Source organism: Heptranchias perlo, chromosome 8 (genome assembly GCF_035084215.1).
Source record: "Heptranchias perlo isolate sHepPer1 chromosome 8, sHepPer1.hap1, whole genome shotgun sequence".
In the NCBI taxonomy this organism is placed as follows: domain Eukaryota; kingdom Metazoa; phylum Chordata; class Chondrichthyes; order Hexanchiformes; family Hexanchidae; genus Heptranchias; species Heptranchias perlo.
Genome location: NC_090332.1, coordinates 38,849,069 through 38,921,157, shown reverse-complemented (window position 1 = coordinate 38,921,157; position 72,089 = coordinate 38,849,069).

Genomic DNA, 72,089 nt, shown 5'->3' with positions numbered 1-72,089 from the left:
TCCCTTCCTCCTTGCCCTCATCAAGTTCATCCCATCTATAAAACCCATCTCCTGCAATCTTCCACTACTACGGACCCAACTTCCTATCACACAGTTACCCATCCTTAGCTCAATCCTCCTTGACAGCATCAAAGGCTTCCTCAAGCACTTCCTCTCTCACCATCATCACTCTCTCCTCAAAAAACTCACTATTGATCCATTAATTTCAATGAAACAAACATTGGGCAGGTTCTACATGGGTGAACGATCCATCACACCAGGATACTGCCCAGGGGCAAAGTTGAAAATGACCCCCATCAAGGCAAGCATGATCCTAAAGTTGCACAAAGGCATTGTAGGAAAATGTAGGATATGCAAAGTCAAATATGGGCATATATAAGGGCTGTATAGGGCAAAGAATTGGCTGCCAAAAACCAGTGTCAACCAAAATATGTATAGAGGTGAACAATAGAGTCTGTGGGCAAGTGATGGAGCACTGTTTGATGGCTAGTGAGGTGGATGACCTGCAGCATGCTGTGAAAAGAGCTGCTGACTTAGCACTCCAGGACACTTTTCTCGAGGAACAACAGTGCACAATGCCCAGCGAGAGGTGACAACCTGGTTTAATACACCGTGCATTCCCCGCAAGATCTGAGAATGGATATGGAAGAATTAGGCCCAACTTAAGGAAACTGTCAAGGAAATCAAACAGTACCTTTTATCAAGTAGATAGCCTATGTATGCATGTCACAAAGTTGTTGCTGGGCAAATTGTGGTATATTTATTGTTGGCCTATGCCAGGCTGTCACATTACAGCTCATCTATTGCTGAACATTCAAACTTATAGGGCACACATTACAGCTATAACTTGCAATTGAAAGCTTTGGTACACTCAAAGCTTCAAAGGGTTTCATACATAAAAGAACTGCAACACAACCTAAATGCATGATGAATGGTCAGTTAACGATACCCAGCATGGGTTACATCTACAGCACATGTCTGTCACTACCTGTGTTCCTTCAACTTACAATGTCAAAACTACTTCTCTACTTGCATGGCAAGATAGTACCTAATACAATGGAACAGATCTGAACTGTAAGAGGACTGAGAAATGACTAGCCTTAACATCCCTTTGAGGAAACCACCTTGCTTATAAGAGGGAGGAAGGAAGGTGAAGCTGCAGGCTTGCCTTCTGCTACGGATTAGTATCTTCCAGCTTTTACGTATTGGCTTCCTTCTCACTTCAACACAGGCATACACACAACCACATAAACAGCACACTTAGTATATTGAAATGCAAGCTTCATTGGCAGGTGTTGCTTGGTGTTAGTGTAATACTGATGCCAATATATGCGGGGCATGTCTTCAATGGGGATCCTGCAGAAATGCCACCCATCCAAGTGCTGTCCTGGCTCACTTGAATTCCACTAGGGGTAGCCATCTGTTGGTCAGAAAATCTCTACAAGTTTTAGAATAGAAGAATTGTTAGGAACAAGAAAAAGCCATTGCGCCCAACAAATCAGGATTCTTCAAGTCGTTGGCAACAGTTCTCTGCTATAGTCCTCAACTATGCAGCTTTCTTCGAGGTGATCTTATTCCTGCTGACTAGCAAAAAAGATAGACTCGTGGTTAAGATCATAATCTGTTCCACCAGCTTCCCCCTCACTTTGCAGCAACAGAAATGCTTTTAGTGATTAATGATGGGAAATCTGAAGCAAGCTATAAATATCGGAAAAGTACATTATTGTTAAAAAATAACTTTGACAACATATATACACTTACCAAAAATGCATTATAGGCTGTATGATTATGAAATATTTAAGAAGTGCATTGCTTGTCTTAGTCGCAATAGCTCCTTTGTTACAGCTTGGTCATAAATCCTGACGTTCCTCAAGAACTTCAGAATGTAGCAGTTACGCCATGACTTCCATGTCACCTTTCTGAGGTCTTCAAAAATCATTGCCTTACTCAGAAACTTTAACATGACCCTATAGGGGTGATTCTGCATTCCAGTGGAGAATGATGCTCGCCGTAAGCAAGCCTCAGGAAATCATGGGTGTGCTCCTTGTTAGCTCAATTCCCTCTTGGGGGTGTAGATCTTGGAATCACCTCTTGTGTACCACATCTGCAGTGGCTGCTAACGCTGAACTATGTCAGCACTATTGCTGACACTTGCCATTTGTGCTCTCAGTGAGTTGACTAAGTGGATCCTGCTTCTGACCATTCAACTTTTTATTCCCCTACAAATAAGGATGGCAGAGATGGTCGTCTTAAAATGAAGGCATTGTGAGATATTCCAGGAAACCAGGTCTTGCTTTAATTGATTCTGTGTTGGTTGTTGCTTACTATGTCCATATTCAGATTAGGAAATCCTTTTCAAGTGATATAGGGTCACATAAGGCACAGCATTGTGCCCTGGGGTCCAAACGGCAATGTGCATACAAGAGATGATCCTCTAAACACTAGGAAAACGAGCAGTTGTACAAAATTGTATTGCCCTCTCATGCTACTGCTGTTGGTCATTGGCAAAAGTGATGAAGTAATTACCCCTGCTGAATAATGCATGTGTGAGACTCCTTGAGATATGTGTGGGCAGCAAACTGGTTGACACTGCAAATGACACCAGTGCTAGCCTGGAAGGAGAAAGATAGTAATGAATTAAGGGCCACACTGTCTTTGACTTCCACTGTCAGTGCTGTTTGTATGTTATCTGTTGTATAGAGATTTTACTAACGGTCCAGCTCATTCACAGCCTCTGTGCTGAATCTAAACCTCCTTAGGCACATCTGTACTGCCAATACCAGGGAGTTTTATCCTGATGTTTAGAGCAGTGACAGGACTTGATATTATGCTACAAGTGCCATCTGACTGCTTTTGCTGGTTTGCTGCTATGACCAAAAACTCAGGAAATTAAAACTTTTATAATTAGCATATACAGTTATATCAAGGATGAAAATGATCAAGTCTTATGATTCTAAATCTAGACAGGTTGCTGATAAAATCAACAGCTAAAATCAATTCTTAACATTTTTATATCAGAACCCAACTGTTGTCACTTTAGAAACAATATCCCAATTTGTTCAAATGAAGATCTATTAATTTTTAACTTTTACATTTTTTTCTTTGCTAGGTTAGTTTTGCAAAATTCTCTTCATTCTTTTTCAAAGTCTCCACCAGCTATTGGCTGAGTAAACAGACAACTGCTCCCAGATCTCTGCCAATGCCACTTTATAATTGGCAGCTAGAAGATACATGTCAGCAACCCAGTGTGATTCTCCTCTGATTTTTCCTCACTCCCTGTGGGGAAGCAGCTGTTCTCTTCTTGCCACCTCTACCTTATGGCACGGCAGAGATCTGGAAGTCGACGTGTTGGGAATCATGGGCACAAATCTGCATTGTGCCATTACTTGGAATAGCACCTCTGAGCTCCAATGTGCTGTGTCTCAGTCCTCCCTTATTAATATCTGCTCTAATAATGTTACATATTTAATGATAAATCATGCACCACAGACAGGCACTTGGGCTGCACTTATTCTTTAAGACTATTTAGACAGTAATTGCAAAGTAATTACTATCCAGCCACGAGAATGGCATTTTCTACTTTTCCACATGGTAATTTATGGTGGTAAATTAAGCTGTCCAATGAAATACATGATGCAATATGCAAATTAAGTGTCTTAAGGGTATGGGCATTCGATGGGAAAGACGCTGCAGTGGAAAACTCTTTTACACTTTAACAATTTTTGTTATTAAAAAATCTCCTGAATGTTCAGAGAAACATTACTTTGTTACTGTGGTACATCACTATAATAACCAAACATTTTAAGTTTGGTGGAGACTCTTGAAAACATTGACCCAATGTCAGATGTAGATTCCATCAACTAGGTGGTGCATTCAATCAATCAGGAGTGTCTAAGAAGAAGAAAGATGCCACTGAGTCAGTGTAGGTGACAGTCTGGCTGACATCATCTAAGTAATTACAACAGCCTCCAAATAACAAAGTTTAGTCCCACGACAGTGTGGGAAAATGCTGCAAAATAATACTTTTTTAAAACTTTCACACATTTTGAAAAATGAGCACTAATAAAGGATACAAAGAGGAAGTAGCTTACATGGTCAATACTTCCTCATTCCCTTACCTTTATTTGTTATAAAGTGTTTTGAGATATCCTGGATGGTGTCGAGCTTCCTCAACAACATTCAAGAAGCTCGACACCATCCAGGGCAAAATAGCCCCTTGATTGGCAGCCCATCCACCACCCTAAACATTCACTCCCTTCACCACTGGCGCACCGTGGCTGTAGTGTATACCATCCACAGGATGCACTGCAGCAACTTGCCAAGGCTTCTTCGACAGCACCTCCCAAACCCGCGACCTCTACCACCTAGAAGGACAAGGGCATCAGGCACATAGGAACAACACCACCTGCACGTTCCCCTCCAGGTAACACACTATCCCGACTTGGAAATATATCGCCATTCATTCATCGTCGCTGAGTCAAAATCCTGGAACTCCTTACCTAACAGCACTGTGGGAGAACCTTCGCCACAGGGACTGCAGCGGTTCAAGAAGGCAGCTCACCACCACCTTCTCAAGGGCAATTAGGGATGGGCAATAAATGTTGGCCTCGCCAGCGACGCCCACATCCCATGAAAGAATATTTTTAAAAATCCTGAGGACATGAAAGGCGCTATATAAATGCAAGTCTTTCTTTCTTTACCCATTATTAGTTAGGAATGTTCCATTTGTCTTTTATCAATACAGACCACTTAATTTCTCTGAGCAGTAAATAAATGATATGGAGTAACTCCATGATCCACCACTCACAAACAGCACATCCCGCGATTCTCCATTCATGAGTATGAATTTCCCAAGTTCCACTTCCTGTGAGTGGTGCTCCCCGACAGATCACAGATTCCTGCCCAACATGTGCCAAATCACTGTAACACGTAATGGAAATTTCTCGGTTTATGAACTTCATATTTTTGTAAAACGATCAATAATAAGAAAAAATGAAACAGCTCACTGTCTACATCTGATGGAAGTTGAAGTATCTAAGCCAAATAGCCCCCAAATTAAAGTTTAAAATAATCAAGAGTGCCTCCTAATCAGCGCCATGGCTTATTCTTTGTAGGAGGTGAGCTCCTTAATGTTGGTGCCCTTTCTCTCATGGGCATTGTGTGCAAGTTTCTCCTACAACATGATCGAGTGACATATGTGGCAATTGAGAACTTTATCCTCCATGGCATTGGACAGCTGATGTAAGACATGTGATGGTATCACTCTATTAAAGTAGAGGAAGAAGTTTTAAGGCTGTGCACTAAAGTAAGTGGTGTGAAGTGTTAGTTGTGCAGCTCTTAATTTTGGACGTGAAGTATATACTGGTGCCCAAGGAAGAAAAACGAGAGGGGCCAATGGGCCATCTTACCTGGCTTAGTCAAGTCATTGAACTTGCAACGCTGGTCTGCAGTCCTAGGGGTGAGAGAGTTGACACTCAGTGCTAGTGCCACCTCCCTCCATATGGCACAAGAGAAACTTTTTTTGAGGTTTCCTCTCGTGCAGACCATCTGTCTGTGTCTCTCATGTTCAATCTCTGCGAGGAGGTTTGGAGATAAATTTCACTGAAATTTTGATTTTTTTTTTGTTCCTCCTCGTCACACTCTTTTTGCTTGTTTCTGCTGCCTACGCCAGATCTTCCAACGGAAGACATTTTTGAAACACAGAACACACAGCTTGATTACACAGATAAAAGCCAGTACATTGATTTTAATGCCATGTATCAGTCTTTCAAAATCGAAAAATGGACATTTGAGTGAATCAGTCTATACAAATACACTGCTGTGCTTATTTTCCTTCAGTTTCCCACTTTCCTGAGCTGCATTAAAGTTATTCGCCATTACTTGACTGGTTAAAGTGATACTTGAGAGGCACAAAATATGCATTATTGCAAATGAGTGCTGATTGGTCAGGTTTCTCCCAGTCAGGCTAATGAAATCCCTGTAGAACAAACTCATTCAGTGGAAAACTGATGTAATTAGCGTTCCTATTATTGATGTATATTAATAACTTGGACTTGGGTGTACAGGGCACAATTTCAAAATTTGCAGATGACACAAAACTTGGAAGGGTAGTGAACAGTGAGGAGGATAATGACAGACTTCAAGAGGATATAGACAGGCTGGTGGAATGGGTGAACCGTGGCAGATGAAATTTAACGCAGAAAAGTATGAAGTGACACATTTTGGTAGGAAGAATGAGGAGAGGCAATATAAAGTAAAGGGTACAATTCTAAAAGGAGTGCAGGAACAGAGAGATCTGGGGGTAAATGTGCACAAATCATTGAAGGTGGCAGAGCAGGTTGAGAAAGTGGTTAAAAAAGCATACGGAACCCTGGGCTTTGTGACTAGAGACATAGAGTACAAAAGCAAGGAGGTTATGATGAACCTTTACAAAACATTGGTTCGGCCACAACTGGAGTATTGTGTCCAGTTCTGGGCACCACACTTTAGGAAAGATGTGAAAGCCTTGGAGAGGGTGCAGAAAAGATTTACTAGAATGATTCCAGGGATGAGGAACTTCAGTTATGTGGCTAGACTGGAGAAGCTGGGGTTGTTCTCCTTAGAGCAGAGAAGGTTGAGAGGAGATTTGATAGAGGTATTCAAAATTGGCAAAAGAACCAAAGGCAATATGAGGAAAAGCTTTATTACACAGCAAGTGGTTATGATCTGGAATGCACTGCGTGAGGGGGTGGTGAAGGCAGATTCAATCGTGGCTTTCAAAAGGGAATTGGATAAGTACTTGAAGGGAAAAAATCTGCAGGACTACGGGGATAGGGCAGGGGAGCGGGACTAGCTGGATTGCTCTTGCAGAGAGCTGGCACGAACTCAATGGGCCAAATGGCCTCCTTCCATACTGTAACCATTCTATGATTCTATGATATTCATTGCTGTTAAAAAAAATAAAAAATGATGACATTAACACCCAATTTTCAAAAGTGGGAAACATTCCCCATTGGGTTCAGATATCTTTATGACTTAAGAAAACTGGTCCCAAAAATCCGCTGGGTGGTGCATCTAGACATAAGCACCGAGATACGCCTGCCCCTGACCCGTGCGGCTGACCTCACCAAAGGTCGTGGGGTCAGATGAGGTCACCTGATTTGCGTGGCTTAAGTGAACTGGGGGCACATCTGAGATGGCACCCAGCTGAAGTGGCCGGAAAGTATGGCTAAGAGTTCCAGGCCTACCCCACCCCAGAAGAAAAACTTCGATGCCTCTGCTGCCCCATAAAAATGGGGTCACTTTAAACTTCACAGCAGAAAAACATTTACCTGTGTAATCTTTAGGGATCCAAGCCATGATCCTGGCCTGAATCCCCAGGTGGCCCCATTTACATTCATTGATAGGTCAATGTGCCCGGTCTCACTGGGCGTATTAGCGATGACCATATGCCAAGTCCCTGAGTAGACCCAGAAGACGGGAACTCTAGCGTTCAAAGTTTCCATACGCTTCATTGCCACTGGGTGAAGGCTTCACCCCTTACAAGGCTGAGAAGCAATTCCCACACAAGCCCATTTCCTGCTAAGTTATGGCTGGAGTCCACTGGAATGGTTGGAGATTTTTGGCCCCGTTATTCCTACGCACTCTTCAGGAATCATGCTAGATTTCATGGCGTGCTTCTTCACAATATGGCCCTAGACTATAGAGTTCTGAGGAAGGATTAACTACTTACTAAAAATAGGCAAAGATTCTCTGATCTTTATACAAATAAAGAACACCTTACAATATCTGATTTTATAGAATAACAATTCATATAATCCATAAGTATCATTTATAAATTTAAGACAACGATATCTTTTTAATCCCTCTATTTTTCTGTTAACATGTCTTCTCAACTTTCAGTTTTTAGAAAAAAATACATAAGCTAGTTGGGGATAATTTTGAGGAGCTCCACTTAATGTGAACACAGCTGTGAACATGGCCCTGCGCTCGCAGCTAGACAAGGTTTTTAAAGTGGCCGTTCCACTCAAACAGCTACTTGTATATATCTTTGTATGCTTCTGAAGTCTACTGGAATTTTTGGAGCAGTGACTAAATTAGTGAAGCAGTGTTATCTGATAGAATTCTCATAGATTCTCATAAAGTTTCACAGATTTACCTGTTAAAAGGAAAGGCCTGAAATGACCAAATATGCTTCTCCCATTCCATGCCTTCTTAGATTCTTATGTTTGTAATGTTACAGGAACAAATCAAAAATGTTTTCTGGTATCAACAACCATGAACAGGTTGCACTTTCATGTTACATATACTCATTGAGAATTAAAACAACATGTATACTGCATTAATTGACAATTAGACAAATTCTTTTTATTTAGCTGGAATGGAAAATCACCATTCCTTTGCTCATTTCAAAATCTGTTGTAAGTTGTTGTTTTCTCATTTATTGTAGTTTTGACATTGGCCTTGTTGCATCCTTTCATTTTTCCTTCAGATACTATGGTCGAGTAGCTTCACAACACTCACTGTCAAGATTCTCACTTGAATAATGGCCCATTGGGTAAGGTAATGGAAGACAAATTGTACCCATGGAACTACATTTTGACAAGAAGTATACGCCTTTAAGAGAGGAAGAGAGGAGAAAAAATGGTGAGAAAAAAGGAAGTACAAGTGGAAAAAAGGTGTTTTGTGCTGTAGTGCAATACCAAATCAAGAGCACCATTTAGAGAAAATGTATAGCTCATTGTATATTATGGTGTTAATACGAATTCGGGGCTATGGAAAGAAATTGTCCTTCGATCCCAAAAATACCAGATGAAGTGGCTCATTTCTCTTAGTTTTGCGGGTTAGTTGCAGTTTAACAACTAAAGGGTAAGAATTTGTCTGGTTGCTCAGTGCAGTGGGCCAGTCAATGCATTTCCTCTTCAATATTTCCAGGGACATTGTAAACACCTTTTAAAATGTGTTTATGGTTTTCCTTGGAATATCAAACAGAGGAAATGTTTACAATTTAATTTACAATGTGACTGCACGTAGCAAGCAAAAAAATTCTTACTCCATAGTGTTACAAAATATAGATAGAAGGTAAGTAGGGGGCTAAATTGGGCCGCGTAGCGCCCATTCTGTACTTGCTATGTGGACAGCTAAGCCCCAAAAATGGCGTCTGAGATGCGCACTCACACTTCCGGCGTGATGTGCGCAGGATGCCATCTTGGTGAAGGCATTTGCACACACGCACCTAACAAACGCCGGCAGCATGTAGAGTAGGGAGATTATGAAGTTAATCAGTGTGCATCGCAGATTTGAAGCAGCCGGCGGAATTTGCGAACTCTCCGCTCCAGCCAACGCACTGCCCTAACCTCGCACAACTGAACCGGAGTGAAAGGGCATGAAGGATCCCCCACCAGCGCTATTTAAAGGGAACATGCTGGAGTTACAGGTTAGTTGCTGTATTAGTTATTCTGGCTACTGGTACAATTGTGGGTGTAACTGGAAGTTTCCTATACTTGGAGAAAGCTGCAATAATATACAGAGAGTGGTCTGGGTGGTCATTAAGTATTGGTAGTGGCATTTGAAATAGTGCGCTGAACAAGGTTGCTGCCAGACATGGGTGGCCTGCTAGGGCTTACCCTGGCAATTGAACATGACTGGGAGCATGCAGAAAGGCCATGCAGTGCAGGACAAGCTGCTAGAAGCAGAAGGAGGAGGAAAAGGCGCAGGGCACTCAACAGGAGGCCATATACAATGAGGGCCTTCAGGGACCAATTCTCTTACCTCAATTTCAGCGATGACCAGTGCATCAGACAGCTGCGGTTCACAAAAGAGGTCGTGACTGAGATTTGTCAACTGTTGCAGCCACAACTCCAGCCTCAGAGCAGGGCAAGAACAGCATTGCATGTGGCTGTCAAGATAACCCTGGTGCTTAATTTTTACGGTTCTGGCTCCTTTCAAACTGCTGCTGACAAAATAAGCAACATCTCACACTTTACAGTGCACTGCTGCATAAGGGAGTTCACTGAGGCTCTGAACGCACTCAGAAACAGATTCATCACGTTCTCTCTTGACAAAGTCAAGCAGCAGGAGCAAGCATGAGGACTTGCTCGCATTGCAGGTTTCCCCTTCGTGCAGGGTGCCATTGACTGCATGCATATTGCCGTGCGTTTTCCACATCTGAACTCGGCCATATTCATGAACAGAAAGGGATTCCACTCCCTCAATTGCAGCTGGAAAGCAAGCACACGCAGCACATTATAGATCCATAGAATCATAGAAAGTTACAGCACAGAAGGAGGCCATTCGGCCCATTGTGTCCGTGCCAGCCAAAAAAGAGCTATCCAGCTTAATCCCACTTTCCAGCACTTGGTCTGTAGGCCCTGCAGGTTACGGCACTTCAAGTGCACTTCCAAGTACTTTTTAAATGAGGGTTTCTGCATCTACCACCCTTTCAGACCCCCACCACTCTCTGGGTGAAAAAAATTCTCCTCAGCTCCCCCCGAATCCTTCTACCAATTACTTTAAATCTATGCCCCCTGGTCACTGACTCCTCTGCTAAGGGAGATAGGTCCTCCCTATCCACTCTATCTAGTCCCATCAGAATTTTATATACCTCAATTAAATCTCCCCTCAGCCTCCTTTGTTCTAAAGAAAACAACCCCAGCCTATCCAATCTTTTCTCATAGCTAAAATTCTCCAGCCTTGGCAACATCCTCGTAAATCTCCTCTGTACCCTCTCTAGTGCAATCAAATCTTTCCTGTAATGTGGTGACCAAAACTGTACGCAGTACTTAAGCTGTGGCCTAACCAATGTTTTATACAGTTCTAGCATAATCTCCCTACTCTTACATTCCCTGCCACGGTAACCTCTGCAAGACATGCCAGATCATCGACACAGATACCACCATCACACGAGAGGACACCACCCACCAGGTGCATGGTTCATACTCCTGTGACTCGGCCAATGTTGTCTACCTCATACGTTGCAGGAAAGGATGCCCCAGAGCATGGTACATTGGCGAGACCATGCAGACGCTGCGACAACGGATGAACGGACACCGCGCAACAATCGCCAAACAGGAGGGTTCCCTCCCAGTCGGGGAACACTTCAGCAGTCATGGACATTCATCCACCGACCTTCGGGTAAGCGTACTCCAAGGCGGCCTTCGAGACACACGACAACGCAAAATCGTCAAGCAGAAATTGATAGCCAAGTTCCGCACCCATGAGGACGGCCTCAACCGGGATCTTGGGTTCATGTCACGCTACACGTTACCCCACCAGCGAACAAATGTTATCTGTTTTTAATATAACGGGTCAGTTGCTGTCTTTTCTATGTTTCTACCTCTCTATCTGTTTTTTTTGTTTATTATTTTTTTTTTTGGTGATTTGTATATTCTGAGACCTTGCAGGTAACACCTGTCTGTCTGCACACTGATTGCCTTGGCAACGGGCAGTTGAAAAAACTGTCTGTAATCACCAAGCATTGTTCTGTGAATTATAAATGCGATTTCATTTCAAGGATTTCATTTCGTTCACCTGAGGAAGGAGGAAGCCTCCGAAAGCTTGTGAATTTAAAATAAAATTGCTGGACTATAACTTGGTGTTGTAAAATTGTTTACAATTGTCAACCCCAGTCCATCACCAGCATCTCCACATCATTCCATGCCCTGGTTAATAAAGGAAAGTATCCCATATGCCTTTTTAATCAGCTTATCTACTGTCCTGCTACTTCAGGGATCTGTGGACATGGACTCCAAGGTCCTCTGTTCCTCTACACCTCTCAGTATCCTCCCATTTACTATGTAATCATTTGCCTTGTTTACCCTCCTCAAATCCATTACCTCACACTTCTCTGGATTGAATTCCATTTGCCACTTTTCTGCCCACCTGATCAGTCCATTGATATCTTCCTGCAGTCTACAGCTTTCCTCTTCATTATCAACCACATGGACAATTTTTGTATCATCTGCAAACTTCATGATCAACCTCCTACATTCAAGTCCAAATCATTAATATATGCCACAAAAAGCAAGGAACCTAATACTGAGCCTTGCGGGACCCCACTGGAAACAGCCTTCCAGTCGCAAAAACACCTGTCAACCATTACCCTTTGTTTCTTGCCACTGAGCCAATTTTGGATCCAACTTGCCACATTCCCTTGGATCCCATGGGCTTTTACTTTTTTGACCAGTTTGCCATGTGGGACCTTGTCAAAAGCCTTGCTAAAATCAAACGTGTTACCTTCATCAACCTTCCTTGTTACCTCCTCAAAAAATTCAATCAAGTTAGTCAGACGCGACCATCCACGCTGACTGTCCTTGATTAACCCGTGCCTTTCTAAATGATGATTTATGCTGTCCCTCAGAATTGATTCAAATAATTTGCCCACCACCGAGGTTAGACTGACTGGTCTATAATTACTCGGTCTATCTCTCTCACTTTTTAAACAACAGTACAACGTTAGCAGTCCTCCAATCCTTTGGCACCATGCCTGTCACCAGGAAGGATTGGAAAATGATAAATGAGAGTCTCTGCTATTTCCTCCCTTGCTTCTCTTAATAGCCTGGGTTATATTTCATCCGGGCCTGGCAATTTACCTACTTTCAAAGATTCTAAACCTCTTAATACTTCCTCTCTCACTATGTTTATCCCATCCAATATTTCACACTCCTCCTCCTTAAGTACAATCTCTGCATTGTGCCCCTCTTTTGTGAACACAGACGCAAAGTATCCATTAAGAACAATACCCATGTCTTCCGCCTCCACACATAGGTTACCTCTTTGGTCTCTATTAGGCCCTACTCGTTCCTTAATTATTCTCTTGCTCTTTATGTATTTATAAAACATCTTTGGGTTTTCCTTTAATTTACTTGCCAATATCTTTTCATGCCCCCTCTTTGCTTTCCTAATTTCCTTTTTAATTTCATCCCTGCACTTTCTAAACTCCTCTAGGCTTTCTACAGTATTGAGCTCTCAGTATCTGACGTAAGCTTCCTTTTTTGTTGTATCCTACCCTGCATACTCCTTGTCATCCAGGGGGCTCTTGATTTGGCAGTCCCACCCTTTTTCTTTGTGGGGACATGTTTGTTCTGAACCCTCACAATGGGGGTGATTTTACAATGGCGGCGGGTTGGCAGCGGGGGGCGGGGGGTGAAGTTGCACGTGGCAAACCCGCATGAACAAAACTTACCGTTTCCGACCCGATCGCACGTTGATCGCTGATGATTAACGTCCACTCCAGCTTTCGCACCCAGCAGCCAGCCTGATTAACAGGCTGGCTGCCATCAGGAGCTGCAATGCGAGGTGGGAGGGGACAAGAAAGAGAGAGAGTGAGACATCATCCGGTGCTGAACTGGTAGACCGGGGTGGGGGGGGGGGGCGGTGGAGAGTGGAAGATCTGGCGCTGGACTGGAAGACTGGGGTGGGGAAGAGGGGAAGATCGGAGGGTGACGGGAAGATCGGGAGGACATTGGGAGGGGGTGGTGAAGAGGGAACATCGGAGAAGGAGATATTGGACATCGGAGCCAGGTGCAAAGGTAGGTTCATTTTGTGTTTTCACTTCCGTCTATGGTTTTTTATTTAATTTATTTAGTTTCTTGTTCTCTGATCCGGCCCTTCACGTCTGGTGAAATCAGAAGCGATGGGCAAGCCGCCCAGGTAAGTGAAAATCTTTCTAATCCCTTCATCTGTCACAGGTAAAGTGCCTTAAATACCCTCAATGAGGTCCATTTGACTCTTTAACTGTCATCCCACCGACGTTAATTGCCGGCGGGACTTCTTTCTTCGGGTCGTCCATGCGCACACTGGTGGGACCCTGGGAAACTCAGAAGTTGGTAGGTTGGAGCCGGCTTCCGAACCCGAACAGGATTTCAGCGATTTTCGGAGCCCCCCCGCCCCCAACGCACCTGCATTCGCCTCCTAAAATTGAGCCCAAGCTCTCCTTTGAATGCCTTCCATGCCATGCTCTGACACTAATTTACCTTCAAGTAGCTGTTTCCAGTCCACTTTTGCTAAATCGCTTCTCAGCTTAGTAAAATTGGCCTTTCCCCAATTGAAAACTTTACCTCCTGTTCCTTCTTTGTCCCTTTCCATAACTATGCTAAATCTAACTGAATTATGATCACTATCACCAAAATGCTCTCCCACTGATACTCCTTCCATCTGCCCAGCTTCATTCCCTAAAACTAAGTCCAGAACGTACCCCCCCCCACCCAATCTTATTGGGCTTGCCATGTACTGGCTAAAAAAGTTCTCCAGAATGCAGTTTAAGAATTCTGCGCCCTCTATATATTTTACACCGCTTGTATCCCAGTTAATATTAGGGTAGTTGAAATCCACTAATACTGCCCTATTGCTTCAGCACTTCTTAGAAATTTGCCTACATATTTGTTCTTCTATCTCCCTCTGAATGTTAGGGGGTCGACAGTACACTCGCAGCAGTGTGATTGCCCCTTTTTCGTTCTTTAACTCAACCCATATGTCCTCATTTGTTGAGCCTTCGAACATACAACATGTAAACATCCCCATCCTCAATGATAGCAGAGTCCAGCACGTGCAAAAGAAAAGGCTGAAGCGTTTGCAACCATCTTCAGCCAGAAGTGCCGAGTGGATGATCCATCTCGGCCTCCTCCCGATATCCCCACCATCACAGAATCCAGTCTTCAGCCAATTCGATTCACTCCACGTGATATCAAGAAATGGCTGAGTGCACTGGATACAACAAAGGCTATGGGCCCCGACAACATCCCGGCTGTAGTGCTGAAGACTTGCGCTCCAGAACGAGGTGCACCTCTAGCCAAATTGTTGCAGTACAGCTACAACACTGGCATCTACCCGACAATGTGGAAAATTGCCCAGGAATGTCCTGTCCACAAAAAGCAGGACAAATCCAATCCGGCCAATTACCACCCCATCAGTCTACTCTCAATCATCAGCAAAGTGATGGAAGGTTTAGTCGACAGTGCTATCAAGCGGCACTTACTCACCAATAACCTGCTCACCGATGCTCAGTTTGGGTTCCGCCAGGACCACTTGGCTCCAGACCTCATTACAGCCTTGGTCCAAACATGGACAAAAGAGCTGAATTCCGGAGGTGAGGTGAGAGCGACTGCCCTTGACATCAAAGCAGCATTTGACCGAGTTTGGGACCAAGGAGCCCCAGTAAAATTGAAGTCAATGGGAATCAGGGAGAAAACTCTCCAGTGGCTGGAGTCATACCTAGCACAAAAGATGATGGTAGTGGTTGTTGGAGGCCAATCATCTCAGCCCCAGGAAATTGCTGCAGGAGTTCCTCAGGGGAGTGTCCTAGCCCAACCATCTTCAGCTGCTTCATCAATGACCTTCCCTCCATCATAAGGTCAGAAGTGGAGCTATTCATTGAAGATTGCACAATGTTCAGTTCCATTCACAACCCTTCAGATAATGAAGCAGTCCTTGCCCGCATACAGCAAGACCTGGACAACATCCAGGCTTGGGCTGATAAGTGGCAAGTAACATTCGCGCCAGACAAGTGCCAGGCAATGACCATCTCCAACAAGAGAGAATCTAACCATCTTCCCTTGATATTCAACGGCATTACCATTGCCGAATCCCACACCAGCAACATCCTGGGGGGTCACCGTTGACCAGAAACTTAACTTGACCAGCCACATAAATCCAGTGGCTACAAGAGCAGGTCAGAGGCTGGGTATTCTGCGGCGAGTGACTCACCTCCTGATTCCCCAAAGTCTTTCCACCATCTACAAGGCACAAGTCAGGAGTGTGATGGAATACTCTCCACTTGCCGAATGAGTGCAGCTCCAACAACACTCAAGAAGCTCGACACCAACCAGGACAAAACAGCCCGCTTGATTGGCACCCCATCCACCACCCTAAACATTCACTCTCTCCACCACCAGCGCACTGTGGCTGCAGTGTGTACCATCCACAGGATGCACTGCAGCAACTCGCCAAGGCATCTTCGACAGCACCTCCCAAACCCGCGACCTCTACCACCTAGAAGGACAAGGGCAGCAGGCACATGGAAACAACACCACCTGCACGTTCCCCTCCAAGTCACACACCATCCCGACTTGAAAATATATCGCTGTTCCTTCATCGTCACTGGGTCAAAATCCTGGAACTCCCTACCTATCAGCACTGTGGGAGAGCCTTCAACACACGGACTGCAGCGGTTCAAGAAGGTGGCTCACCACCACCTTCTCAAGGGCAATTAGGGATGGGCAATAAATGCTGGCCTTGCCAGCGGCGCCCACATCCCATGAACGAATAAAAAAAAATATTAACCCTCCTCACCGTTGTAATTGTTTCTTTAACCAATATTGCCACTCCCCTTCTTTTTCTACCCCCCTCTCTATCTCATCTGAAATCCCTGTAACCAAGAATGTTGAGCTGCCTTCCAAACTCACTTTCTAATTTTCTATCTTCCATTTTCATCTCTGCTTCTCTCCCTTCTGAATCTACGCTCATGTTCCCATCCCCCTGCCAAGCTAGTTTAAACTCTCCCCAATAGCACTAGCAAGGATATTGGTGAGGTGCAACCCATCCAGCCGGTACAGGTCCCACCTTCCCCCAGAACCGGTCCCAACGCCCCAGGAATCTAAAGCCCTCCCCCCTGCACCATCTCTCCAGCCATGCATTCATTTGCTCTATCCTCCTATTTCCATACTCGCTAGCACGTGGCACCGGGAGTAATCCGGAGATTACTACCTTTGAGGTCCTACTCATTAATTTCTTTCCTAGCTCCTTAAACTCTGCCTGCAAGACCTCATCCCTCTTTCTACTTATGTCATTGGGATCAATATGGACCATGACCTCTGGCTGTTCACCCTCCCGCTTCAGAATATTCTGCAGACGCTCAGTGACATCCTTGACCCCGGCACCAGGGAGGCAACATACCATCCTGGAATCATGTCTGCGGATGCAGTAACACCTGTCTGTTCCCCTAACTATTGAATCCGCTGTCACTATTGCTCTCCTGACCTTCCTCCTCCCCCTCTGTACAGCTGAGCCATCCATGGTGCTGTGGACTTGGCTCTAGCTGCACTCCCTGGAGGAACCCTTTCCCTCACCAGTATTCAGAACTGAATGCTGGTTAGAGAGTGAGATGACCTCAATGGACTCCTGAACTACCTGCCTGGTCCTCCTTGTCTGTCTGACAGTCACCCAGTCCCTCTCTGCCTGCACTTTCTTAAGCTGCGGGGGACCACCTCCTGAAACGTGCTATTCACGTAGCTCTCAGCCTCATGGATGCATCGCTGTGACGCCAGCTGCTGCTCAAGCTCCAAGACCCAGAGCTCGAGCTCCTCCAGCTGACAACACTTCCTGCACCTGTCGCCGTCCAGGACACGGGAAGCTTCCTGGACTTTCCACATGGCACAGGATATGCATTCGATGAGACTGAGGTGCCCTGCCATGCCTCTATTTATTAGACTACTAACTCAATTTAACAGAAATAAACTAAAGAGTCAAAAAGAAAGACTCACTAATCAGCTACTCACCAATCAGTTCCGTCCTTTGTGCTCACGTCACTTTAGCTGTTTTTCTTTCTTTGTTTTCGTTTTGTATACTTTTCTCCGCTGCTCTTTATCCCCTCTCTGGCCTCTCTGCTCTTGCCAATAGATCAATGCCGCTATCCTTCCAGCAGTCATGACTCCTTCATTCTGCGGCAGTCCAACATGCCACCTATATTTCAACCAGCATGGCTATTGGGTGACCAGGGCAATCCCCTCATGAAGTGGCTCATGACTCCGGTTCGGAACGCACAGCAGGCGTACAATGAGGGCCATGCTGCCACAGGGAACATCATCGAGCACACCATAGGCATCCTCAAGCAATGCTTCCGCTGCCTCGACCACTCTGGAGGAGCCCTGCAGTACTCAGCTGAGTGGGTATCACGATTTTGTTGTTGTATGCTGCATGCTGCACAACCTCGCCATCATGAGGTAACAGCCCTTGCCACCGTCTATCCGGCGAGAACCTGAGCCAGAGGCAGAGGAAGAGGAGGAAGAGGCGGAGGAGGAAGTGGAGGAGGAGAAGGAGGAAGTGCAGCAGGAAATGGCAGGGAGGCAACAAGGTAGACAGGCCCAGTCTGCCAGTAATCTGTGTGATCAGATTATTAATGAGAGATACCAATAACGTCAACAACACCTCCCCATTCACTAACAGTCCCACACTCCTTACCTTTCCTCTCCCATCTGATCATCAAATCGTCCTCCTTATGATTACACATTGCTTCCTCCCTCAGCTCATCGCAGAAATAAAAACCACCATCAAATGGGATAGACCGAGTAATTACAGGCCACTCAGCTTAACCTCGGTGATGGAAAAATTATTGGAAACGATTCTGAGGGACAGTATTAATTGTCATTTAGAAAGGCACGGATTAATCAAGGACAGTCAGCATGGATTTGTTAAGGGAAGGTCATGTCTGATTAACTTGATTGAATTTTTTGAGGAGGTGACAAGGAGGATCAATGAGGGTAACACGTTTGATGCAGTCTGCATAGATTTTAGCAAGGCTTTTGACACGGTCCCACATGGCAGACTGGTCAGGAAAGTAAAAGCCCATAGGATCCAAGGAAAAGTGGCAAGTTGGATCCAAAATTGGCTCAGTGGCAGGAAGCAAAGGGTAATGGTCGACGGGTGTTTTTGTGATGGGAAGGCTGTTTCCAGTGGGGTTCCACAGGGCTCAGTACTAGGTTCCTTGCTTTTTGTGGTATATATTAATGACTTAGACTTAAATGTAGGGGGCATGATTAAGAAGTTTGCAGATTAACAAAAATTGGCTGTGTGGTTGATAGTGAGGAGAAAAGCTGTAGACTGCAGGAAGACATCAATGGACTGATCAGGTGGGCAGGAAAGTGGCAAATGGAATTCAATCCGGAGAAGTGTGAGGTAATGCATTTGGGGAGGGCAAACAAGGCAAGGGAGTACACAATAAATGGGAGGATACTGAGAGGGTGTAGAGGAAGTGAGGGACCTTGGAGTGCATGTTCACAGATCCCTGAAGGTAGCAGGACAGGTAGATAAGGCGGTTAAAAAGGCGTATGGGATACTTTCCTTTATTATCCGAGGCATAGAATATAAGAGCAAGGAGGTTATGCTAGAACTATATAAAACACTAGTTAGGCCAAAGCTAGAGTGTTGCGTACAGTCCTGGACACTGCATTACTAGAAAGATGTGATTGCACTAGAGAGGGTACAGAGGAGATTTATGAGGATGTTGCCAGGACTGGAGAACTTTAGCTATCAGGAAAGATTGGATAGGCTGGGGTTGTTTTCTTTGGAACAGAGGAGGCTGAGGGGAGATTTAATTGAGGTGTATAAAATTATGAGGGGCCTAGATAGAGTGGACAGGGAGGACCTATTTCCCTTAGCAGAGGGGTCAGTTACCAGGGGGCATAGATTTAAAGTAATTGGTCGAAGGATTAGAGGGAAGCTGAGGAGAATTTTTTTCACCCAGAGAGTGGTAGGGGTCTGGAATTCACTGCCTGAAAGGCTGATAGAGGCAGAAACGTTTATCGCATTAAAAAGTACTTGGATATGCATTTGAAGTGCCATAATCTACAAGGCTATGGATCAAGTGCTGGAAAGTGGGATTAGGCTGGATAGCTCTTCTTTGGCCGGCAAAGACACGATGGGCTGAATGGCCTCCTTCAGTGCCGTAAATTTCTATGATTCTATGAAATGCAAATTCAAATCCAAATTGACGATTGAAACAATTGAAACAACATGAGACTGTTTACCCTTGTGCATTCCCTTAGTGCCTGTCGTTTGTGTGTCTTTTCCTTTCCTAGTGCTGCTACGAGGTGCATCCCTAGTAGCTGGAGCATTGGTGGTGGAACATTGCTGACCTTCAATTGAGGAGAGTGCAGATGGCCTTGGCAGAAGACCTCGAGCAACTTTGTGCCGAGATGGCCCGGTTTCAGACTACACTATCTTCACCTGGGCTACAGAAGTGTGGGCCAGCTGGCTGACAGGTAACAGCAAGGGCACTGGTAGGGGTGGGAGCAGGAATGCTGTCATCCTGAGAGAGGATAATAGGTTCATCTTCTATGGCGCCACTGCCACTCTCCACGGGCGGCGACTCAGCAATCCTGGTGATCTGCTGTGACGCCCTGGAAGCCCCGTTCCACAGTGGAGCCCAGAGCCACAAAAGTAGCAGTCTGAGCCTGTAACGCAGCAGTCAGATTTTGGATGGCAGATGTTTGTGCTGCAATGGAAGTTGCAATATTGGTCATCAGACGTTGCATTCTGGTGGGTTCCACAGGTGTGCTGATGGAGGTGACCACCCGTTCCATGTGGGAAAGGATGGGCTCCAAGCTCTGCGCAAAATCCTGTGCCAAGTTGGAACTGGACTCCTCCATGCCCCTTGACATTGTGCGCAGGCGTTCTGGCAGGCTTTCCAGTGCACCAAGCATTTGGTTGTGTACACCTATCAGCCTTCTTCTGTAGCCTGACCCATCGAAGTCATCATCTGACTCCTTTGCAGCAGAACCAGTGTGAGACCTTGCCCTGCGGCTAGCTGGCACCTGTAGTATCCGTTCCCCCGCCCCAGCTCCTGCACACTTGTGCCTGGTGTCTCATCACGTGCAGATCCCTCCTCTATCCTAGCCTCTAAGCTATGTAGTGTCAGCCTCTGAATTGGTGGCTATGAGTGTAAGATCGAGTGACGGGGTGTCTTCATCATCACTGTTGTATGCCGCTGCCTCCTCTGACAGTGGCAGTTTCAGTTCTTGGGTATCTGAAATGACAAAGGGACACGGGTTGAGTTGTGGTGAGAGGAGAGGAGAAAGTAAGACGTGTGTGGTGATACCATCTGCAGCACGTGAGTCAGAAAAGATTGTGGGATGAGGGAGAAGTGGGAAGCGAGAAGGAGGAATAGTTATGCAGAGACTCTCCGATACCTCCAGCACCACCAGCGGCCACAGCGACGGCCCGCCCAGTGATCGACAGCACTGTCTCCTCCATGGGGGCAAGGACGTGTAGGCGCATCTGCCCTCCCCTAGGTCTTTCGTGCTGCCTGCTGTTGTGCGCCACCTTCTCCTGCAGATGATACAAAGATGGGAGGGAAAGTAGAGAGGGAGGAGGACATAAAAAACCTACAAGGGGATATAGACAGGCTGGGTGAGTGGGCGGCGATTTGGCAGATGCAATACAATATTGGAAAATGTGAGGTTATGCACTTTGGCAGGAAAAATCAGAGAGCAAGTTATTATCTTAATGGCGAGAAACTGGAAAGTACTGCAGTACAAAGGGATCTGGGGGTCCTCGTGCAAGAAAATCAAAAAGTTAGTATGTAGGTGCAGCAGGTGATCAAGAAGGCCAACGGAATGTTGGCTTTTATTGCTAGGGGGATAGAATATAAAATCAGGGAGGTATTGCTGCAGTTATATAAGGTATTGGTGAGACAGCACCTGGAATACTGCATACAGTTTTGGTGTCCATACTTAAGAAAAGGCATACTTGCTCTCAAGGCAGTACAAAGAAGGTTCACTCGGCTAATCCCGGGGATGAGGGGGTGGACATATGAGGAGAGGTTAAGTAGATTGGGACTCTACTCATTGGAGTTCAGAAGAATGAGAGGCGATCTTATTGAAACATATAAGATTGTGAAGGGGCTTGATCGGGTGGATGCGGTAAGGATGTTCCCAAGGATGGGTGAAACTAGAACTAGGGGGCATAATCTTAGAATAAGGGGCAGCTCTTTCAAAACTGAGATGAGGAGAAACTTCTTCACTCAGAGGGTAGTAGGTCTGTGGAATTTGCTGCCCCAGGAAGCTGTGGAAGCTACATCATTAAATAAATTTAAAACAGAAATAGACAGTCTCCTAGAAGTAAAGGGAATTAGGGGTTACGGGGAGCGGGCAGGAAATTGGACATGAAGCTGAGTTCGGATCGGTCAAGGCCCTGTGGGTGGCGGAGCGGGCTCAGGGGCTGAGTGGCCGGGTCCTGCTCCTACTTCTTGTGTTCTTTAGATTTGAGGTTAGGATCAGATCAGCCATGATCTTATTGAATGGCGGAGCAGGCTCGAGGGGCCGATTGGCCTACTCCTGCTCCTATTTCTTATGTTCTTATGTTCTTATGAAAGAGGGACATGTGTCAATGAGTGTCCTGCAGGATGTTTGGGTGATGTGGCTGCTATGGTTGAATAGCCGCCAGTGTGCGTGATCTGTGAGTTGTGGGTGTGCGGCTTGCAAGATTGCTACTATGTGAGGGTGAGATGCAGCATCTGATTTGAAGAGTTGCATACTGATGGAAAAGGTTTGTTGGTAGGTAGGTGATGGGGGGTGTCGTGCGTGGAGCAGTCGATGAGGCTCGTGGTGCAGTTGGTAGGATATGCCACTTGACAGTTGAACTCACCACTCAGGTCAAATCACTGAACATCTTCCTGCACCGCATCCATGTGCGTGGTGCGATGCTCCTGGCATTTACTTTGTGCACGACTTCCTCCCACTGCCTCTTCAGCACATGTCTGAAGGGCCTCTTGTCCCTCTGCAGATAAAGGATGCCCTCCATGAGTCCATCCCTTGCACCAAGGCCTCTAGTGCATTGACCGAGAACCTAGATGCACGCTGTCTCGCAGGCACTGCCATTCATCACTTTGCTGTAGCACAGAGTCAGTTGACAAACGAATTCCAGCTCTCCCTGCAGCCACAGTGCATTTCCCCTTTAAGAGGTGCAGGCTGCCTTTAAGTAGTGCTAGCCACTCCCGATATCGGGGCCACCTGCTGGTGGGTGGAGCCATTCAACCGTGCATGTAGCGCTGGCTGCGCGCAGCAATCATGTTGATCATCAGGCAGCACGAATGTTATGTGCTGCCTGTATCTCAACCAACAGGCGTGGGTTATTTGCGCACTGCGATCCCAGCGCCCATTTTCGGGGATTATCCAATTTAACCCCCATAGTCTCTTACTTACATCCTGAAACAGAAATCATATTTTTCTGGAAGTTAAACTCCATTGTGCACAGTGTATAGAGAAGATCAGGGATCTTCCCTGTGGTAGTTTGTCGGTGGTGAAATTTTCTTGCTTTTTTTTCTTGCGCTGTTTGCACTTCTGTTGCTGTTTGCATTTAATTCCATTTCCACATAAAACTTTCCACTAGAATAAATCTCACCAACCACAATCAATTAAAATCCTCATTGGAGGGTGTACCTACTTGTTTTGTAAATTTCTCCAACACAAACAAACACAAATCAATGACTTCATTAAACTCCAATCTTATCCAGGTCGTGATAAGAGCAGAATTAGGAATGAGCCATACTCAGGATTTTCTCTTCTTTCCTGTGGAGAAACACGTAGCCTGCACTCTGTGCCTCTGCACGATACCACAACTGAGATGGTAAAATCCCCATGAGGGAGTCATGCCCACCAACCTGCAGCTCACTATTTTGTGGCAAAATGCAATGAACCGTGCACTTGTCTTGTGAATTTTAAAATATTTTAAGCATCTGAGAAAAAATATTCACCATAATAAATGTATATATTGCTGGTTGGAAATAGGACATGCAAATCTTAAATATTTGTGGATTAATGGAGAGCTGGGTTAATGCACCTGTGTGATGTTATTTGTTCACTGTCTGCTACTTGGTCATGATTCATTCCAAGCCAGATGTGTAGAAAAAAACAGTCTTGCTGCTACAATATTTTTTTGTACGATCAATGTTATTAATGTGCTGAGAGCTCTTGTGATTTATAATGCAACTGGTTGCAAGGAATTATTAAAAAGACTTCACAGTTTTAATATTTTTTTTCTTGTATAGCTGTCAATAACGCCATTCTGCTGACTTACATGCAAGTTAAAATTGCAGATTTACAAGAGAAGTACTACAAAAATAGAATCACAAAATCATTTACCAATTCAGTGTTAATTAGATCCTTTCAACCTTTATTCATGAATAGAAGATCAACAGCTTGCCGCTTAATTTGTAAAAATTAGTTATATAAAATATTATGCAGTAGTATCCTCTCTGTAAGGGGAGATTTAAATGATTTTTGTTCACCTTAGGTCAAATACATTGGTGGATAATATCAAAAAGTGTATTTAAATCTAAATATATTATTATCTATTAAATAGGCCAGGAATACCAATCCTTCTTGATCTTGGAGACAGTGGGGTACTTTAATTAACTTGCAATTAAGGATGTCCTTGGGATGTGCCTGTCAAGGGGAGGCAGGGCATGTTATGTAAGGTGGTAAACCATTATAACCTCTGCAGCTTACTTATCACTCCTATACTGCATAATCTTTGAACTCTGCAGCTTAGGAGCAGAATATCGTCAATAAAGATATTAACTGATTGTAACAATTTTGTAAAATACTCCTGGATGTCCTGTGGCATTGTTTATGATGAGTCAGGATATGCCAACAGCAATTCTTCCTCCTTTTCAGAGCCATTGATATGGCCCAGATAAGGTTTCTCTCCCTCTCTCTTTCCTCTCCTCTACTCCAAAGGGTGTCTCTCATTTTTGCCCACTTAAAAAGGTCTCACCCTCTTTTAAAAGGGTCTCCACCTCTTACTATGAGGTACATGTTGTTGACTCCCAAAAATATCAAAGGAAGTGGCTCAGCTCTCCTGACTTGCAATGACTTGCTGCACTTTATCACTTGAATTGTGCTGCTGTTGATGATGTCTCTTAAAGATTTCAGCTGCTTCTGTTAAGCTCACTTCCACCAACCCCTCTTGATTCACTAACTACTGAAACAGTTGTTACTGCTCCTCAGGATTAGCCCTTTGCCTCCCATGATGTGCTGTTGGACTATACATAGGCATTTGTTCTGGAGGCAGACACAATTCTCTCTAGCAACTCCACCACTTAGGAGGAGTTCACCAAACTGACCACCACCTTACATCGGCAGCCACAGGAGCTTCCACCAAAGAATGTATAATTCCCTTCATCAGATAACATGCCCATCACCTGAATCGCCCCTTCCTCCATATATGTAAGCAGTACCTGGTGGTGGTGAACTGTAAACTGATCGGAGAGCAATCTGGGCAGTCAGGAGCTGCTATTGCTAGTAGAAGTAGAAGAAGAAGACTGTTCTCCCGGAAACCCACCATAACTCTAGAATGGCTCAGAAAAAGGCAAGCGGCCTGAACTCCTGCTGATGGCATTTTCTTTTTGAGAGCTTGACTGTCAGCCCCCTTAAACAGGGGACCGAAGGAGGCAGAAAATGGGCCTATAACTGCTGGAATTGCAGCCCAGTGATATTTCAGCCCCAGCGTGTACATTGTAGTCACATGAAATATCAACATATATTCACAATCACATTTTATTAAATGTACATTTAAAATTATGTTTAATGATAAACAGGAGATAATGGACACATTCAAGAAGTTAAATGTTGATCTGGAAATTCCCCGTTGTCCTGAGCAATGGTTGCACAGTGGCCTTTGCATGTTGGAATGCAATTGGGTAGACTATTTTTGGTGAATTGTGATTGGGTAGGAATTTGAAAATGAGGAGGAAGGTGGTATGATAGGTGAATAATGAAACTGCAATGAAAATAGAAAATGGCCAATTCGAAGGGAGTTAAACACCAGACTTAAACACTCCAGCGATGGTTCGGTGGTCACGGCGAGGATATATTGGACACAAATATCTGTACAAATATTGCATAGTGGAAACAGATTCTGCTGGAGCTGCACATGTGGATTATTTGTTAAGGGGCTAACCTATCTTCTGCTCACCTTACTTTTATCCTTGTGCCGAAACAGCCTCCAGAAATAGTGAGTGGTAATAAATCAAGCCACACTGGATATTCTGAGCATAATTAATCACAGCTTAAAATCAAGAAAAAGCGAGTCAATCAAGGATTTATTTGGAACAGTGCTCCTTACTAAAATTATAATTCAACAATACTGTAACCCCAAAAGTTCCTGTTGACAAACTCAACATCCTACTCTGTTAAGATATCAAAGTTTTTACTCCGCAGAATCACAGCAATACTAAACAAAGTTAAGAATAACTGTACTTGATTGCAAAACTTTCCACTTGAGATCTTACTTTGTAGAAATACAACTCTAGTTCCTTGAGTAGTATAGGGTAAATTTTATGTAGCTGCATTTCTGGCTCAGAGCTTCATCCACCAGGAGGGCATTTTGGAAATTCAGGTGTGGAGGTTGGTGGGCACTGCAAGGTTTGCCATCCTCCACTCACATCGATGTTCCCAATGAGCAAAACTCTGCCATGAGAGCACAAATTTGTAAATCTATGTGAACTTTGGCAAGGTAAAGTTTGGTGAAATATATTTAACAGCAAGGCTTATTGTATACACGTAGAAGACAAATTACAAACAAATTGAAATTGTAAGTATTTTAAAGGGAAATGTTCCCTTCAAATTGCATTGAGCGAAGATTATCACAGAGACTCTTAACTCGCTACAACAACAATTTGCATTTCTATAGCGCCTTTAATGTAGGTGCTTATATTAAGTTCCTTTATCCATTACTTTAAGAGGCATTAACTTGCTTATTTTAAATGTCTCCATTAAAATAAGGGACTAAAGAATGTAATGTACACTGATCAGTGTCCAAAGTTAAATGAAGACCACAGGGTCAATTTTCAACTGCCGGCCACCCACTTCTTGCCTGAAAAATGGGTAAGTGACAATTGGGAGTGGGACACCTGGGCCAGGCCCACCTGATTCAATTTTCAGAACCTGTAACTGGACCACTAGCACTCCCGCCTGTTTCAGGCTTAACTCTTCTTCAACATGCAAATCAGGGTCCTATCTATGCCAGTCGTAGGACTTCAATGCAATTTTGTCCTCCCATTTGTACCAGTTGGTGAGCGGCCTTTTCCAGCGGTCCTTAAAGCTGGGCCCTCGAGTAAATCTCCAGAATTTTTAGGGGGTGAATTTTTGTGGGGCCAGGAGGAGCAAGAGTGCTTCTCCTGGCCCCACAAAAATACCGCAGCCCTCTGCTGGCCTGGGCTGGACCCCCTCCAGGATAGGGTCCCTCCCCTTCAGGCCTGACCTGCTGGCCCGCTCAGTATGGGAGCCGGACGATTTCTCACCCTCCTACAACCGGCGAACTGCAGTGGGGTGGCCTGTTTGGCACCAGCAGCTCAACAGCAACATTCAAATGAGGTCAGAACCTGAAAATCCTTTGGGCCCCCCAACCTCCCCCTTGATGCCAGCTTTAGGCTGCTCCAGGTGGGTGTTGAATTCCCCCTCCCACCCGCATACTTAAAAAGGATTACAGTTAACTTTAACATTTTTGTGCTTTGACCCGTTTCTGTTGATTCTTTAAATGCTTCTGTTTAATCAGTGTGCCCTTGTAACATAATCTAAGGCACTGACGAGGAGGATTTACTGTACCCAACAGTGCAAAAGAGTTGAATTAGCATAATTAGATACAGTTACTAAATGGGTACATCAACTAACTTGTCATTTCAACAGTGTATGTTAATTTAGCTCCTTCACATTGTCAGGTACAGAAAATTCTCCAAGCCAATTCTCCAATGTTGTCTTTGTTTAAATAAAAATATTCATAATGTTAACAGAAAAAACAGAAAGAATTGTGTTTCTTTTTACAAAGATGTATTGATAATGAAACACTCTCTTTAAACTATAATTACAATTTTCTATAAAACCCTTGAAAACTATCATTAAATTCAAAGCAGTGCTTACCCTATTCTTCTTTCACTCAATAGCACTGGTAAGTTCATAACACAAGTATTATTTTTAAATGTGCAGTTTGGACAAAAATAATCTGGATTTAATTAAGCAAACACTTACAGTAGTGATATATATGGTTTTTAGTCAAAGAACCAAAGAGTGAAAATTTCTCTGGTCACTATGGTATTGAATCTCCTCAGAATTTCTGCCACTGCACCATTGTTACTTTGCCGTAAGTGCAGTGGAAACTCCATTTACACGCTCGCACGCTGTATGCCATATAAGAATATTGACCCCGCAGTTTGCAGAATCCTCTCTTAGCAGCAGAGTGGGGAACAGATTTTTCTAATCGCTCCAATTAAAGCTGACAAAGATTGTGGACAGTCTATGAACTGAACCATTTTCTGGTTTGACTAGTCGTGCAAATAACTTAACCATCTTTACTACAGGCTTAAGTTGTCAGGTGCAACTCTGGTGGAAATGGATGAATTTCTGGAGCAGCAAGTTTTGCCCTCATTGGCGCTAAAATTTCTGTGGGCCCTCTCAACTGTGCCCGAGTGAACCCTCATCTGCCCTAGCATAATGAAAGAGACTCTGTCCCAAATCACTTAATGGGGAGGACGCATCACACCTGCAAGGGCACTTCAGCGATGGCTAACCCTAAGAGCAAGCGGGGCTTTTGGGAAGGTAATAAATCCACTCTATGATCGATTATCTTACCCTATTAAAGACCTGAGGCCTCTTAAGGCCCTCAGTGGGAGTCATGCCAACTCTTAGCTGGCAGGAGTTCCCCTGAGGTCTTATAATGGCAAAATGGACAGAATTTTCCAGGAGAGTCAGGGACCTCCCCAGATATGTCCCTTTGATCTAGGGGGGCAGGCAGAAGATCCGGTATCAACCTGAGGACCAGTGTAAATGGGGCTGGATCCTGGCATAATTGGGTTCTGCCCCCTAGAAAAAATATTTCGTTCCACACTCTAGGAGTTTTGGAGCTCTATTCCTGTAATTTGCATATATGCACTACTTTGGAGTATTTTTGAATGGGTGTAACTCTGGTATATCTGACTTAGGTTCCAAATTCCATCCCCTTGGACTGGAAGGAAACTATTTCTGCTCCAAAAAATTGCAGAATTTCAGGCCCTGTGTCTTTCATGAAAATTCTATTAATAAATCAAATTAAACACTGTTCTACTCACTGTTCAACTATATTGTTAGCTATAGGTAAACTATTTGGTTCATTCTATCCAAATCAAATCTGCAGCCACCATTATAATATTTTCCAGACATTACGAGAGCGTACTTGCTCTGTGCAAATAAATGTGTTTTAAAGGCAATGATTTTGTGCGACAGTGTTAATGGAGCACACGTTAACTCTTGCTCACATCCCAAAACTGGTTCTGGGAGTAAACAGGTGTAATGTTTGATCATGTACTGATTGCTGCATTGAAGGTTTTTTTTTGCTTATTAGAAGCTTAGGAAGTAATTGAAGGGTTTGAGCCTAAATTCCTACGCCTTGAATTTTATGTGTCAAAAAGTATTATTGATGACTGTTCAGTGCTGACATTACAGCAACAGAAGGAATGGGAAACATTACCTGGAAAATAATAGAACTACCATGTGGGATAATAGCAAAGCTGAGACAAATGGGGAAAGTGGCACTGAGAGTGAAGAAAGCCCCAAGCTATCCTGATGGAAAAATGCTCCACCTGCCACAAACACCTCCATCCTAAAGCATGTATTAATATTGATGCCAAGGCTATCACTTATGTTGCCATGATACGGCATATCTGCATGTCAGACGGCAGAGCTGAATAGCAGTAGCACAAAATGCTGTTAAAAATGCATTTAAATTGGATGCGATAGGTCTATTGGCATCTGAAAAAGGAAAACGTGTTTTGGATAGAGAATCTGGGGGAGATTTTTATCTCCAGGTGTAAATCAGTTCTAATTTGGTTTGCATTGCTTCACACCCGCCTGAATCCCAAGAGCTAACAGCACATCCAATTTCTGTTTTAACCTCATTTGAATAATTTACAATTCCAAGTGCAAACTCTGGTGGGACTTGCGATAACATCACTGGGCACGCTGGAGACTCAGCGTCCAGTATGCCATGCGCTGTATAATGGTGTGACGTCCTCACTCATTCCCTTTTGAATAACCTGCTTCATGCGGGAGCTTCAGATGCCTACCCCAGGCCCTACCGGAAAATAGAATGGGGCCTTAAACCAGCGGGAATCTGAGAGAACTGGTTTCTGCCGGATTTCCCAGCCTCTACTGTCCTACTAGTGCTCCAAATTGAGGCGCTAGGAAGGTGATCATCCTATGCTTTCCAGAACTAAGAAGGTTATCCATATGAAATGTGAATCTCCTTTTATTTTATTTTCAGCTGTTAATGGAGCTATTGTACATTTTCAGCACTTCTGCTTATATTTCAGATTTTAGAAACATAGAAATTAGGAGAGGAGTAGGCCATTCGGCCCTTCGAGCCTGCTCCACCATTCAATATGATCATGGCTGATCCTCTATCTCAATACCATATTCCCACTCTCTCCCCATACCCCTTGATGCCTTTTGTGCCTAGAAATCTATCCAGCTCCTTCTTAAATATATTCAGTGACTTGGCCTCCACAGCCTTCTGTGATAGAGAATTCCACAGGTTCACCACCCTCTGAGTGAAGAAATTTCTCCTCATTTCAGTCCTAAATGTCCTACCCCGTATCCTGAAACTGTGACCTCTCGTTCTGGACCCCCCCAGCCAGGGGAAACATCCTCCCTGCATCCAGTCTGTCTAGCCCTGTCAGACTTTTATATGTTTCAATGAGATGCCCTCTGATTCTTCTAAACTCTAGTGAATACAGGCCAAGTCGACCCAATCTCTCCTCATACAACAGTCCTGCCATCCCTGGAATCAGCCTGATGAAACTTCGCTGCACTCCCTCTATGGCAAGTATATCCTTTGCACATTTGCAGTTATTTTTCTTTCAGCACATTGTTGAATTTCCTAAATATGACTGGGTAACATGTTCTCAGTCTAGACACATACCTCCTGTTGAGACAATATAGGAACATAGGAACAGGAATAGGCCATTCAGCCCCTCGTGCCTGCTCTGTCATTTGATAAGATCATGGCTGATCTGTGATCTAACTCCATATACCTGCCTATTGGCCCATATCCCTTAATACCTTTGGTTGCCAAAAAGCTATCTATCTCAGATTTAAATTTAGCAATTGAGCTAGTTTCAATTGCCGTTTGCGGAAGAGAGTTCCAAACTTCTACCACCCTTTGTGTGTAGAAATGTTTTCTAATCTCGCTGCTGAAAGGTCTGGCTCTAATTTTTAGACTGTGCCCCCTACTCCTAGAATCCCTAACCAGCGGAAATAGTTTCTCTCTATCCACCCTATCTGTTCCCCTTAATATCTTATAAACTTCGATCAGATCACCCCTTAACCTTCGAAACTCTAGAGAATACAACCCCAATTTGTGTAATCTCTCCTCGTAACTTAACCCTTGAAGTCCGGGTATCATTCTAGTAAACCTACACTGCACTCCCTCCAAGGCCAATATGTCCTTCCGAAGGTGCGGTGCCCAGAACTGCTCACAGTACTCCAGGTGCGATCTAACCAGGGTTTTGTATAGCTGCAGCATAACTTCTGCCCCCTTGTACTCTCGTCCTCTAGATATAAAGGCCAACATTCCATTTGCCTTCTTGATTATTTTCTGCACCTGTTCATGACACTTCAATGATCTATGTACCTGAACCCCTAAGTCCCTTTGGACATCCACTGTTTTTAACTTTTTACCATTTAGAAAGTATCCTGTTCTATCCATTTTTGATCCAAAGTGGATGACCTCACATTTGTCTACATTGAATTCCATTTGCCACAGTTTTGCCCATTCACCTAATCTATCAATATCGCTTTGTAATTTTATGTTATCATCTACACTGCTTACAATGCCACCAATCTTTGTGTCATCGGCAAACTTAGATATGAGACTTTCTATGCCTTAATCTAAGTTATTAATAAATATTGTGAATAATTGAGGCCCCAAGACAGATCCCTGCGGGACTCCACTAGTCACATCCTGCCAATGTGAGTACCTACCCATTATCCCTACTCTGTCGCCTTTCGCTCAGCCAACTTCCTAACCAAGTCCGTACCTTTCCCTCGATTCCATGGGCTTCTATCTTAGCTAACAGTCTCTAATGTGGGACCTTATCAAATGCCTTCTGGAAGTCCATATAAATAACATCCATTGACATTCCCCTGTCCACTACTTTAGTCACCTCTTCAAAAAATTCAATCAGGTTTGTCAGGCACGACCTACCTTTCATAAATCCATGCTGGCTCTCTCTGATTAACTGAAAATTCTCGAGGTGTTCAGTCACCCTATCCTTAATTATAGACTCCAGCATTTTCCCCACAACAGATGTTAGGCTAACTGGTCTATAATTCCTCGGTTTCCCTCTCGCTCCTTTCTTGGAAAGCGGAGTGACATGTTCAATTTTCCAATCTAGAGGGACAGTTCCTGAATCTAGAGAACTTTGAAAGATTATAGTTAGGGCATCAGCAATGTGCTCACCTACTTCCTTTAAAACCCTGGGATGGAAACCATCTGGTCCTGGGGATTTGTCACTCTTTAGTGCTATTATTTTCTTCATTACTGTTGCTTTACTTATGTTAATTTTATCAAGTCCCTGTCCCTGATTCAATATAAGTTTTCTTGGGATTTCTGGCATGCTATCCTCTTTTTCGACTGTAAATACTGACGCAAAGTAATTGTTCAACATGTCCGCCATTTCCCCATTGTCAATGACAATATCCCCACTTTCAGTTTTTAAGGGGCCAACACTGCTCCTGACCACCCTCTTTTTCCTAATATAACTATAAAAGTTCTTCGTATTGGTTTTGATATCCCTTGCAAGTTTCTTTTCATACTCTCTTTTTGTCGCCCTTACTATCTGTTTTGTGACCCTTTGTTGATCCTTGTATCTTTCCCATTCACCAGGATCTGTGCCATTTTTTGCCTTTTTGTATGCCCTTTCCTTACGTCTTATACTGTCCCTTACCTCTTTAGTTGTCCATGGCTGTTTTTTTTGGCAAGTAGACTTCTTGCCCCTCAGGGGTATAAACTGATTCTGTATCACGTTAAATGTTTCTTTAAACATTTCCCACTGATCATCAGTCGTTTTACCCATTAACTGATTTGCCCAGTTTACTGTGGACAGTCTCTGTCTCATCCCATTGAAGTCGGCCTTGCCCAAGTCTAGAATCTTAGCAGCTGATTCAATTTTTTCCCTTTCAAACACCACATTGAACTCGATCATGTTATGATCACTATTGGATAGATGTTCACGCACAGTTAAGCCGTTAACTAAATCTGGTTCATTACTCATTACTAAATCTAGTATGGCTTGCCCCCTTGTTGCCTCTAGGACATACTGCTGCAGAAAACTATCCTGGACACACTCAAGAAATTCACTACCTTTCTGACAGTTGCTAGTCTGCTTTTCCCAATCTATGTGAAGGTTAAAGTCCCCCTTTAAGAGCACTTTGTCTTTCTTACACGCTTGTCTAATCTCTGCATTTATACAATCTAGCACTTCAGAGCTGCTGCCAGGGCTCCTATATACAACTCCCACTATAGTCTTGGATCCTTTCCTATTTCTCAATTCAACCCATAAGGTCTCTGTTGGCTGCTTACCTCTCGTTATATCCCCCTTTATCATTGAAGTGATTTCATCTCTAATCATTAAGGCTACTCCTCCCCCTTTTCCATTTTCCCTATCTCTCCTGTAGACCTTATAACCCAATATAATTAGTTCCCAATCCTGACCATCCTGCAGCCAAGTCTCAGTAATAGCTATCATGTCATACCCTCCAATTTGAATTTGAACCTGTAATTCATTTAATTTATTCCTTATACTCCGTGCATTTGTATATAGAACTCTTAGTTGGGCCACACACCCGAGCCTGACCTTCAGCTTTGATGCTGGGTTAATCGCCTTACGCCTTCTAGTTTTTATTTTATCTGTCGTGCCTAAAGTACACTTTCTTTCTGCTGCTCTACGCTTTTCCCTTTCACTTGTTCTTGAACAACTGTTTGTACTATTTGTGTTGTAAATTTCCCCTGGGTCTTCCCCTCTCTTGCTGCTCTCGAATTTATTCCCTTCTGACTCCCTGCTGAGATTCCCATCCCCCTGCCACTCTAGTTTAAACCTTCCCCAACAGCACTAGCAAACACCCCGCGAGGACATTGGTTCCACTCGTGCTCGGGTGTAACCCGTCCCGCTTGTACAGGTCCCACCTTCCCCAGAACTGGTCCCAATGTCCCAGGAATCTAAATCCCTCCCTCCTACACCACCTCTGCAGCCACGCATTCATCCTGTCTATTCTCCTGTTTCTATACTCACTAGCACGTGGCACTGGTAGTAATCCTGAGATCACTACCTTTGAAGTCCTGCTTTTTAATTTATCTCCTAACTCCTTAAATTCACCTTGCAGGACCTCATCCCTTTTTTTACCTATGTCGTTGGTACCAATATGGACCACGACTACTGGCTGTTCACCCACCCTCATTCCCATAGTTTTGGAAAATTCCTGATCTGTTCCATGAGTTAGTATATTGTTGATAACAAAAGGGCAACAAGAAGCACTTCCGAAAATGATTGTATCAACACAGCCTTCTATATTTTAAGAAGTCACAAGCAGAATGGCTGCACTACAGGCATGAGCTAATGTAGGGTCATCAAGACAAATGTGACCCAATCAGAACGAAAAGCACTAGAGGCACACGCACCGTACAGGAGAGTTAGGCAACTTTCGCAGGTCTGAACTCCTTAAGGACATGGTTAGCAGTTTACCAAGTGGCTCAGCAGCATTATTGCTGGTCCATTCTAATTGGCTCCTCAATTGTGCATTAATTTTAAGTCATCTGAGCTCACAGAAAGCATTATTTGTTGGATTTGTCAGTACTAAAAGCAATAGGGGTACAGAGAGCAGTGGGGGACATTTTCAATCTGTGCCCACAATGGGCACAAAGTGGGCGGGGCATCTGTAGCACCCAATGATGTAGAAGAGAGGCACAAACCCTACTCGGCTTACCCTTATAAGCACAGCTTAAAAATTGCCACCCCACGTACTTTAGAGAGTCAGTTCCAGGGGTCTGCACTGAGAGATTCACAGAGTACAAGTGTGCAGCAGCAAAGGTCGGGGGATAGGATCAGTTCGCCAGAGGGCGAGCACACGTTCTAGCCCTGATGTAGAGGGCACATATGATGACTTCCAGGGCCCAGCCTATAAAAGAACACCACCAACTGCTCAGTGCATTGGACTATCTGCCACGGTGCCAGTACACAAAGTCAGAGAGTATGGAGGAGTCTATCTCAAACTTGTGAGAGGTCATCGCACAGAGCATCGAATCAATGCGGTGAACCATGGAGCGTGTGGTCACCTCTATGCACATTACAATGAGGTCCTCAGTTGTGGGGCTCGATTTTAAACCAGAACTGCGGGAGCGTTGGTGGGGGGGGCGGTCGGGCGAAGAATATCGTGATTTCCAAAAACAGGTAGAAATCCCAGCTCCAACACGCCTAAGAACGCGCATGACTCAGAGTCATCTGGGTAGGAGCGCCGTTCCCGAACCCGAAAGTTCGGCCAGCAATTAAAGCCGGTGGGACGATATTTAAACAAGGAATTCAAGTACTTGAAGTATTTGAAATGTACATGAATCTAATTAAGATTGAAGGCAAGCGATTTCAACGCTGCCTCAGCGTGTTTCCCGTGCTGTGTGAAACACGCCATGGGGAACAAGTCGTGTTGCAGCCAGCAGCCACTTGGACATTTAAATCCCTGTTTGACAGATGGGGATAAAAGGCGAGTTATTGCAGCAGGGCACTCAGTTCTCTCGGACAAACTTTTGGCTGGGAGACCTTTGTGTTTAGACTGAGAATTCTTGGTTTCCACTCAGAATTGTTCTGTTTACACATATTGACCAACTTTTCAAACCACTTCAAACTCACACCATCAGGATGGGGGGCGCCATGGCTGCATTCACCACTACATCCGAGGACAAGGAACATCACCAACCTCGCCAGGCAGGGCGTGCACTTCCGCCACTTGGAGCTCCACAACACAGTGCTGCACCACAGGGACCTGCACAAGATCACAGAGGGCAACAACAGAGGGAGCGACGTCACAGGAGGCACTACCCTCGTCAGAGGGTCTACACACCGAGGCTCAGCTTCCTGGACCTCTCTGAGGATCAGTGCATACGGAGGCTAAGAGTGAGTCACCAGGTGGTCGCAGACATCTGCAGCCTCCTTCATGCGAGCTGCTCCCTGCTGGGTCTGGCGGCATCTTATTACCTGTCACAGTTAAAGCCACCACTGCTCTCAACTTCTTCATCTCCAGGATCATTCCAGGGTGCCACCAGTGACATCACCGGGGTCTCTCAGTCGTCTGCACACAAGTGCATAAGGCAGGTCACTGATGACTTATTTCTCAGGGCCTTGCAATATGTCAACTTCCCCATGGACAACCTCAGCCAGACGGAGAGTGCAATGGGATTCCACTCTTCCACTCTGTGGTTCGCTTCCCACAGGGTGCAGGGTGCAATCGATTGCACCTATAAAGCAATCCGAGCACCTCCACACAAGCCAAGTCTGTTCATCAACAGAAACGGGTATCACTCCATCAACACTCAGCTCGTTTGTGGCCACTGCAAAAGATTCCTTCACGTATGCGCCAGATTCCCTGGCAGCTGCCACGATTCGTTCATTCCGAGGGAATCCAACATCCCGCCCCACTTCCACGCAGCGAGCACCCTTAAGGGCTGGCTCCTCGGGGACAAGGGATACCACCTGCACACGTGGCTCATGACAACTCTGAGGAAGCCCATCAGTGAGCAACAGTGTCGATACAACGACAGCCACATCGCCACGGTCTATAATTGAATATGCGATAGGACTGCTGAAGATGCGATTTCGGCATCTCGATCGTTTTGGGGGAGCGCTTCAATATGCACCAGCGAGATTGGGTCTCATTATAGTAGTGTGTTGTATCTTGCACAACATAGCGCAACAGAGAGGGGTACCTATTGAGGAGGCCCCATCCCCTCTTCGACCATCCACATCTGCCATCCACATTGAGGAGGAGGAGGAGGAGCAGGAGCAGGATGAGGAGGAGAATGAACCCACGGGCAGAGCAACGGCTCACCTGGCTGCTCGTGAGGCCAGGGAGTCACTCATATTTGAACGTTTCTCGTAAGATCAGAAAGTATGAAAAGTCCAGTCCTCACACCACCTGGAAAGAGCAGCGCCCACACCAGCCCCCTCCACCCCCCACCCCCCCCGCACAAAACAGTCCTGCAACTACACATACACCCATTGTAAAGTGACCCACTGGGTGGCATCAAGTGTCGTCGTTCATCGTGAAGCACATGAAAGGGCATTATCACAAAAGGCAGTCAAGAATGGCAAGACGTGGCAGTAGTGGTGAGAATGATAACATTTAATATGACTTTAAAAGGAACCAAATATAAATGAAAAACGTGACAGTCTGTCAGACACCCTTGTGCATACCTTTTGTGATCACAAATCCTAGCTTTTCTCTTCCTACCGCTTCTAAGTGATGCATTCCCTGTGGCTGCAGCAGAGGTAGTGGCAGGTTACTCATGCCCATGGCCGGTCTGTTTAGATGCTTTCGGCCTACGCCTTCTGGGTTTTGGAGCCAGTGAGGGCCCCTCCAAAGACTGCTCAACCTGCACCTGTGCAGGGGCTGACTCGGCCGCCTGGAGAGGAGGCAGTAATGCGGGTACTGGTTGTAAGAGGGGCAATGGGTGAGGCGTGGGAGCGCTTTGAGTGGCGTCCCCACTTCCATGTCCCCTTTCGCCATCATATTTCCCCTGGACCAGGCCCCCACCACTCCCACCACCCTGCTAGAGGACAGTTTGGAGGACATGTATGATGCCTTGGAAGCCCCGTTGTAAATTTTCTGACTGCCTGTTTAAGGCGCCAGAATGTTGTTCACCATGAGTCCGAACGGCCATTGTCAGGGCCTGAATGGACTCATTTGTGAGCCGTGTTTAAAGCTCAATGGAGGCTAGCCTTCTCTCCATCGCAGACATTCCCGCACTTACCTGCGACACTATCTCAGACATTTCCGCAGTTAGTGCGACACTATCTCAGAGAGTTGCTCACGTCCCTGTGACACTACCTTAGAGATTCCCTCCCGTACCTGTGCCACCATTCCACTAATGCAGGAGTTGGAGTCCTCCGTCCTCTGTGCTATTGTGGAGAGTGTGCGTGACACCTGTTCCAGTACCTCGGAAATGTGCTGCTGTCCCTCGATCATTCTTCTTTTAAATGATGGCCTACAGAGTTCAGCATCTGCATCCAGCTGCGCAGAGCCTGGAGAGGAGTGCTCCCACTGACCCAGACTCTCCACAGCTGCCCCTGCCACCAATGTCTACTTGTGCTCACTTGTGTGTGGTGACTCACCAGGTGCCAACCCAACTAACTGACTATTAGGACCCTCAGAGGTTTGAGTATTTGTGCTGGTAGATGACTCACTAAGATGTGATGGTGCACCCTCAGAGGCCTGGAGCACCTCTGAGGGGTCGCCCTCTGCCGTCACTGAGGTCATTGAAGATGGTGAGGCCTGGAAGAGAACAGAAGACAATATTAAGCATCTTCACAGATGTGTCATGTTGCATGAGCATACTGAGGTGTTCAACATGCCAAGCATTGTTAACATCAATTCATGTTGTGTGTGATGAATGTTAAAGTTGTGTCACCAGACGTTTGTGTGATGCCAGTCTTAGTGTCCCCGACGGACAGGCACTCCAGGGTACGGCTAATCTGCAGGGCCTCCTCCTCCGTGTCTGTGAGGACCACTATTTGTTGTGGCCCCCCTCCAACCATCGCCCTCTCGTGTGCATCTTGCACTCTATTCTCCTAGAAGGGGAGAAAGAACAGACATGTGAGTGAGTGATGGTGAAGTGGCCAACCGATGAATGCATTGTTTTGAGTGAGGCTGACCATGAAAGAGATGCATCAGAGAGTGAGTATGAGACAGAGCCATCACGTTGGATGAGGATTGGAGTGAGTGGTAGTGGTGGGGTCACAAATGGGGAGGTGAGGAAGTTCTCAGGAAGGGCAGGTAAGTTGAGGATGAGCCTTAAGAGGGTGTGAGGAGTGATGTGATGGAGTAATCGTGGCAGTGCAGAATGAGTTGGAGGGGGTGGTGATGTGGAACATGGAATGCAGAATAGTCAGTAAGTGTACTCACTTTTGCTGACCTAGTTAGGTCATTGAAACACTTCCTCCACTGGACCCAAGTTCAGAATATTTTGCTCCAGCTGGTGACCTCCTCTGCCACCTCAAGCCAGGCCTTCTTAGTGGCAGAGGCAGGGCACCTCGTCCTGTCGGCTGGGTAAAATAGTTCCCTCCACCTCCTCACTCCGGCCAGTAGCAGCTGAAGTCAGGCATCGCTGAATCTTGGAGCAGCCTTGCCCCTGTGCTGCCCCATTGGATTTTCTTGCTCTTTGTTCCAGCAAAATCCATTGGAGCAATGACCCTTTAAATCTAGACACTCCAGCTGATAGCCTGTCATGTGGGTGCGCAGTCCGCCCACTGCGCAGCTTTCAGATGGCAAACCGGGGAACACGGTTAAAGGGCACCAATTAAGTCGAGATCACGTGGGGAACAGCAAGGTTTTATTAGTCTGGTTTGCCCCGCGCCCATTGACCCGCCCCCCCCCCCCCCCCCCCGCCCGCTGACATCCCGCTGCCCTTTTATATCGAGCCCACAGAGCCTTTGGCATCAGCTCTGACAGCTTTGATGGAAGCTCAGATTGCTGCCATTCAGGATCCGGGTTCCAACATCTCTTCTAGCTTGCAAACTGTCACATCTCTCCTGCACTCTGTTCTCGCGCAGAGCAGTGGGAGCGCTGAGGCATAGCCCCATAAAAATGGCAGTGGTACCATGGGAAAGGCATATGCTGTTCTGTTTCAAGATGACAGCACTCCGACTCCCTTGCCAGCCCCTTAACCAGAGCCCACTTTGGTACCAGAAAGACAGCTGGGCCAGACTGCCCCGGCCATAGACTGGATGTTGCAGTCTAAAGTCGGACTCTCTCAAGCCAGAGCTCCTCAAGGTCGCCCACCAGGGCCACTTCAAGTGCCCTCAGCAGCCTTCCACTTCCCATACTGTAGTCCACTGGGATAGCACCTCATAGGAAAACTAGAGTAGCGAAAAGAACACCGAAGACAGGCACAAACGGTTTGCTCAAGGGTGATCTTTAGTTTTGGAATTTGTTTTATGGCAATCACCATTTTTAACCAAATTCTTGTTGTGCAGAGTTCATTTATGATGCGGAGATGCCGGTGATGGACTGGGGTTGACAATTGTAAACAATTTTACAACACCAAGTTATAGTCCAGCAATTTTATTTTAAATTCACAAGCTTTCGGAGGCTTCCTCCTTCCTCAGGTGAACGAAATGAATTATTTAGATTGGTGTTTGTGGACCATGTGTAGTGAAATGATAGGTAAGTTGAGGGTGGATAAAAAGATTGGGTATGATGGTAGAAGAGACTGTTGGGGAAGGAAAGGAATGATTCAACTAAGTATTTGATGATGTACTTGTGTACAGCTCTGGCAGTTGGCAGGACTTGTGGCTCTTGCTCTTCTTCGGCATTGTGCTGTCCTTCCTGCTCCAACACCTCGACATCTTCCTCCTCAGATGTCTCTAAGGGTTGCCTCCTTTTCAGGGCAAAGCTATGGCGAATACAACAAACTGCAGTGAATCTGGAGACTCTGTTAGGGCTTTACTGCAGGACGCCTTCAGATCTATCGAAGCATTGGAACCTTTGTGTCAGGATGCTGATGGTTTGCTCAGTCAGAGCTCTGGTGGAGATGTGGCTCTGATTGTAGAGCTCCTCTGTGTCTGTGCTTCAACCATGTGTTCAGGGGATACCCCTTGTCCCCATGCAGCCATTTGGAAACCCTATGGCCTGGGTGAAAGAGAGGGGGGATTGAAGACCGCTGCAGGATAAAGGCATCATGACAACTGCCAGGACACTGGGGACAGACATGCATGATGTGCTGCTTGTCATCACACACCAGTTGCAAATTCAGTGAATGAAACCCCTTCCTGTTCAAGTACAGTAAGGCGTCTTGATATGGAGCATTCAAGGCTATAGGGTGCAATCAATTACACCCCACACGTGGGGGAAGCCTGCAATCTGGCGAAGCCCAGAATTCTATCTTCTTCCTTTGCTGGCTCCGTAGGAAAGGAGATGAATTTATTTTGAATTTGCAGTGCATTCCTCGATCGGTGACCTGCTTTGATGCAGGGTTGTACGGTAAATTAACTAACGATGCTTATGTCACCTGTTCCAGCCGGGAATGACCCTGAAACATAGGAATTCAGGGCCACAGTCACCTCAATTTAGAAAGGGGAACGGGCAGCCAATCAGATATCATCTGTTTTACACCATCGCCAAAAGTTAAAATTACCCCTAACATTTTAAACTAACTCTTATTCCAAAACCTTTCTGTGGAAAATGGTCAAAAAATCCCAAAACGTGGGAGTTCTTTCAGTCTATCGACCTTAGACTGTTTTACAGTATTAAATGTCTTCAATTAACTTTGAATCTATCTTGCACCATTTTCAATCTGTAGGGAATTTATCACACTTCTGCCAGAAATTTAAACTATTCAATTATTAAAGATTTATTGTAATAATGATGAATACACCTAATCAAATTAGATGTGAAGTGCTTGACGTCTATAAGTCACCATGTAGTCACATTAACAACAGAACAAATTGGAAGCTGGCTTCCTTCCACTAAAAGTACGCACAAGCTGCTGTTTGCAGAGCTTTGGGTCAACCTCCCGAGGAAAAAGATGATGTTCAGTTTGATGAGACCTTTTCAATGGGGTCATTAACTCTAACCCTTGGTTTCAGACAGTGCGCCTGAAGGAGCTCACACAATGGGGGTCAATTTTCATTTCTGGTGTACATTGGGTGGTCAGTGGGAGGGGTGTCAGCTTTGCCTACCCGATGATGTCGGCGGGAGGCCCAATCAATATGTGTGATTTTGTGACTCACCCGTTACAATTTCAGGGGCACCAGCAACCACCAGACGCAAATACACCCACTGGAAGTCAATCCAGTATTCAGATCTGGTGCTCCGCTCTCTGCTCACCAGAAACCCAACCCAACTGACTCAGAGGCGGGAATGCTACCACTGAGCCAATGGTTACTCCATCCGGATGTACGTACCTCACTTGATTACAACCCAGTATTTGGAGACCACGAGGATGAAATTGGTCTTCACCAGTAGCATGAAACACACTCCTAGCGAACACGGCACCCGATTTTCTTTACCATTGAAGTTAATGAAACAGGTGCAAGAAGGCCCGATTTTTGGGACCAACGTCCTGTGGTCCAAGGACACCTGAAAAATATCCAAATTGAAATTGGATTGAACGATTTTTCAGGCCACCTAAAACAGGCGGTAGATTCCTTACATATTTAAATGAGAGGATTAATGCTTGTTTTAGGAACCCTCTGCCAAATGTAACAGTCCGGAGAAGAGCAAGTGATGGGCCTGCTCCACTGATGACTCTTCAGTGGCTGCTGTGACCTAAGCAATGGCCACCACCAAAAGGTCAGCTTAAAAACGTTTTTTAAAATGTTCCTGTGGAGCCAAGAGGATTGCAAATGCCTCTCTCATCCTAACACTCCAATTGCACAAGCCACTTTTGACTTTCTCCTCCAATAATTCTGCAACCACAGGGGAATTATGAAGGATACAGTCAGAAATAAATACCCACTTGGTGCAACAAGTTGAAGAAGAACATTGAGTAAATGACAAATATCTCAGGCGCTTTTGTATTATATGTTTGGAACATTATTTATTTGCAACTACTCCAATGTTTTAGTTTTGTTCATTCATATGTAATTTCCTTTGAGTTTTGTATTGGTAAAGGACAGAGAATAGCATGATGTATTTTTGATGATAGCAAGGAGAACATGGAGATGACCATATTGTGGATTGACATGTAAAATAAAAAAGACAATGGCTAGGCATTGAGAAAGATTGATTGGAGTATTTCCTTCAATTGAAAGGATGATCAATAAGGTTGCTCTTATTGCCCACTTGCCAACCCCTGCAGCAGGCTGTTGCAATTCCTCATTATCATTTGCTACAGCATGGATGCATTCTTCTGTGATATCTAGGTAGTATGCATACATGCTAAACATGCAGTTCACCATGACACAATTGCAGACTACTTGTACGATAAAGGGATAGAAGCCCTTACAATCAATGGATTGACTGATAGTACTTATACTTTCATGTGTGTATAAGCTACCACAAGCAGAATATTGGGAAAACTATATCAGCAGCATAAAACTTTTACTATCCAGACAGCTGTGTTTCAAGATTCCTGGAACAGAGGATGAAGCCATCAGCCTTCCAGAACAGTGCATCAGTTATCTGCTGAATGCAGGTGGATAATATACTCGGACTAAAGCCAGCACAACCACCCACTGGTTCCTGGAACATCCCCAAAGCAAGGAAATTGATTGCCAATGTCAATTTTGTAGGCACGGGCAAAATAGTTGGAGTCACTGAGAACCTCTCGAATCACGTGGAATCAATCAGCACGGCTCAGTCATTATCTCTCTACTGCGCCTGAATAAGAGTACAATACTTGCAGGTAGTTTAATCTGGATCTACAGACCATTTCCCTGGGATAAGGTTGGGTGCGGATTCTCCTCCTCCTATGTGGGTGCATCATCTTTTCCTCTTTAATCTCCTTTGACAGATGTGTTCAACAAATGATGCAAGGTCATCCATTGTGACAGGACCAATTCATAGTTTACCTAATGTTAAAAATAAATATTGGTAAAAATCCCCCCTCAGAATTGCCTCATTTGAGGATGAAATTCCCTTGGCATACAAACATTTAGTGAGTTCAGTTTTTGAACCATTTTTTAATATACTTGCAGAAACGCACACTTTCCTCAGTACGTTTCTGGAAGCTCAATGTGTTAGAGTGCACTTATAGTAACACACAGATGAGTGAGCAATCACAAAACATCCTTAAGATGCTGTTTCACTAGCTAAACAGTGACTTAACTGTTAAACGTCACGCTCCAAGTCAATCAAGCTGTGGAATCTACAATTTTTGGGAGAAATGGAGGAACACCTCAGACAGCAGAAAACACAATTTACTTAACAATATATGCAGTCAAAGATGACATGTTGAGAGAAAAGAGAAATGCATCATATGATGCAGAGCAGCAACACACTGTAAGATCTCTATGGACAGTAAATCTGTAAACCACGTAAGGAATATTGGCCAAAGGGTAATAGAAGAATTTTTAACCTTTTTCTTTCAACTCCATATCAGAGAATGAAGTTGGAGATGAACAGTCTATGTCTAAAGTTAGCTCGTTTGAGCTGTCTCACACTAATTAGTCCAAAAGTATTTTAACATTTATACAAATAAAACCAATTACAGCAAGAACACTGAACACTATTGAATAAATTAGTTAACTTCCTCTTGTCAAAGTCATCGAAAATGAAGTCAGAAATAGATATGCATGAACTAACATCATTTTAACAACACATCTATAATAACACAATTAACACCATCATAAGATTAGCATTAAAGAGCACAGAAAGTATTTAGATAGATATTCGGAACTGACAGAATTACAATTGTTACAGGCTCAGTTATAGTTTAAATAGCATTACACTACTTGTCCAGGATCGCACAGCTAGGTTATTTCACAATTAGATTCCTTATATAGCTGACAGGTTAATAGCTTTGGATAACAAGTCTACATAAGTATGTTTGAAGTCTATTTCAGAGCATTTCAAATAAGCTACTAACTGACAATATTATTCTTGAGTTTCATGCAACCTCCTGTACATCAACTGGACCCCAATTGCACATAAACCTGGGCCTGAGCGAAGAAGTTTTCCTCCAGGTGAAGGCAGGACGGCGGTTGTCGGGAAGGACGAAGTGACCCTCCAAAATAAGTGAAAAGCTTTTTTTTGTGGAGCCAGTAGAAACAGAAGTGCCTCTCCGGGCACACAGGGAAAGTCGCGGCCTCCCCAGCCCAGGACATTCCCCCTCCTTCCGCTGTGACCCCCTCTTTGTGATTTAGCTACTTGCCGATGAGTTTTCCTTTAGCTCTGGCCAGTAGCCTCCAGTCAGCCAGCTGACCAACGGCATGCAGATGAGGCCTGGAAGTTCAAATAACTCTGGGCCTCAAACCTGGGCATGTGAGTGTGTTTGGCACTCCCCTTTCCCTCCCGAAACCCGCTGGGGGTTAAAATCGACCCATTAGATTTGTCAAATAAGAGAGTGACATATTCTAAATGTTTGTCTCTATTAGATTAAACTTCCTAAAATTTAAATTTTCACTCTTAACACCATCTCAGTTTAGAATACTGGCTTCTTAAACTTTGTAATCTTCCTTCTAAATCCTTCACCAAATTTCTCCAAACTTCTAGTTTGGGTGTCAAAAACACAATTTTTTATACAATTAATTTCATAAAGTAAGATCTTCTTCCCCATCTATTTCAATGGCTGACCAATCAAAATGGCTCATATGATTGCAAGGATTCACTTTAAAATGCCAACCACCTTAAACAGATATAGGTCAAGGACTCATAACAAGCAAAATGTAATTATTCACTGAAAATAGGCTTGCTCATTAGCTGATAAGTTCCTTTTACTTTTCCAACCCTAAATGATGATAAAACAGACAACACCACATAAAATTTGCTTGCCTTTGGGTCACTCCCAGGCATTGCTTATCTTACACAGACAGTGTAACCCATCTGTTATCTCCAGGCTTGTGAGCTTGACAACCTTGACCTCCCCAGCTCCAGTCGCTAATTGGAATCAGCTGCTAGTTGTAAGGCTCCTTTGTTCTAAGATTGTTATCTATACTTTCTACAGTGCTTAGAATTAACTTTGAGTTTTCCCAGAGTACAGCATGGTTTAAAGAACCATTTTTAAGGCCACTGCTCCTAGAGCATTATGCAGGCATAGATAACAACCACCGTCACCATGAGCACGGGGTAATGTACCCACAGAACCTGGAAGGATATCCAAATGAAGACACCTCTCTAGAAGAAAGTGACAAGGAGTGAAATGAGGATGACCAGGAAGAAATATAACCTGTACGTAGGTATGTCAACCACTGATGTCAATAAAATTAAGTCACAGGTGTTCGACAAGTTTGCTTGAGTACCTTAGTACAAGAGTAGTGGAACAGATGTGTGTCACAACTAGTGACTGGGCTGGAAAGGATTGAATTAATGTACTTCTGAACCAGGCAGAATTCTCAATCTATTCCGCATTTCTTGGACTCCATGGACCATGTCATTTCTACCTCCTTCATTTCTTTCTCTTTCCCTTCTTCACTACTGTCTCTCTCCTCCCTTGCTGTCGTCTCTGTTCTTCACTTCTGTCTCACCTACTGCTCTTTTCCCTTGTTTTTATCTCTCCCTTTATAACCGTGGGTGAGCAAAGGAAGCAGCATTGTGATTCAGGCAAACAGGTGAGTTAGTCGCAGCAGTATTGGTAACCACTGACTTAAGTGCTTGGTTGGGAAGGGCTACTGGAGACATTGTAGTATGGTTGGGGTGGGTGGGTTTCGAGTCTATTGGTAGCTGGCCTTCAGTCTGTGGAGGAAGGGGGTTGGTGGTACTGGCATGCTCAGGTTCAGTAGCCCTGTGTGAGCGTTTTGGTGCTTCTACATGTGAAAACTGCAACTGATGGCAAACGAGTGCTTCTCTCACCGATTTAGTGATTATTTCAAGTTTTGCAACTTGAATGTTTCTGAAGCTGAAATCGGCTATTTCTCTAAACTTCTTCTGGCACCAGTGGATATCCACTTTTTCATGTATCGTGCACTGCTACCAGATCCATTGGTTCCACTTTTGCCCATCACTTGATGGAGCACGACAACAGGCTGCATGTAATTGTGGGGGGACAAGGAGGAGCAAAGGTATTGTAATGTTGGCTTAACACTCGTCTCCGAAAACTGCTCAGGACATATAAAAGCACCTTTTAAGGGCTGCCTTTGGTCGGTCTGATTTGGGCTAGCAGAGCTCTAACGCATCCTTCCCTGTCTCTCCAGCACATAACTACATAAATGAAGTTAGCATTATAAACAAAATGTGCCCAGCTCTGGAAAAACCCACCTCAGAGAGGCAACTGATCCGGCAGTGGGGATAAAACAATCCGAGCGTTCTATGTGTCTCTTCCATTTGTGACTTGTTCTAATCCTGTTTACTTTGCCAGTCTTCTCTCCTGCTCTGTACAGGCTGCTAATTTCACACACACTCAGCTGTTGTCAAGAGTTTAACAATTATTTCTAAATTTTGCACCAGGAATATTCTGACGTTAAACTTGGCTGCTGTTCTTCAGCTAAAGACAGCGAGTGTTTCAATTCTGCCATGGTTGGCAACAAATATTAATTACTATGTAAAAAATTTTTTAAAACTGGCAATTTTTTAAAAGATTCGGTCAGGTAGCACGAGTAGCCCTCACGTGGGGCTACAACATGCCTCTCACATGAGTACCAACCTTTGCTCAGTGTTTGCACTCTCTCCTCTGAGTCAGAAGGTTGTGGATGCAAGTCCCATTCCAGAGACTTGCGCACATAATACAAGTTGACACTTTAGTGCAGTACTGAGGGAGTGCTGCACTGTCGGAGGTGTCATCTTTCAGATGAGGCTCCAGCTTCCTTCTCGGGTGGACATGAAAGATCCCATGGCACTTTTTTTAAGAAGAGCAGGGGAGTTGTCCTGGTGTCTCCTGCCCAATATTTATCCCTCACCCAGCATCACTAAAACAGATTATCTGGCTATTGATCTCATTGTTGTTTGTTGAACCTTACTGTACACAAATTGGCAGCTGTGTGTCCCTGTATTACAACAGTGACTACATTTCAAAAGTAACTCATTGGCTGTGAAATGCTCCAGGACGTCCTGAAGTCATGAAAGGTGCCATATAAATGCAAGTTCTTTCTTGCTTCTATCTCCTAGCAGTGCTGCTGTCCCCTTCCAGGAATCCACGATATTGCAAGTGCTGATTGGAGAGGAACAGAAGCACTGCTAGGAGCAGGAGGCAGGTGTCACTGTTCCTATAGTGAGAGCCAGCAATGCTATCTGTCCTAGTCTTTCATTCCCTGTCAGTAAATCAGCTGTTTCTTCCAGCAGGATTTTTGGATTAATGCTCACTCAGGGCACCACTTCAAATGTGGAAGTGAGCTGGATTTGGCTCGTGAGCCAGAGGTAGACATTCCCGCCTTAGTATACTTAACCTGAGTTCATCCAGTAACATGCTGTAATTGCAACACAAAGGGAAGTAATGAAGACTTTTGAGAGCTGGTATAGCAGGATCAAATAGTATAACATAGAAATGTGCGGCTGAGGAAGATTATTCACACAAGGGGTCATTTCTGGCAACAGCGAAACCAAATGGATGGAAAATCACAGGCTGAATGTGCCTCTTCTGGTGTGCACAGGCAAAGTTTCCTGATGCTGGCATGTACTTGGAAAAAGACCTCCCTATGGTTGATAATTATAATGCACTCAGTCAGCTCTCAAACATTCTCTCAAAGTTTCTGTAGACAAGGTGCTTTACAATAAGGCCATTAAACTGTGCTGTAGCCTAAATTGCATAGCACAAAATGCTAAAAGGCATGGATGATAAATATCCTGGAGGAGAAAACATGCTCCAGGTTTGTACAATTAAAATTGCATCCTTGCCTATGCAATTGCTTTCCAATAGGTGTGACCAGACAATGCACCATGCAACAGTACAAATGTCTGTGGAATGAGGACCCTGCTTCTTACACATGCTTCATTGTAGGTTCTTTGCTGAGGGCTATAAAGGTTGCATGACCCATATTTCAAACAGGTAACATGTCTCTGAGCAACTTCATTTAACTTGTTATCACTGTGGAATAAATGGAGAACCAAGGATTCCCTTGAGATATGGCATTGTCGACATTCCCTGGAAATCATGCAGTGACATGCAGAATTCGTTGGCAATGGTCCCAAATCATTTGCATATTCATAGAGTGGTATCAATTTCTTTTGATGAATGACATGGGATGCAGTACCCTTCAAATGACACATCTTTAAAAGCGCATTGTGCCTCTCCTGCTTTTGCTGCAGCCAGGTGCTGAATTTAATGTAGTCACCAACATGTCAAAACCATGAATCTGTGACCTCTGTTATACATCAGTGAACCACAAAACTGGCTGATTCTTGTTAAGCCTTTGCCTGGAAGGAGCCTGTGGCAAAAATGTTGAGTACCCACCCATCACATTTACTGCTACTGTTACTGTCAGTGCATTGCCAATGTTGCTCAGTAGTTGTAGGTCTGGTTCAAGGAAATGGCACAACTCATCTTGGTGAGACATAGGGGGTGAAATCGAACTGTGTCAATGGAAAGGAAAATCAGGTGGATTGTATAACGGGCAACTGATCTGCTACCACCCCATCTAGCACCCCGACTGAAGTTGAATTTCACCCCATAACCTCACTGCTCCTTGGTGAGATTAAGGTAACTCTGCTGCCTGCGGTGGATATACTGCCTAGGATGGTTACAGATCTTCTGTTGCTCCTCCTCCTCCTCCAACATGTCCAACAAAATGAGACTTGCACCTATCTGTTGTGTGGACTGAAACAGTTACAATGGCCCGGAAAGTGCTCAAAAAATAAGGTGAGACCGTTATTTCAGGGCAAATGGAAGAGCAAGTTCCAGCGAATCCGCATGTGCAGACAAACGCAGAGCAATTTCCAGATTTCTATCATTTGCCCTGCTCGTTCGAAAGCTGCACAGGAAGGACAGTTTGCTTATTCTTTCTGTCTTTTAATCTTACCCTCTCTTTATTTCGCTTTCTCTAACTGATTTTAGTGTGAATTTACTATTCTATCTGACGCTTCCTGGTTCTTAATCTGCGTGGCTTGTAAAGGATGCTTCAAGCTGATTGTTGAAGGGAGAGAGAAATCCTTTCCCTGCTCTCACATCTCAGAGAAGACTGGGAAAGAAAGCTGCACTTGTTTACGGTCACTAATGAAGGAAGTTGCCACTGAAAAGCCCATGGATACTTAGTGGGTGAGAATTAAATCTAATGAGTGGTGGTCACTGCTGGTTTGCCGCTCAGAGCAATTTCCGGCCCACCCAGTGTCTTCTACTCTGCTCTGTGCTAGACCTCTGCCAAGTCTCTCTGCCATCTTAAGCACTGTGGGCTAAAGGCAAGCATGAATATTTTGCACGTTCATCTTTAATTCATTCTTAACAAGCCCCCCAAAAATAATGCAAGGTCTGCGTGTCAACATTCATTGAACCGATTACTTTCTGGAGGAATGTTAGGAATGAGGGAAAATTTGTCTCAATGCTCCACGCTCCACATGTTAGCTCTAACAAACAGAGGAATTTTATCCAGCTGATAATTTTGATTCACGGGTGCAAAATGTCTAATGTTGTGTTAAACCCATATTGGAAAGTTCTGTATGACTTGTATTGCATATAATTACATAAAAATTACAGCACAGAAACAGGCCAATCAGCCCAACAGGTTTATGCTGGCATTTATGCTGCACACGAGCCTCCTCCCACCTTACTTCATCTCACCCTATCAACATATCAATTATAATTATCAAAAATAGATGTACTTACAGACCAACTCCCAACTTGTATTGGCATAAATACTACTGACAGTCAGAAAATATCCTCAAAAGTGCCTTATTTATAAATATAGCTTTTTATTAAAGTTCAGATAAAATCAGCATTGCTTAAATGAAAAATACATGTTCACTGATTCACAGCAATAATTATTCACGCACTATGAATATTCCCATTCCTAATATACAGTTAAACAGTGACCATTGCAATGAGCTATAAACATTGCTAAGTTCAAACTAAAACGATGTTTAGAGTCAGGAATCTTTTACAATGTGGCCATTTCTTATTTAGTTGGCATCTGTAGTTCTGAGTCTCAAGGGGGTTTTTGTTGTATTTTGTGTTGTTATGCATATGTCTGATACTCTAATTACCCTTCAACAGATGACAAACTAAAATAGTTCTCATCTTTCATCACATATCAGTTTCTGTGTAAGCTATTTGACTTGCTCCTGATCCCAAAAAATTTGTGGATTTGAAAATGACCTTTATCAACATTCCCAGTAATCTGACAGAAGATTTAGGTTATGTACCCACTGCTGTTTGTCAGAATTGGCATGTATTACTATACACAGTATATCATTCAATTGAATAATTCTCTTCTGCTGCTAAGTTGTGGAAAAGATTGCAACTTTTGGAGAGGGACGAAATTCCTCCTTTAACAGAACATTGAAAAATGCTGTTTGTCCTCTACGGTTAACACTAAATACACTTCATTCTCAGAAAACGTGTGTTGCAGAGCTGCACATTCTTGCAACTTAGTTCCAGATCTCTCAGTTAAAGAGAGAAATGAGCTATTTTCTTATTTTTTTGTTAATATAGGAATTTTACCTCTACTTTTATTGGTATTTAATGGTAAAGGCCAATTGCTAAAAATCAAATTTAACATCAAAATGTTTTTTGATCAGTGGACATTGATCCCACGTGTCTGCGTGTGATGTTGCCCAGTTGATTTGTAACTCGTTGAGCTCCTTGATCATGTCCCCTCATTTTCTTCCCCATCTATTCCTGTTCTGCTAAAGTCTTGACAGTGCTTGACTTACCAGTGGCTTAGTGGAAAATAATAGGCTATTTTTAGGGAAATCTACACAAATTACTCACCACAATGGCAAAATAAAATTTGTACCAGAAAAATATGGACAAAAATGCATATTCTTCTTTTTTCTTACGGCAGCTTAAAAAGCAACAATAAATGTCGATGTCTAAGTTCATCGTCCACTTTATGGCCTCTGGTGATATGGATTAAATGGAAGCTATTCTGTCAGAAAAGGATTTTAGCAAGCAATGGTTCACAAGTTGCTCCATGAGGTGGAGTCTCTCCACAATTGCACATCAGGCTATCCTTCATCTTCCATTTATATAGCAGGTGATTGCAGCGCCCATTTGAAGATCTAATGTGGTTTCCAGTGACCCACAGTGTCATGGTGAAGGTGGGTGGTTGATTCGTTGGTTCATGATCAGGTCTTGATTCTTGACCCTGCTGGTTTCCCACAGCCTCCATCACTTGTCTTTAGCTGAGAGTTCCTAGGTATTAAGAGTATCAGCCACTAACCAGAAGGAGGTTCCTGGACTTAAGGCGACATCGCAGGAGCTTCCGGAGATCTTCTTTAATAGGCAGATCTGAGTTTGCTAGGGCCGGTTGTATTCTGGAGAACAAGATGGCAACCTTCATGTGGTCCTCTCCTTTTTTTTAGATGCTTCAGCATAACCAATTCCATCAACAAGGCGAACAATCGACTGCCTCCCGGTCCAGAAACCAACACATTCGAAGTTCCTAATACATAGTTAAAAGAAGTTGTGAAAATTAATACTGAGAACATACTGGAAAAATACAAGTAAAAGAAAATGGTTAAAGCCTGTGACCTTTTAAGAATTCCATCGTAGATAGGCCAAGTCAAAATGGGCTTACAAAGCCAGGAAATCCTGCCTTCAACTGATTTAAATAATTTTAAGTAATTCTGCAGCTCTTAGTGAGAATCATGTCCTGCAAGGATTCCTATGCTGGAAATTCTGCTGTCTGGAAAGTAGCGCTCCATTAGATTTCACCCAATTTCTTAAACCCCGGTGGTCTGATCTGTGTTGGTGCAACTGGCAAATTGGACTGAAAAATGTACCCAACGCGCACACATTTAAAATGTTTGTACCAACTCCCTCTGTCACCTATTTTGATAGAGGCATTAATCTGTTTAGCTTCATATGATTGTATTACACATTCATCTCTAGGCTCCTAACTCAAAAGACCTAGGTTTTCAATTGCAACCTTCACTGATACTCAGACCTAGCCAACCTCGTCTATGAAGAATTTGATACCGCTAAAGTGTCCCAAAGTGTAGAGGAAAAGATTATCAGAGAGATTATAGCGTATATAGAGATTATAGATTCTTTCAACTGATAAAGCACAGCATTGACAGTAAATATGAAACTTGCAGGTTTATTTCTAATGGCTGGGAATGGACAGCATAGTAACAGAGAGATTTAAAACTAGGGATATACGATGGATTGAGAAGCGACATTCAAATAAAGTTTTTTAAAAATGGAATTCTGTTTGAAAAGATATCTATAGATTTCTTGATCAAACAATTTAAGCAACCCAAACCCATTTCATATTATATTACATATTTCAGTGAACTTTATTAAATAAAGCCAATATCAGTACCATATCTTTCTATTTCTATTGGTAATTTCAATTATGCTATTGAATAGCTCTATGGCGCTTGTTTCAAATCCCAAGGAAAGGCTGCATCATCTACATCTGGGGTCGTTTTTAAATGTATGCTCATATCATTCTTTTCCCTCCCTAGACTAATGCGAATGCCAGCATTTTATTTTATGAGACAAAATTATCTTAGCAGGCTCTGGAAAGTATCAATATGGATTTGTTGCAGGCCAGCCCAGTTGGGATCACCTCCAGCAGTACATCTCCACATACGGGTCACATTCACCTCAGGGCAAAATATGCTGACTAAAGATTACCCTGTATTACTGAACTAAACCGACTTAGCATTAAAATCATAATATCACAAATCTTCAATGTATGGACATGTGGGACTGATTTCATATTAATACTTATTCCTCCTGGGATCAGTTCTTTCACTGACGGATCAAAATTTCAGTTTATGGGTAAAGTTAATATGGGTAAGGTAGTGGATCTATTGATTGGTGATCATTGCACTGCTGCATTATCACAATCCTCATGTGTCCTGCCATCCCATACCTTTTAATGTATATTTTAGATGATAAATTGATTATTTTATACATATACAATAACAGATTTTTCCATGGTGTTGGTCACAAGTATTCTGGGTTCTGGAGCACAGTTGTGATGTTAAGCTACTAACTTGGCCTGCACCTTTAAGGCCTATGTTCCAGATGGACAAATCCAGGTGATTGTAGCTACGTTTAAGCTGCTATCAGATGGCATTTGCAACTCCTTGTTAATTCTAGGCAACAGGTTTGTGACTGGCTTTCGTTTTTAAAAGAAACTGTTTTGGATCTCTAACAAGGCGAGATGTCTAGAGTATGATGGATACACATATGGCTGAAACCACCAGCTACATAACTGGAAGATGAAGGATAGCCAGATGCTTTGGCTCAAATTTTGTATTCATAAAAAACAATCACCTGCAAGATATCTGCATATGAAGTGTGATGCCCAAAGTGTGACAGACAAAATGTGACAGGGATGTTCCATTTTTGTATTATAATCGTCAATTTCCTGTGGCATTGCAGACAAGGAGTCAAGACCAAGTGCAGTCTTCAGATCAAGCAGGGTTAGGGGGCAGGAGGATAATTGGAGGAAGGAAGAGGGACAAAAATACCTCGGAAGGGAGGGATTTCCTCAAAGAAAGCAGATCTCGATGTGTTGGGGAATAGGCCCATGTTTGGCAAATGATACTTAACTTAGAAAAGTGTAGTGTTATGCATTTGGGCAGGTCTAATGCAAAATATACATACACCCTATAGGGAAAAGAAGTGAAGCCAAAGATGAAAAAAAATCTGGATGTTACAGTGCATCACTCTCTAAAGCTTCATGACCAATTCTGTAAAGCTATAGTTAAAGCAAACAGGGTTCTAGGTTGTATTCACAGGACAATACACTACAAAACAAAGCATACCATTTTGTCCTCGTACAAGACATTAGTTAGGCCTCATTTGGAATACTGGGGGTTATATTGGATAACCCGGGCGTTGAGATGCAGGCAGTATGTAACATTCATGCTGCCTGGTGATTTACCTGATTGCTGTGTGCAGCCAGCACTACCTGCGCTGTCAAGTGGCTGCTCAACAGCTGGGGGCTCAGATATCGTGAGTGGCTAGCACCACTTAAAGGCAGCCTGCACCTCTTAAAGAAGAGGGACAAAGCAGCTGCAGGAAGTGGTGGAAGTCAATTGGAAATGAATCTGTGCTGCAATATAGTGCAGCATGGTGATGATGGGACCTCTGGAATTTTTAACGAGCAACAATTGGGCTGCTCGATGTTTGGGGCACTCTGATATTTGCAAAATGTAAGAAATGGGTCCACATGGAGATCAGACATCGGGCACGTAAAACACAAATGCAGGTCCCATCCCTATGTTTACGAACTGTTGAGTTATTTTAAAACATTGAATAAAGGTTGCGCACTGCTAAATCCCACATCCTCCAATCTGCACGCCAGACCCCACAAATCTGCCAATTTGTGTTTGTTCCGGGCCTGCGAGAGTGCGTGTATCAAGGTGCTTTGCTGATGCACTGGAGACCTGGTGCAAGAGGTGGACAGAAGGAGGGGCATTCTATATCTGCAGGGGGATGCAAGAGGCCCTCCAGACATATGCTTCCGAGGCAGTAGGGGACGAAGTCAAAGCCAGGCACACAGCACCACGAACATGGATGCGGTGCAGGAAGAAATTCAATGCTTTAACACGAGTGGTCAAGGTGAGTGAGATCAGCTGTCAAATGGCTTCTCCTACCAACTACAGCACTAGTTTCATCCACTGCTCCACACACGACACACCCATCACCCACCTACCAACCAACTCTTTCAATCAGTACTCAACTCTTCCAATCAGATGCTTCCTCTCACCCTCACACATTACCATTATTGCAAACCACACACCCTCATCTCACACGTCACATATACAGGCAGCTATTCAACCATGACAGCCGCATGACCCAAACATCTTGCAGGACACTCACCGACACATTTCCCGCTTTCTTGCAGGAGAAGGTGGCACATAACAGAAGGCAACAAGTGGCAGTGGCTCCATGGAACATGAACCTGCTGTCCTCTTTCAGGATGACAGCATTCCTGTCCCACCCTTGCCACTCTGCCAGTGCCCTTACTGTTGCCTGTCAGCCAGCCAGCCCACTCCCTGTAAATTATCGAATCTTTCTGATTGGAACATAGGAGGATAGGAACAGGAGTAGTCCATTTAGCCCCTCGAGCCTATTCCACCATTCAATGAGTTCATGGCTGATCTATGACCTAACTCCATACACCCGCCTTAGCCCAATATCCCTTAATACCGTTGGTTAACAAATATCTTTCAATCTCAGATTTAAAATTAACAATTGAGCTAGCATCAACTGCAATTTGTGGAAGAAGGTTCCAAACTTCAACTCACATGTAGTAGAGTTTCCTAACTTCACTCCTGCAAGTCCTGGCTCTAATTTTTAGGCTATGTCCCCTAGTCCTAGTATTCAAGTGTAGGAGACCTCCAAAAACAGGTACAAATGTCGTCCGGTACACGTCATGCTAGAAGTGAGCGGTGCTTTCCGGACGCCATTTTGGGTCCTTAGGTGTCCGCATAGCACCGACATGACAAGCACTATGCGGCCCAATTTAGACCCCACTGCATCCAGTTTTGGTCTCCTATCATGTTGGGGTTACTGGGGCTATGGATAGGGTGCAGAGGAGGGCCACAAGATTGAGTCTTAGTTTAAACACCTTACATACTTTGGAGAAGTGTGGACTCAAGGGCAATTTGATCAAGCCTTATAAAATGAAGAAGGGGCTAGATTGTGTTTATGTGGATCAATTATTTTGACTGGATAGATTAGGAAGAATCCGAGGTCACACTTACAAGTTATGTAAGATCTGCTAGGTTGGGCATTAGGCGGTAATTATTTTCCAAGAGCATAGTGGAACCTGTGGAACAGGTTGCCGGCTGGTGCAGTGAACACTGATTCGCTGTATCCCTCCAAGAGAGAGATGGACCTGTATCTGGATGGGGTGGAGATCATCTCGTACACGAGGTAGATATCCTGTAATATAAATCAGGGCCGATGTGATCTCCTAGACTAGGTTCGATCACCTAAAGGGGTCAGAGAGAAATTTTCCAGAATTTTATCCCTAATTGGCCTGTACTTTTATCTAATTATTTGCCTCTCCCAGGAGATTACATGGCAACGGGAGAGTAGGAAGTTTCTGTATTTTGATGCATAAGAGATCACAATTACATTGGACAGGCATTTCCTGACTTTCATTTTCATATCTTCCCATCTATCTGTCGCAGGACCTCCTGAAAAAGCCATTTACCGGGTACGGTAGTGTAGTGGTTATGTTACTGGGCTTGTAATCCAGAGGCCAGGACTAATAATCCAGAGAACATAAGTTCAAATTACACCATGGCAGTTTGCAAATTTCATTTCAGTTTTTAAAAAAATTGGGCAATAAAAAGCTGGTATCAGTAAAAGTGATCGTGAAGCGGATTGTTGTGAAAACCCAACTGGTTCACTAATGTCCTGTAGGGAAGGAAACAGGTCGTCCTTACCCGGTCTGGCCTATATGCGACTCCAATCCCACACCAACATTATTGCATCTGAAGTGGCCTAGCATGTTCTTTTTTTCATGGGCTGTGGGTGTTGCTGGCAAGGCCAGCATTTGTTGCTCATCCCTAATTGCCCTTGAGAAGGTGGTGGTGAGCCGCCTTCTTGCACCACTGCAGTCCGTGTGGTAAAGGTTCTCCCACAGTGCTGTTAGGTATGGAGTTCCAGGATTTTGACCCAGTGACGATGAAAGAACATTTCCAATGAAGGATACATTTCCAAGTCAGGATGTTGTGTGACTTGGAGGGGAACGTGGTGTTCCTATGTGCCTGCTGCCCTAGGTGGTAGAGGTTGCGGGGTTGGAAGGTGCTGTCAAAGAAGCCTTGGCGAGTTGCTGCAGTGCATCTTGTGGATGGTATACACTGCAGCCACGGTGCGCTGGTGGTGAAGGGAGTGAATGTTTAGGGTGGTGGATGGGGTGCCAATCAAGCGGGCTGCTTTGTCCTGGATGGTGTCGAGCTTCTTGAGTGTTGTTGGAGCTGCACTCATCCAAGCAAGTGGAGAGTATTCCATCACACTCCTGACTTGTGCCTTGTAGATGGTGGAAAGGCTTTGGGGAGTCAGGTGAGTCACTCGCCGCAGAATACCCAGCCTCTGACCTGCTCTTGTAGCCACAGTATTTATGTGGCTGGTCCAGTTAAGTTTCTGGTCAATGGTGACCCCCAAGATGTTGATGGTGGGGGATTCGGCGATGGTAATGCCGTTGAATGTCAAGGGGAGGTGGTTAGACTCTCTCTTGTTGGAGATGGTCATTGCCTGGCACTTGTCTGGCACGAATGTTACTTGCCACTTATCAGCCCAAGCCTGGATGTTGTCCAGGTCTTGCTGCATGCAGGCACGGACTGCTTCATTATCTGAGGGGTTGTGAATGGAACATAACACTGTGCAATCATCAGCGAACATCCCCATTTCTGACCTTATGATGGAGGAAAGGTCATTGATGAAACAGCTGAAGATGGTTGGGCCTAGGACACTGCCGAGGAACTCCTGCAGCAATGTCCTGGGACTGAGATGATTGGCCTCCAACAACCACTACCATCTTCCTTTGTGCTAGATATGACTCCAGCCACTGGAGAGTTTTCCCCCTGATTCCCATTGACTTGAATTTTACTGGGGCTCCTTGATGCCACACCCGGTCAAATGCTGCCTTTACGTCAAGGGCAGTCACTCTCATCTCCCCTCATGTCACTCATTTACTCCAAGAAGGTGACCCACCACCTTCTCAGGGCAACTAGGAGTGGGCAATAGATGCTGGCCTTGCCAGCGATGCCCACATCCCAAGAATGAATGAATATGTTCATGGGGTGCTACAAACAACCTCAAACAAATTACCTCAGTGAGGAATGACAAGAAGACCAATTCAGTGAGAGAGGAGAGGAACAAATATACCTCAGGGTGACTCCCTCAGCAGGGGGAAACAGTGAACACCCACAGGAAGGAAGGCCAGGAAACTGCCTCAGCAGCAGTCAGGAAGGAGTAAGAATGCCACCCTGGTGCGGGGCATCAAGGAAACTATCACATCTGTGGAGAAAGAGATCCATTTAAGCAAAATAAGGACCTCATTTTGGAGGAATAGCAAGGAAACCACGTAAACGAGGGCAAGAAAAATACCTCAATGGAGGGAGGGGCAAATACCGGCCCTGAGCTTTGCAGGGTCTGGTTTTCCAGACTTTTGGCAGGCACAATTTGGGAGAATTTTAGCAGGACTGGCTTTTTGGGTTTTGCAGGAGTTTGAGACAAATAGAAAGGAAGACAGGATAGGAAGAGAGAGAGAGGAAGAGGAGGAGAAAAACACATCAAGGGTGAGGAGGTCACTGGCCTCTTACCATCCACCTTTGGGGGAACGATTAGGGGGGAGTGGATGGGGAGTTAAGGGTGAGGTCAATGACAGCAGAGCAAGAGCAATGGTCAGGGATTGAGCAGGTAGTTCATAAGAGGTAGGAATAATAATGAGTGACATAGGAAGAGGAATGGATAATGAGAAGCTGAAGGGGTATAAGGATGCAATGGGAGCGATAACGTGGAGGGCAGCTTGAGGGTGGGGATGGAAAGGGAGTTACTAAGGGCCATGTTTTCCCTGTGAACCCCACTCTGAATGTAGCTGTTGGTTGCTCCTTTCCATGTCACACCCCACCAAAAGAAAAAGAGAGTGAAGCAACGAGGACAGAAGGGAACAAAAAGAGTTAAGCAGAAAAGAGAAAGTGAGAAGCAGAAGAGGAGAACAGTAACATGAAGACATCAGACAAGTAAGAGAGTAATCACATTCTCCAACTTACAATGATTGACCAGCATATATAAATAGATATATGTATAGCTTATTATAGATATGTAATATTTGAGAATATAATTTAGTGTTTACAGTACTTAATTACACTAAAGCTTTTCTAACCCAGCTACACTTTATTTTAGTTCTTGTACGCATCCTATTTCCATTACATTCTATCCTTATCTTTCAGTTTTAAATGATTCTTAAACGGAAAATGGTATTGAACAGTACAGACACAAAGAGAATGAAGTGCACTGCAATTAGTGCCGAAGCGATAAGTCACATGCTCGTCTTGATTCTCAGAATACCCCTTTATTCTGTAATGGGTGAAATTGACTTGCTCTCATGTAACCATTTAAATTTTTAATATGAATTAATTTTGATTTGTAATTAATTTGTTTTTCTAATGCTATATCTTGAATAGCAATTTTGGAAACTCTTGTTGTGAAATCTTTCCTAATATTATAATGTTTAATGGTCTGCTTTAACTATTTTCTAGCAAGAAGTTGGAGAAGGTTTACATTAAAATTCTCCGGCAGTTTTGATCCTTGAGTGCTAAAAGGATTATGAAATATGTCACGCTTCTAACATTCTCCAGCTCATTTGGTCACACACACAAGTTCACAAATACAAACCAGCCTACCTCATGCCCAGTGCCTTTCAGTCCAATTTGATCACATTTGTCCTACTTTTCCTTTGTCTCCCTGTTGACCTGCACAGGAGTAAAAACTGCAATTGTTTCTCCAGGCAATGTTCTTTTATTCTCACCACATGCTCAAACTATTGTATTGTCACTCTGCTTATCAATATTGTCCCATTTTTAGCCTCACCATTTTATTTCTCATTTAGTGTTGCCACTTAACATACCTCTGAGTAAGTGCATCCAGTCTTTAACATGCTTTTTCCTGCCCACATCTGTGATTCATACATTGGTCTGGAGAGTACCACAAAGTTATATATTCTCAATTTAATTCCCAGTTTGACATCTTTATCTCTGCCATATACTCTTCAGTGAGCTGAAAAAAGCTCTAAACTCCCCTCTTCGTATATTAATCTTTTTGACATATATTACCATCATAATAAATGATGAATCCAAGGTAGCAAAAATACACAACTATCTCCAACTCCCCTTCATTTGATTAGTTGAGCCTGATGTCTTTTTTTGCTCACTTCTGCTGAATTTCTTCATTTTTAATCATGAATATTTGCCCTGTTGTCCTAACAATTGTCCAGAAAATATTGTACGTAAGAGATATTTCTTTTAATTTAATTTTTTAAATGCAAGAGTACATTTTCAGAGTTTTCGCTTGTGGCAAAGAACCTGCCCCACTTTTCCAGGCACAGAAAAGTCCAGGCACTTTCTGACTTTCTAATTGGTGCCCGCAATGGGCCAAGTACCTCACCAAAGGTGAAGACTCAGAAAATCTACCTGTTAAGTTAAAGTCCAAGAGGCTTCCCATTTTTTCCAAGTATCTTCTCGATATTCCGGATGGCCATGGACAGACTGACTCATTGTCATGAGCTACCTGGCAAGCCTGGTCCTGCAAAAATGAAGGCTCCAGTGGGTCGCTGATGCAGCACTCCTATTACATAGAATTACATAGAAGTTTACAGCACAGAAACAGGCCATTTGGCCCAACAGGTCTATACCAGTGTTTATGCTCCACACAAGCCTCCTCTAACCTTACTTCATCTCACCTTATCAACATATCCTTCTATTCCTTTCACCCTTATGTGCTCATCTAGCTTCCCCTTAAATGTATCTATGCTAATCGCTTCAACCACTCCATGTGGTAGCGAGTTCCTTATTCTCACCACTCTCCGAGCTGCTGTCATGAGGGAAGCAGCCTCTGACTCATGCACTCCAGCTTCTCCACTGGTACTGGGAGCAAAATTCTGGTTACCACCAATCATTGAGGGAATGAACTTCATGGAATCAGAATCAGAAATCTGCTCACATCCCTGGGAGACAGTCAACTCAATATCCTTTAGTCCCTCCAAGATGCTGGCCTGTATACTTTGCCATCCAGTTGATATGGACCTCTCCAAATGGTCTCCCAAGACCTGCAGTCCTTCATTCAATGCCATATTGAGTTGATTGACTTGCCTGGATCTCTCATGAGAAAATACGAACAGGATTAGGCCATTGATCCCCTTGATCCTGTTCCACCATTCAGTTATATCATGGTTGATCTGTACCTCAACTCCATTTAATCACCTTTGTTCCATATCTCTTGATACTCTTACCTATTAAAAATCTGTCAATCTCAGTCTTGAAAACCACCTCCACTGCCCCCATGATCACAATCTCTTCTCCCATGATCACTATCTCTCCACTGCGATCACTCCCCCCAGCGATCTCTCTCTCTCTCCCTCTCTCTCTCCCTCCCTCCCTTCTCGCTGCTTCTCTCTGAGCCCCCCCCCCCCCCATGACCCCCAATCTTCTTGATTGCTGGGGACTGTCCCCAGTGGTCATTAGCTGCTGCCTTCTACAGCAGGCTTTCCCGCTTGGCAGCCGGCCAGCCTCTCAATCTGTCCAGCTGCGGGGCAGGAAACAGAGTAAAAAAAAATTCCAATGAGGTCCTGCCATTAAATTTGGTCGGACCTCCGCCTTCCTGGTGTTTCTGGGTTTCCTTGCCACTGACACGGGCCCCCGCTCCTTCCCCGCCTCCTGACAAATATCGGGGCCTTTAGGTTGGAACTGGTCAGTGCCTGTGCTGTGTACACGCGAACCAGTTTCACTGGCGATGGAACCAAAGAGGCCAGCCAAAGATAATTTTCCCTAAGATCTGAAGGATAAAACTTGAACTGGCCTCTGCTGGTGTTATAAGTGATGATTAGGAGGGTTGATATTTGCTACTTCTGCTGATTTTCCTACAGCTTCACGTTGAGACCGATATTTCTGTTTTACCCAAACAATGCAAAGAAAAATGTATGAGTTTGGCCTGAGTAATGAGCATCAACATAATGATCAATGCTACAAATATAATCAGATACTGTCTGGCTTTGGGTTTGGTTCTGTCAGTGTTGGCCCTCTCATTTCTCTGTGCTTTCAGCTGAATTATTTTTGTGGGCCCGAGAGGAGCCTCTTGAAATTGTTGACATCCTCCAGTTCTACTGACTCCCTGGATAAGCTAGCCCACATATTCACCACTCTCTTTATGAAGTAGCTATAGCTTACCTGTATATTCACCTTTTCCCATCTATATTTGTCCCTTAGTCCTAGCGCTTTCGTTAATATGGACAAGTCCCCGACCCCAGAATGTACTGTGGGTGGGAGACCTCAATGTCCATCATCAAGAATGGCTCGGTAGCACCACAACTGTCTGAGCTGGCCGAGTCCTGAAGGACATAGCTACCAGACTGGACCTGCGGCAGGTGGTGAGTGAACCGACATGAGGGAAAAACCTACTTGACCTCATCTTCACCAATCTACCTGTCGCTGATGCATCTGACAACGACAGTATTGGTAGGAGTGACCACCGCACAGTCCTCATGGAGACAAAGTCCCGTCTTCGCACTGAGGACACCATCCAGCATGTTATGCGGCACTACCACCGTGCTAAATGGGATAGAATCAGAACAGATTTGCAGCTCAAAACTGGGCATCCATGAGGCGCTGTGGGCCATCAGCAGCAGCAGAATTGTATTCCAGCACAATCTGTAACCTCATGGCCCAGCATATTCCTCACTCTACCATTACCAATAAGCCAGGGGGTCAACCCTGGTTCAATGAGGAGTGTAGAAGAGCAGCACTAAGTGTACCTAAAAATGAGGTGCCAACCTGGTGAAGCTACAACTCAGGACTACATGCATGCTAAACAGCGGAAGCAACATGCTATAGACAGAGCTAAGCGATTCCACAACCAACGGATCAGATCAAAGCTCTGCAGTCCTGCCACATCCAATCGTGAATGGTTGTGGACAATTAAACAACTAACGGGAGGAGGAGGCTCTGTGAACAGCCCCATCTTCAATGATGGCAGAGTCCAGCACATGAGTGCAAAAGACAAGGCTGAAGAGTTTGCAACCATCTTTAGCCAGAAGTGCCGAGTGGATGATCCATCTCGGCCTCCTCCCGATATCCCCACCATCACAGAAGCCAGACTTCAGCCAATTCGATTCACTCCACGTGATATCAAGAAACAGCTGAGTGCACTGGATACAGCAAAGGCTATGGGCCCCGACAACATCCTGCCTGTAGTGCTGAAGACTTGTGCTCCAGAACTAGCCGCCCCTCTAACCAAGCTGTTCCAGTACAGCTACAACACTGGCATCTACCGACAATATGGAAAATTGCCCAGGAATGTCCTGTCCACAAAAAGCAGGATAAATCCAATCCAATCCAGCCAATTACAGCCCCATCAGTCTACTCTCAATCATCAGCAAAGTGATGGAAGGTGTTGTTGACAATGCTATCAAGCACTTACTCACCAATAAACTACTCACCGATGCTCAGTTTGGGTTCCGCCAGGACCACCCAGCTCCAGACCTCATTACAGCCTTGGTCCAAACATAGACAAAAGAGCTGAATTTCAGAGGTGAGGTGAGAGTGACTGCCCTTGACATCAAGGCAGCATTTGACCGAGTATGGCATCAAGGAGCCCTAGTAAAATTGAAGTCAATGGGAATCAAGGGGAAAACTCTCCAGCGGCTGGAGTTATACCTAGCACAAAGGAAGATGGTAGTGGTTGTTGGAGGCCAATCATCTCAGTCCCAGGACATTGCTGCAGGAGTTCCTCAGGGCAGTGTCCTAGGCCCAATCATCTTCAGCTGTTTCATCAATGACCTTCCCTCCATTACAAGGTCAGAAATAGGGATGTTCGCAGATGATTGCACAGTGTTCAGTTCCATTCACAACCCCTCAGATGATGAAGCAGTCCATGCCCGCATGCAGCAAGACCTGGACAACATCCAGGCTTGGGCTGATAAGTGGCAAGTAATATTTGCGCCGGATAAGTGCCAGGCAATGACCATCTCCAACAAGAGAGAATCTACCCACCTCCCCTTGACATTCAACAGCATTACCATCGCTGAATTCCCCCACCATCAACATCCTGGGGGTCACCATTGACCAGAAACTTAACTGGACCAGCCACATAAATACTGTGGCTACAAGAGCAGGTCAGAGGCTGGGTATTCTGCGGCAAGTGATTCACCTCCTGACTCTACAAGGCACAAGTCAGGAGTGTGATGGAACACTCTCCACTTGCCTGGATGAGTGCAGCTCCAACAACACTCAAGAAGCTCGATAGCATCCAGGACAAAGCAGCCCACTTGATTGGCACTCCATTCACCACCCTAAACATTCACTCCCTTCACCACCGGCGCACCATGGCTGCAGTGTGTACCATCTACAGCAACTCGGCAAGGCTTCTTCGACAGCATCTCCCAAACCCGCGACCTCTATCACCTTGAAGGACAAGGTCAGCAGGCACATGGGAACAACACCACCTGCACATTCCCCTCCTAGTCACACACCATCCCAACTTGGAATGTTCCTTCATCGTCGCTGGGTCAAAATCCTGGAACTCCCTACCTAACAGCACTGTGGGAGAACCTTCACCACACGGATTGCAGCAGTACAAGAAGGCGTCTCACCACCACCTTCTCAAGGGCAATTATGGATGGGCAATAAATGCTGGCCTTGCCAGTGATGCCCTCATCCCGTGAACGAATTTTTTAAAAAAATCTCTTTGTGACCCAGTTCATCTATTTGCTTCAAGATCTGAAATGCCTCATTAAGATCACCTCCAAGCCACCTCTTTTCCAAAGTAAACATTACAACCCTATCACCCTTAGTCTTTCCTCATTGCTCAGGTGCCCAATCCTACTTATCAACTTAGTTCCCCTTCTTTGTACTCTCCCTAAGGCCAAGATGCTCTCCCAGTCATAGAACTGTGTTCAGAATTGTGCACAATACTGAAAATAAGAGCAGACCTGTACTTTGTGCAGACTAATTATCACTTCCTGGGACTTGTGCTCTATCCCTTGAGGAATAATAATTATTTGGTTTTGTTTGAAAACCTTTGAATATTTTGCAAACTGTTCAGATATCCTTTTAAGCTGCTTCCCTTGATCTTTTGACTTCCGAGTCATCAAGATACAAATACAATTTTCCCTAAGATCCAAAGGATAAAACTTGAACTGGCCTCTGCTGGTATTATAAGTGATGATTAGGAGGATTGATATATGCTACTTCTGCTGATTTTCCTACAGCTTCACATTGAGACCGATATTTCTGTTTTACCCAAACAATGCAAAGAAAAATGTATGAGTTTGGCCTGAGTAATGAGCATCAACATAATGATCGATGCTACAAATATATCAGATACTTTCTGGCTTTGGGTTTGGTTCTGTCAATGCTGCACCTCTCATTTTTCTGTGTTTTCAGGATTCAGCACAACCTGGCTTTAGTAATTTATTTCCCCATTTTGAACAGCAGTGGATGGATAAAGAGTGCTCATGTATAGCCCACCCTGCCAATAAAGATTGTAAAACAACATTTTACATTGGTAAATTACAAAACTATTGCAGTCGTATTAAAAATAATTTACATTTGCTCCAGACACTCTCTTGAGTCCAGTTAAAAATTTCCCAAGGTCTGATGCATTCTTTATATTTTGTGCATTTTTTAGAAATGAGCTTAAGAGTTTAGAATTTTTTAAATGTTAAGTTTCTGTTCCACTTAGTAGGCAAAATTCGTTTCCACTTTGCGTGCCTTATTATGACTTTCCCTGGCGACTGAAGAATTATGTGAATGAGACAAACGGTGGAGTTACTCGAATTAGCATATGATTTACAAATTCATTAGCTGCATTGTGGCCAATTGGCTGGGGCAGATCAAAAAGCATTTGAGAATAGAGTTTGTGTTTGCAGCAAACAAAAAGAACTAAACTAAATTCCCAGCAAAGCTGCAGTGAAAGGCAAATGCTTGAGAATAAGGCTCATATTGAGTGAAATAAGATTGACTTTTTTTCATAGATTATGGTCTGTAAAAAAAATTGAATGAATCTTCTTCAAACTCATAAAAATTTCTATTTTGCTAGCAAAGTGATTGTATGGATTTTGATGGTGGCATTACTGTATGTCAAGTACATAAAAGAACTTTATGCTGAAGCGACTTTGGTTTGAATTTCTGGATGTCAGTTCTATTGTTGCTGGTGTAATGACAACTGAAAGCAGCAGAACAATCATCATAAAACATTTGTCTGCTGTGAATGGAGATTCCCCAGTTTCTGACATGGCTCTATATGTTGAAAATGCATTTCCAAAGTTGGAAGGACTATAATTTAGATCAGCTGATCTAATTAAAGCAAGCTACTTTGCAGTTATCAACTACTTAAGGGGCAGATGTGTCAGCTATAAATTCAGCTTGTTAACAGATGCATACTTCAAACAATCTAGCAATGACCAGTAAACAGCACTTTCTCCTATCACAGCTGTTATCGTTCTTTCTGAAGAGAAGCAGGACACAATAGAGCATATCTGAGTAAGAGGCTCCACAGTGCCAGAAAGTTAGAAGGGATTAACAGGGAAGTAACAACTAAGGAGCCTGAAGCTTTTCAGTAGAACTAGTTATCGACTGTTGCCAAATGGTTGCAGATTGCCCTGCTTTTGGCTGCCATGGTTACACCTGCTCTGAATGGAATTATATGGTAAAGAGGGGAAAAAAACATCTGGGAGTGATTTGAGTGTGGCCTTTAGCCAAAGGGCTATTTCCACTTGTATTGTAGAAGTACCCAATGGAAGGGTCACAGGGTTATTCTCTTCCACAGCAATAATTCAACACCATGGATAGTCTCCTTAAGAGCATGGATATCAACAATGGTCCTCACCTGCAGATAAGCACAGACAGTCAATTCAATAGCATACCTCAACAGGATTTAATGTATAGGTGGTTTGTGATACTTCATGATGAATCTCACTGTTACATATTTCGGGTCTGCCGTAGGTACCTTCTCGAGTAGTTGCTCCTGTAAGCAGATTCTATACCTTACGTTCCATTGCTGACTCACACTGGCCAATATTTATTTATGATAGTGTAACACAGGAGTATTACAATAGTATTCCTTTGTGATCTGAACTGGACTTTTGTGTCTTTACATGTGTGCTTCTTAAACCTCATTAATCGGCAGAACTGATAAATACTCTGCTAAGACGGGGTTATTGACAAATGGAGAATTTGGTTTATCTTGTAGAATTCACGCGACTTCACAAAAGTAGCAATTCCAGACTTTTTTTTTAAACTTCTCCTGCAGTGCTTCTCCATAATAACACTTCTAGTTTTACTTCCTTTCAGGTCGACTTCTGGACAGGAACAGTGATCTGCTCTATCTTAATTCCCAGCTCAGGCCCAAACCTGCCTTTTTGCAGTAATTATCAGAGCTCACTGGCCACAGGAGCTTTTCTTCTTCTGTTTAATTCCAACCCTAAGAGGCAGTTTCTCACCAGCAGCTATCCCACTGAGATTAAATAAATTGAGTCATCTCAACCAGAATAGGTGTGAACAGTCGCTAAAACGTTCATACTATTTTTCATTGTCTGATACAGCATCTGAGTGTTTTTTCCTTCATTGTAAGGCCCAACCTAATTGCCTTGAGAAGGTGATGGTGGGCTTTTTACTTGAACTGCTATTCTTTGTAGCAATTTCATACAATGAGTGGCTTGCTAGGCCACTTCAGAGGGCAGTTACAAGTCAACCACATTAGTGTGGAATTGGAGTCACATATAGGTCCGACCGGTTAAGGACGGCATTAAAGGACGTTAGTGAATCAGTTGGGTTTTTACAACCATCCTACAACTTCATGGTCACTTTTTAGTTCCAGATTTTTAAACTGAATTCAAATTTTCAAGCTGTCATGGTGAGATTTGAACTTGCATTCCCTGGATTACTAGTCCAGTAAGATAACCACTACACTACTGTACCCTATGAATCCTAATCTACATCTCCAAGCCCTGTTGTCCTGTGAATTTAACCCCTTGAGAGCCCAGGTTTACTTAATAGTAGCATTTGTAACAGAAATTAGACCTAGATGCCCCCATGGCAACATAGTCAGAAATCCTGAAATGGTGACACGTGTATATGAATGGGATCAATATATAACTTTTTCAGCTTCAGTCAGTCATTTTTGGCTGCAGCATTGGAACATGATGACCAACTGCATAACCCCAGACTCCAGCAGAATACAGCTAGAAACAGATATACAAGGAAACATGCTTTACTATTAAATATCTGAAACCTTCAAGCAGCAATTCTGCTGACTTGATTGCTGAGGGACTGAAAGGATTTTACAATATGAGCCAGCCAAAATGTAGCGCTTAATTTGTCCGATCACTTTGGAGCAGCAATTGATAAAGCAAACTATATAATCAAAACAAGCTGGAGGCTGTCTTACTTAAACTGCACAGTACTCTAGTTTGATCACACTTTGCAGTGCCAAGGGAGACATTCTCATTGTCTAAACTTACAGTTCCCTCCATAACATAAATACAGTCAGAAATATATGTAACAGAAGGGACAAAAGCAAGGATAATGATTTAAGACTATTGGGATAGAAATTGCTTGGAGCAGCGAACCAGCAGTGCTCGCCACTCCATAGATTTATACTAACCCATTAACTTACTTTTCTTTGGCCACTTCCTCGAATAGGAAGCGGAGAAGAGCCCAGCGTCAGTTCAGGCAAAGCGAGGACCCTAGGAGAAGGGAGAGGATCGATCTCGACCGATCAGATCGCAGCATTTTTGACACGCTTTCTGCAGGCTTGGTACGTTAAACCAGGTAGTGAAAGGTACAACATTAAAATCAATGTAAAAACAGTTATAGAGAGTGAAAAAGAGAGGGTGAGAAATAACTGAATTAAACAAAAGAGACAAAAGGGAAAAGTTTTTTAAAAATTAATTTTTTAATTTAATTTTTTTTAATGACCAAAAGCTATTAAAATAAGGAGTAATGAAATTCCACATTTGTAAAAGTTAATTTTTAGTTGTTTGGCCATCATTAAGACTTAACGGGCTGTTAAAACTTTGTTTAGACCTGGTAATGTTAAGTGTACCTGTTTGGTGGTATAATTAGTTACATTCCAGCTGGGCAGATTAACAAGTTTGCACTTTTTCAATGGTTTTGCTGATTGCAGCGTGCAATGGCCCTTTAATTTGAAGCTGTCATATCGCCAGCAAACCACGAGGAACAAGTTCCGGATTTCCACATTTCACTGTGCGTGTGCAAACGCTGAAACCTCCATTTCACCACTAACAACGGAGAGCATTGTTGAGCTCACCGTTATTTCGTGAGCGATTTCTGCTCCAATATCCTGTGTTATTTTAATAAGTGGTAAATATGGTCACCACGTGTATGTTGTGTTCCCTCATGCAACCAGTGTATGTATCTCACTCGATGACTAGATACCAGTGATGATTCCCTCTGTGCTTCCTTATGGAAAGAGTATCAATGATGGAAATCCAATTGGGAACTCTTAGTTGGGTGTGAGAAAATAGGAAGGGACCAGCCACACTCCCTGTTGGTGAAATGTTAGGGTATGTAATGCCTCAATGGTTGCTGTGGAGGGCATCACTGCTTTGAAGTGGGGCATTGGAAGATATGTGGCCAGGGGTCTCCAACATTAGGGAGAGATTGCTCATCTTACTACAAACGTCCAACCCCTGAGGACCTCGACTTGGGTCACTAATGATCTGCCTATGGCTGCCAGTGATCTACCTGAGGACAGACCTCTGTACCTCCATTAATTAAAAGAAGCTATCCTATATGATTGACAGCAAGCTCTTTCCAAAACTGTTGAGACCTGAAAGCAGAGCTCCATAATTGGCCATATGAAGGTAAAGTTGCAGTCAGAATATTTGAAGCTATACCTATTTGCTATTTAATCTCTGGGTCAGCGAGGTCACTCTTACAACCACCACATTAGTTGGCATTTCTTTAGACTACAGCGCAGCCAATCAATGGTGAAGCACATTATAGTTGTTAGAAATGAAGACAAGCATAGATCTTTCCATACGGCCCAGCCTCTTATCTATTGCAGTGTACATGAAGGTCACAATATTGTGGATATCCTGGGCTGAAAATTCCTCTTCTTGAAATACATGCGAGAGAGGCTGGATTTTAGTCGATGTCAAAAATGCCAGAATTCACGATTTTGAAATGTGCAATTTCTGTGAGAAGAATTTAATTAATGATGACATTCAAATATTAGCCAGTTGCGATAATTTTTTTCATCTAAAAAGGTCCATCTGCTGAAATTAATTTCCATTACTATTTGCCATTTCAGAATGAATTATTTTCCTTTATATTCTTTTAAAACTTATTTCGCTCATAGCTGCAAATAATTTATCACGAGGAGATTTTTTTAAATTAATTTCTTTTTTAAAAAATTGATTAAGAGCAAATGGGGGATTTGAACCCAATCTTACAAATCCTGTTCTGATGAAAGGTCGTCTACCTGAAACGTTAACTCTGTTTCTCTCTCCACAGACACTGCCTGACCTGCTAAGAGTTTCCAGCATTTTCTGTTTTTATCTTACAAATTATATGGTTATTCTGGTCTGGACTGTGGACAGGAAATTTAGAACTGTGCACGCTCCTTCCAAATACAAACTTCTTTCGCATCATTTGTTTGTATATTTCTACTGGAGTCTGCTTTGCTGAAAAAGTTAGAATTTTTACAATAGAAAGTATAGAAGGGATCTAAAAAAGGGACTAAGGGCAAAGAGAGAGTATAAGAATAGATTAGAGGGTAACATAAAAGGGAACCCAAAAGTCTTTAATAAACATATAAATAATAAAAGGGTAATCAAAGGAAATGATGGGGCTGATTAGGGACCAAAAAGGAGATCTTCTTGAGGAGGCTGAGGTACCAAATAAGTGCTTTGCATCTGTCTTCACTAGAGGAGAGGATGCTGCCAATGTAGCAGTGAAGGAGAAGGTAGTAGCGATTTTAGATAGGATAAAAGTAGATAAAGAGGAGGTACTTAAAAGGGTTGGTAGTACTCAAAATAGAAAATTCACCCGATCCGGATAGGATGCATCCTAGGTTACTGAGGGAAGAAAGGGTGGAAGTTGCAGAGGCTCTGGCCACAATCTTCCAATCCCCCTTAGATATGAGGGCAGAGCCAGAGGACTAGAGGATTACAAATGTTACACTGCTTTTCAAAAAAGGGGGAGAGGGATAAACCTGACAGTTACAGGTCAGTCAGCCTAAAGTCCATGGTAGGGAAACCTTTAGTAACAATAATCCGGGACAAAATGAATTGGTACTTGGAAAAGTATGGGCTAATAAATGAAAGCCTGCATGGATTTGTTTAAGGAAAATCATGTTTGACTAATTTGATTGAGTTCTTTGATGAAATAACGGAGAGGGTTGATGAGAGTAGTGCGGTTGATGTTGTGTAAATGGACTTTCAAAAGGCATAAAGTACCACATAACAGACTTGTTAGCAAAATTAAACTCATGGAATTAAAGGGGCAGTGGCAGCATGGATATGAAATTGGCTGAGGGACAGAAAGCAGAGAGTAGTGGTGAACGGTTGTTTTTCAGACTGGAGGGAAGCGTACAGTAGTGTTCCCCAGGGGTCAGTATTAGGACCACTGCTCTTTTTGAAATATATTGATGAACTAGACTTGGATATACAACGATTAATTTCAAAGTTTGCAGATGACATGAAACTTGGA